Here is a 72,089-nt window from a genome sequence, read left to right as displayed (position 1 = left end):
TCAAAAGTTATTTCTCTACACATACCATCTCAACCTCGGCAATACCATCGTCTTTGTTCCTTTTATTACTTCGCACTGAGACACTTGGATACAGCACACCCTAAGCCTATATCACTTCTAGGAGAGATGGGGACGTATTCATTCAGAGACCGTGTTCTCTCAAACCACACCACCGCAGGTGTAGCTGAAGATCTAGTGTTTGAATTACTCATCTGAAACTCACAAGACCCAAGCCTTGCCTCGCAACTGAAGTTGGACGTGAAACCTGTGCCTTTTCTTGAGGAAGTTCACTAACCAGTCTGGAGACTATTACACAGATAGGGAGAGAAGGTCTTAATGTCCTCTGTTAATGACAGGAAATGTGAATTTAAATACCCTTAATATAAGCCCTGGCAGCAAGAGAAAGGAAAGGCTTTCCAACTTCCATGCCAGAATAGAAAATGCGGAACCATCTTTCCTACCAGTGTTTTAGTTCTCCCCATTGCTACTCAGCCTTCTTGAAGACAGTGTTAACGTGATCGGTTGTAACTAACTCTCCAAGTGTGAGAAAGTCACGGTCTCCAGAGCAAGGAGCCAAGCGCATTGAAAATACGCTATTTTACAAACATTATCTGAAGCAACTGAAAACCACTGTCACAAATCTGAGATTCTTTGGAAGTGAGGCTCATTCTCGTAAAACCAGTCTCGCATGAGGGAGAACGCTAAGTAGTTGCATTTCCCACCCGAGATTGTACAAGTGATACCGACCTCTTTCAAGGTAACGAGAGCAGATCCAAAGGCACAGCTCTACTTTAATGTAATATCTTTTCAGAATTGCATCTTTCTGCATGCTGTCTCTCAGCCAATGTTACTCAGCTGTGATAAGGCTGGCTTGCTTTAATACAATGTTAATGTTATTCAAATGACTCCCCTTTCTGTTCCATGTAAGCACACACTAACGAGATCTCCTACAGCATTGTGCTCTAGAATTAGAAGTTTACATGGGTCATAAGACTTGTTTTGCATCTGTGTCAGTTGGTATTTGTCACCCATTTCCATTCTGCATATTGATCATTCTGTTTTCACCACCAAGCTAAGGAAATATCAAAGCAGCAGGTTTCAAGAATAAATTGCAATGCTGCAATATTTTTCTTCTGTCTTTCAGCCTCAGCTTCTGAGCAATCAGAAAGCTTTTGACTCTGAAGGCCAATTTCAGAAGCGATATCAAATTTTATGCAACAGTGTTCTCTGAAACCAGAGAGACATGGAAGATGCCATTGCTGAACTAAGACGATTACTGCTAGTTGGCTCATCTAATCCAAAGCATTCAGCCCCAACTGCCTTTCATGACTGTGTCTGACCCCGTGGGCTGAACTTTACAGTATCGCATTCTTCCTGTGCCTTAGGTGGGAAAGCTACTTAGTAAGGAAATGTGTTTTCTAAATATAACCGTAAATAAGCTTTAGATCAAAGAAGAAACTCACTTTTTAAAATAAATTAACAGAAACTATTAATGAGCCTACATGAGGAGTGCTCACAAGCAAGATCAAGAAAGAGCTCTTTTGTCTCTTTACATCTATGAGCAGGTGACTGAAACACAAGATACTATTCTTGCTGAATTGCCCCTAAGTCAGAAAACTGGAAACTCAGACACTATGATTGTCATATTGAAAGACAAAGAATATTCAGTTTTAAATTGGTTTCCTTAGGTTTGCTGTAAAGAAATACTTTGGAATTTTTTGTCCCTTGGACTTCAGCTTCACATGTTTTCCTAACTATGTACCAATGCCATAGAAAATATGACATTTTTGTTTTCAAACATAGAGATTTTGGGCTGCAACCTTCTTGTATCAACACACTTGATAATTTTGTTGTTTTGACAGTGAATAACCGTTAGGCTAAAACTCCTTAGCAGAATATGCCTGACTCGTAACATGACTTCAGTACAGAAATACGCTACGGAAAATGGGGAGAATTAAAAACACAGTTGCTGTCCGGCTTAGATATGTCTCCTCAAACAAGAACATACCTATCTTACCAGTATTTTTCACCCCGATTTGGTGAGGTGCTTCAGCATTTACATAACTTGAAACACTTAAGCAGTGCTATCGAAGCCAATGATACTCCTGTATTTAAAACTAAGCACATGCTGAAGTACCTTGCTAAAGTAAGGCTAGAAGTGCTAATTGCTGGTTTGATCTGATTTATGAAAATCTATATATTAAAAAAGATCAAGAGAATTCTAGCATATTTACTGTCTTGGTAGAAAGGAAAGGACAGCTTTTTCCTTATCATTTCTGTATAAAAATCCCAGCTACTAGTCATCTTCCATTTTGTTCGCAAAAAAGAGGCTGTGTGGATGCATTTGCAGAACACCGAGTTATCTATCACCCATTTAACATGTAGAAATGTTTGTTCAAGCATGGACACGCAGTTACAAACACACTGAATTTCTGTACACAGCAAAACGGAAAATATTAACACTGATATGCCAAAATGGGCAGAAACTTCTGAAAAGCAACTGTTAAAATGTGCCTCCTTTAATAACATCACTTTGAGTAACATTACAAGATTTTTTGAAATCATATTTCCCCATTCTCGAACAATTTCAAGCATTTATTTCATTAGGAGAACAACAGCAGGTTTATACAAGAAGCAACTCTAAATTTGGCCAATATATGTTGACATGTTTCCACAGAAACGGAAATTTTCTGCTCAGATGCAATTTTGTGACAATTTACCCCGTAAAAGCTAGGTCTTTTCCTATCACTCTATGAGTGTATCTCCGTTTTGTATTTCTACAAGAAACCGAGGGAAGAGGCATGATGTAAAAAAACAACCCTAAGCAAAATTCTGGTATCAGTCACTAGAAAATGGGTCTAAGAGAGACTCGGAAACATCAGAAGTACCGCACCAAGAGAAAGAATTTAACATGTTTAACTTTTCCTGGCAGACCACACCCTTCCACCTTCCAAGAGATTAAATATGCCTGGAGCTGGGGTGTTTTGTAATGGTACAAAACTGAGGTTGTCCTTACTTCTCTCTATTCTTCAGTTTATTACAACTAGAATATTTATATGCATGGAAAGGTGACTCTTGCCTTGTTTCTACTTTTGAAGGATACTAAAACTACCACAGCATGATATTTTGTGGCAAGTAGTAGGATTGTGCATATGAGAAAAGAATATTTTGTGCAGACACGCTGCACGAGTTAAGATTAAATTATAAGCTCTATCAAATCTCATGGCTAAGGGCACTAACTATTATTATTATTATGCATTTATGTAGATCCATAAATGTTCCTTATGCTTCAAGGCACTTACAGATATTCTTGCCTGAAAAAGGTTACCATGCTAAAAGAACGATCACCATCAGAGACAGGACACATTTCCCACATGCTGCAAATGTGTGGGGGGGTGGTTGCATACATCATGAACTTGCTTCCTGTTCCTAAGAACCATTGGGCTTTAATTCCTGTTGGAGTAAGGATACCAGATCAGATAGCCTGTTGGTCTTTACTGGCATTTTAATAATTTAATTTATGAAATGGGAAAAACTGGTAGGAGGATGGAAAGCAGCGCATGGTTGGTTTTTTGTTTGTTTATACATTCAGGGAAAGAGAGTTAAGCCCTGCCTTACCAAACAGCAGCCGAGCTCTCTATTGCGGGAAACGGGAAATCTTTTCTCCATACTGCTTCACCTATGTTTTCCAAGTCTGCACGCAGTGCCCTTTCCTGTGACCTGGATACTTCTGCAGTACTGAAACCCTTCTACTGTGTTGACAGCTGGTTTATAATCGCTTTGAGCTATACATTTTATAAACTGTAATTCTCCTCCTGGAAGCCTGAAGGTGGTTGGCTACAAAATAGCTCAGCATTCAAGGACAGCTTGTGTCAGGCAGAGTACTCCTAGACTGGAGAGTTTTCTCTCCCAGCTACATTGGTCCAGCAATCCCTCACAGAGAACCTGGACTCCAGAACCACACCAGCAGCTCTGACTTTACGGGTTTTCTAAACCTTGCAATTCTGGGGAGTACTGGCAGTCCAGCTGTATTAAGACCCAAAATTTTGGAAGTCCCAGCCTTAACCTGGGCTTATCTCTTGCTCTTCAGCAAGGAGGCAGGACATACCAGGAGAATGTTAACTCATACATTTGGAAACTCTAGGACCTCACATTTTGACCCTGTGACTGATCTCTGAGGCATTAACAATAGCTGGTAATTAAACTGATCTCTGGTTTTGGTTCCATTGTGGTTTTTTGGATTGCAGGGCATTATGAATTGTTTTGGCAAGGTAATTGTTTATTTGTTTGGGGTTTTTTTAATACATTTAAAATATTTACAGGTTTGAGAAAACATGGGAGAACAGTATCTTGTAGCCTAGATAGGTCTCAGATGAACGTTGGTTTTGTGGGAAATGCACTTAAAGCTAGGTCCTTCAGACTCAGCAGTCCCCATACAAGTCCTGCAAAATGTACAGTTTATATGCTCGATGCCCCAAAAATTTTCCACCTGATCCTTGCAAAAAGCTTTTTAACCCTAAGAAAATGGAGTGCCTATACTTAGTTTAATCAGTAAGCTCTATCCCTAGAGAATAATGAAGAATAAAAAAAAAAATTAAAAAAAATCACTAAAACATGCATTTGCAATAATGTCACAAAGTTATAAACACACAAAATAACAAAGCTTATAAACAATTGTAAGGATCCTGCTTAGTTTCAACATCTCAGAGTTTGTAAATTTGGTTAGTTACCTTTTCCAACCAACTGGCACTGAGCAATTCTTAGAGCTGCATCTTTCTTGCTGTCTCTATCAGGAAGACGGCTAGGATTGCCAAGAGCAACTGCTTTGGGCAACCTGTCTCTTCTCTACCCAAGAAGGCAGGAGGACCCAGCACAGTCTAACACCACCACCCAGACACTTGTAATGAGGCAGCAGAATAACATGTACAGGCAATTACATTCTTTTCTCCCCTGCCCCTGTCAAAGCTGCTTAATTTCTAACAATTTATATGGAGTTTGACCTCCACAATCTTCCCTTCGTTTAGCAAATTGAAAGACACACAAGTTGACTTTTCTGTGTCATATCATGAGATGCTAACTGTAGTCTTGCTATATTCATAACTACTCTTTTTTTTTTTTTTCTTGAGCATCATAGGAAGAGGAAACATACACACAAGATGGTGTTATTCAGCACAGAGTGTCTACACTAAGAAATTCTCCTGATACGAGCTGCTAGTTTCAAGGAGATGCATTTTTGGAAACCTTTCCATCCCCTCGCAACCCTTTCTCCCTTGTTTCTCTATTCTATCACATCAGTTTATCTAAACAGAATTGGTGGCATTTACAACAGTGTGAAGCTGGCATGGTGTAACAGAGATTCAGATCCTCACTATTTTCTAATAAGGTGAAAAGGTTAAAAGCACCTTTCAAAATCTAATTAGTATAGCCATTTATTGCCAGGCAAATTTTCACTTGCATAAGTGAATGTTTTATAGCGTGCTGGCTGCAGGCCACTCAGAGGTTTTAGATCAGTGGAGGCGTTTCACATACATTATTCTTTAACAAACGTGTTATTCTTTAGAATGAGTACTTACGCAGGGTGCTCCACTTGATTTATTCTCCAGCTGCAATTTCAACAGAGAACAATCAAGTTACTCCTCTTCCTGCTGCTTCATTTCTCATCCAAAACTGTTACGAGATGCTGCTGCCTCACCTGGGAACGCGGGAACTGCCCACATCAGTGCTGTGTCACTTACCTGTGTCCTAAGCCCCCAAACTCTGAGAAGTTTAACTTTCCTAGCAACTCGATGCTCACTGCCAACTTTCAGTAACTAGAGGAATTTCTATCTTAAATCTCCTCTTTTGCAAGCATTGCTCCCAGTGTGCCATTGCAGATGTTTGAAAAGATGCATCAGAATCCTGGGTCAGAAGCCAAACTTCTCTTGAAAATTTTCCAGTTGGCCCCAACAGCAAGTTATGGGAGCCCTCCTTCAAAGATCATGAGAATCAAAACACAGCCCACAAACAAGCTTAATTAAACTGTTAAGGTTCTATTCACATGACTGGGTGCAACTACAGGATAATGCTCTTAGCTTGCTTCCCCCCCCCCCCCCCCCCCCCATTTTTCTTTTTATAAACATAGTGCCATGGGGTTGTTTCTTATTTTATTTAGAGATGCACTGATGTGAAGCAAGTCCTCAGTCTGAGCAAAAATTGTTCCTAGTTATCCAGAATTCAGTGGTATACACTTCACTGCTTATCTTCTTCCCCTGGCTGATGATTCCCTTATGATAAGCAAAGAAATAGTTGTGGCCATGTCACTGCTATTTTTCTGTTTACTTTTATCTGTCTTTTGTTATTGTTATATAATTTAAGAAAAAAAAGACATCAACAGCAACAAAAAAAGCCAACCTCAAAACCCAAACACTCACGAACACACACACAAGTGTACGATGTCCGACAAGGACGAAAAAATTGGTTTGGGGTTTTTCTTTGTTTGGTTGGTTTGAGATTTTTTAGATAATATTTAAAGGGATGAATTCCTCAAATGAATTCCTGGTGAGTCCTCAGAAAAGTTCTGGAAATCCTATCAAAACAGGAAACTACAGCACCTTCTGTTATTAGTGCTTAAGGAAGATATTTCCTTCACAGAAAGCCCTTGCTCCAGATCTTGAGAACATGAGTTGTAAATGCAGCTTATTGGCATCTTGAAGACGCAGCAGGAGATCATATTGTAAAGTTACTTGCCCTCAGGCCACCTATCACTGAAGTCAGTGATATAGAGTATTTATAAAACTACGCTTGTAAATCCCAAGACACTGTAAGAAGGAATGAAACTCAGCTATATAATAAACTCACCTGATGCCTAAAAAAACCCCTCCATTCAAGCTTCGTGGCTGTTTAAAACCTTGAGCAAGACATTTATTCTTTTAAGACAAAATAGATTATTTCTAATTCTTTCTTGATTTGTCATTCTGCTACACTAGCAGACAGCAACTGTAGCATTTTAATTTGATACAAGACAACTATCACTGTCAATGTACTATTAAAAGGCCAAGAAACAATGGAGTAATTATGGCAAAGATCATCTGCCTCCAGGAATTCATTCTTTTTCCCCTTCAATCTCTGCTGCTCTCAGAGGTCAGTGTCAAAAAGTTCTTTCCAATAGCTTCCCAAGTGCACTATAATCAGCCTAGCAAAAGTCTAGATCTGTATAATTTTGTGGCTCTTTGGAGCCAGAACTAAATATATTTTCTTCCCAAGACTCTGCAAACACCTACACAGAATTTCACAGCTTGCATATGTCTCAAAGCTAGAAGTCAATTAACAGAAAGCTCAAGCCTGAATTTCTAGCTTTGGTCTGCTTCAGAGCCTGGGACTATTTCAACACCAAAGGCAAGGTCCAAGCTCCCCATCTGATACACAGGAGCTAACCTGCAGGATTAGACAGCCTTTAAGAAATGCCGTGAGCTCCAGCAGGGAGGCTGAGCTGCCGAGACCTAATTCTAAAATACATCTTTATCCTTATGCTGCATGGGTGTCTAAATTATCAACTTTCTACTGCTAAGCTTGGGGCTGGGGTGAGAATTAAGAATGCATAATGAAACTATATAAAAAACAGGAGCATGACAGAAACCTACAGAGAAAACCAAGTAAGTTTTGATTTCAGGGTTTCCTAGAGTTCAGAGAAGCTTATTTGTTAAATCACAGCAATAACCGATAGTGTGAAAGAGCGTGTGTACATCTGGGGAAAGGGAGCCGGGCAGGCTCTCATTACACATCTTCTGCATCTCCTTCCTTCGGGAAATGTGCTCAAAGTGACATTCTGGATTCAACTCAGAGAGACCATTCAACAGTAAAAGTAGCATCTATACATGAAGAAGCCTGCATTTCCTGACAGATTAATGTACTATTTCCATCTGAATAAGGGTGTATATCCTCAAAAGCCCCAAACAACTTTTCACCAGACTGTAATCACTTACACCAGAATGTAATTTCCCCCTCCTTGCCCCTTTAAAAGCAGAGCTGTCACAGTATTTTTTTCCTGGGAAAGAAAATCACAATGTGCTGCTTCCTTACTGAGACCAAGAGTAGCCTTAGGTGTTAATGAAGCAGCACCAGACCTGTTAAGTACCAAAGAGTAAACACAGAAGAGTATTTCACTGAAGTTAAAACCTTGCCAGATACTTCACTTTCATCCTGACATAAAGAGTTTAGTGAAAGCAGTAGTGTTTTAAACCTAAAATAACTTGTTTCTACAAACCAGTAGGGATAATACACACATATGATTTCTTTCAAATACTATTTAAAAAAAAGTTTAACTCGAGTAAGTATTTAAGCCTGCGACCTTTAAACTTTCTTTCCTGTCATGAAAGTTCAGTAATACATGGCATGGGGATGTTTGGCATGAAATGAAAATGGCCACAGATTTAATTAAAATATAAGTTATTGTTAGTGAGAAAGGTCATGCTAAGAAAATGTAATTTCAGGAGTATATTAGCAACAACATTCCAGTGTTACTTGCATGTAAAATATATATTTTGTACTTGACATTTGAAAAGGAAATTAGAACTCTTTATAATGGATGCTTGAACACTTTTGTGCTCTTGTGCTGCTTTTGTTCACATTTTTGTGTAATTAGTTGGATCTTTCATACAACAGTAGTGACATTTTATTCTCTATGCTTGAATGCCTAACTGATGTAGGAATTAGTTCACAAAAGCTGATATAAGTTGGAATAGAAAGCCAACTGCAGCGTAATCCATACATGGTTACAGCTTCAAACGAGCAGAGATCTTCATAAGAATTCCTCATTTTGGGGTAGTTAATCACCCATCTTACTTCGGAATGTTTTTTTTTTTTTATCATTCTTCAGGTAGAGTAATTTTAATGGTGACCAAGGCTCTGGCTCCATTTTGTTTATAGGGCACTTAAGTGCCTATGGAAAGGAGGCATAGCTTTTCCTTTGAGAGCGCGCATGTTTTATGATCTGCTAATAAAAGTAACTGTGTATCATACAAATCAGTCTGACTTCAGGGAAAGTGGGAGGTGAAGGAAAAATGCATTGACTTAATTGAAAGCATTTGTTTAAAATAAATCAATACAGTGGGTTGCAACTTGAAAGAACATTCTAAATATAACGACACTGTGTTGTTGACTACAAAGAGGCATCTGCTAACTCAAAAGGTTTTTACTGATTTCTGTACTCCCATCAGTCCTGCAGAAGCAACACCGTTGTGAATGATCTTATAGATGCATCTTCTACTTTACCAACAGAAGTCACTATCCTTCAGTGCGCTACAGATGTGACCAGATGCTGCTGAGAACGTAGACACAGGAGAATGGCAAGCAGTTGCTGAGATGCCATTTTAGCCTCCAGAACACATACAGCTAGTAGAAGTCCTTAAAAAGTCTTTTCAAACCCAGTACTGAATACCTGGCTGGAAATAACATACATTGTTTGGGGGGCATTTACTTGTAAATTAAACAAACATGATAATAAAGATATCTCCCAGCACCCTGTAACTCCACTGCTATGCAATCTCAGCTCTTCACAGTGGAAATGATATTACAGGGAACTAAAGTATCGGGCATACTGGGATGCCAAACCAAATTACCTAAACAAGACACTAACTGCCTGTAAGAATGACTCATGAAGCTAAAAATTACATTGCGTATTAACCTTTATCCTTCCTATCACCACAGCACAGAGCAACAGCACCCTGTGTGAAGTACAGATACACACGCTTCTGTCTTCAAGACCTTGCAATGAAAAAACAGCCTTTAGCTTGAAGCAAGCCTTCCAGTATCAGATGGGAAGGGTCACCTGAACAGGAAAAAAGGATACAGGGACTCCCAGGCATCGCTGATGGCTGCATTACAGAATGATTTGCCCTCCAGGCTTGGACTTCCCTTAATACCTTGGAGGCTAGTTGAGAAAACCTCTCTAGCCTGTCTCCAGATCCCTGCGTTCGCAGGAGCCTTTTTAGCCTTAAGTAGTACAGCAAGATTGGGTGCAGTATGTCACTGAATTTGGAGCTTCTACCTCTGGACTAGGGTGAATTTTTTTGATTAAGAACCTTAACAAAACGACAGCAAATGCTCTGTATGAAAAAGTCAGAATGGGTTGTATTATCTGCTGTATAACAAGCAGCACTAAATAACTGCTAGCAGTCAGTCTGGAATGTTTTTCTTTCTGCAAGGTCCCTTACATTCTTGCCAGCAGGTCAGGTTTTATTTCAAACACTAAAAGAAACTTGTTTAATGCCAGCTAAGTAGTTTTGGAGAAAGAGGAATGCATGCGATGGAAACACAAAAGAATAGGCTGTGGGGTTGTGTTGGATTCCACAACATACAACTGTTTGTAAACTAAAGCACCAGCTATAAATCTGATGAAAATAAAATGGAAGCACAACATTCACATCATCAGTGTTTATCACCATTCACCTAACATGCTGTTCAGTAATATGCAATGCACAGGTTGTGCCCCGAGTTCGTGCTGAGCAGGGGGATGTGAAATATTTAACACTTATTATAAACATCGTTGGATAAGTTTTTTGGTGGTTTGTTCTGTTTGTGTTTTAAGTTGGGCAAAAAGATTTATGGGCATACTGGGGCTCTACAGCTAGTATTTGCCTTGGGCAGTGATATTGCTCCTGTCCCCCCCGGCCAAGCAATCACCACAAGCTGGTCCCCCAAAAAGGGAGACCCCTGATTTTAACTGGCAACATCACCACTCACAATCCAGATGGCTCAAAAAAAAATTTTTAAAAAATCAATAAGGTGAGCCTTACCATGACCCCCAAGATGAGGGGTCTCTCTCTTCTGTCAGCCCAGGAGATCCACGCATGCCCTCAACAGCTTTTTCTGCACACAGGACTAGCTCTCTTCTCTCCTCTGAGCCCCCGATTCTCATGTAGCATCCCAGACAGAGGTTTAGCATGGTCTCCGACCAGGCACAGTAAAAAAAAAAAAAAAAAAAAAAAAAAGTAGAGTAAGTGGTTCTACAGGGGAGATCGATATTGCAACTATAGTAAGTGACACCCGTCTTTAGATACAGGAAGGACCCCACATATGCCACAAGTTCAGTTTGTAAAGTCAAAAGAAAAAGAAAAGGAACAGGGTTAATAGAAGCCCAAGAAGACCCAAGATGTCAAGATAGGACGTTCTCTGATTGCGTAATTTAAGCCAAATTTTCAAAAATAGCCATCTGATTTGTGCTTGAATCCAACTATTAGCACAAAACCACAGTAATAAATCTGAACATTTTGCAACTGCAGTTTTAAAGATCAATCTTTTATGTATTAGTGCATTCTAAGTACGTATGCAAATTAAGCCTTCAAACTCAGTCTTTGAAAAGAAAGGAGTTAGCAAAAGCAATAAAGGTGTCACCCAGTCAGATGTCTTCCAAGGGAGTCAAACACAACAAACTTTGGGACATCCTGGACAGATCTCTTCAGAACTGCAGAAAATTCCCCACCACGGAAGAAATGCCAATGTAATTAGTGACATGATCTTTTTTTAAACTTGATTTTAATTTGTTTGGTATATAACTTGGTTTCATGCTATTTAAAAAGAATTTATGGTAATAATACTAAATCAAAGACTTGACAGGCATCTAAACACATTGCACTGTGGTTATCAACTACATTTGTGATGTCCAAAACATCAAGCTGCTTTGATAACCTGTAAGTTCTACAGTATCAAATTACTCATTACCAATTATGCTGCCTTTTAATTCTTCAGCAGCCGATTCATGCAATGTTTTTTCCACAATCGATTTTAAGTTCACTTGGATTATCATTAAGCCAGCTATCCTATCATTACCCATTTCATCCTAGCTATCTTTTTAAGACACTGACAGTACATTAGCCTCTAATATGCAGAGAATGCAGCTTCCATAGTCAATCCTTACTATAAGTTAAGTTATGAAAACTTTTTCTGAACATCCTAGGGTGATTTTCTTTTCTTTTAGATCAATCAGTGCAGTAACATAATGTGCAAGTAACCTAACTTTTGCTCACAATAATAAATGAAATTTCACTGATCACTATTCTCCTGGTCATCTTTCACAGGCACAGTTTTCGGAAGCATGGTGGCTTTTTTTCCTAAGTAACTTTTTCTGGGATAACAGAAATAATCTCCTTTCCTAAAGACATTTAATCTTGGGCAAGAAGGGTAAAGGAAAAAGCTGAGACATGCTAATTCCAGCTACAGCTATGCTTGACTGTCAGATCAAGCCTGCTTTCAAAGCATCTAGGAGCATTATGTAGCAAAGAAGAAAAGAAGATAAATACAGGGCAAAAGTATATATTTCTGCAGATCATGGGGGGGGGGGGGGGGGGAAGTACTTTCTAAATACACTTTTATAAATCAGCAAAGTACTCAAATATTACAATAACAATGATAAAAACTAAATTAAGTACTTAACAGGAAGAGAACTGTTAATAGAATATTCTTATGCATTGGGAAAACCCCAACATACACTGAATATTCATTTTAAGGTGAGTGCATCTTGCTTACTATAAAGCAAATGTTCTGAGGAGGAAAAATATAGGCTGTGCATAATAGGGAATTAGGGGAAAATACCACAGCAGTACTTAATTTATTAATTACTAAATTAGCAGTGAAATATAAGATTCTGCATGAAGAGAAAGTAAGACCTTTGAATTTTGTCAACAGTCCTAAAAGTATACTGATTTAGGAGTGATTGATGCTGGGTGACACTGGAGCATGTAACAGATTAATACTTAAACAAAGACAGAGTGTTGGAATCATGCCAGTCACTGAACATGGAAATTATTCCCTGCTTTAATACGCAAATATAGTATTTCAACTTCCTTTAAGAAAAAAAGGCTCAGACTTACTAGAGGCTGTCTATGCTGCTTGTTAACAGGATGCATGCTACAGGTGCATAATTGCCTAAAGCAATCACTTCCAAATGAAATAAGGCAGTTTTACTGTTTGCTTCCTTTCTTCCTTTACCTTAACAGAAACCTTGCATTTACTTTTGTCCCAATGGGAGGAAAAGCTGCTGCCAGCAACTCAGATGGGACTAAACTGATTAACTGATTAGCATCCTAGAGTAGAAGGTTAGAAAATGAATTTTCTATTATGGAGCAATTGCCACTGGAAAGTAATCTTGTTTATTAACTGCATTTTTACCTTCTCTGGAGGGTTCCTTGACAGAAGATAATGGAATTTGCTCACTCTTTATTGTTTAAAACTATAATCATATCCAGAAAAGCAAGCATTTACTGTGCCATTAAACCAAGGTAGGAAAAACTGACTTGAAGAGTTCTTGGTGTCTTACAAACCTTTTTATCATTTCAATTAAGATTGCCAAATGTTCTGTTTTATAGTGCAGACATAAATGAAGTTTTACAGGCTTTCTAGGTGTGTTTATATCCTAATTAATTTTAGCAACTGGGATTAGTAGCAAGAGTGAGACTATGCACAGAAAGCACAGGAATAGCTATTAAGGGGCAGGACCATGAAAAGCAATTCAGTTGCCGTCTACCCAGGGAAAGCTGCTCGAAGGTATTTGCCACATAGTGCCAGCACAACTTGTTCGTATGCCAAGTTTATAATTTCCAAACATCAGTTTAAAAGTTTTGTTGCTCCTTCACCTTGTCCTTTGACGTAGCAAAAGACAACCCTCACAAAACCGTGTTTGTTTCCTTTACTCTGTGAAAAGTGAACGATGCTGTATCAAAGATGCCTATTCCTAACACTGAATTCACATGGTTTTTTTTTTTTTTTTTTCCTATGTAGGAGAATGACTCTGACCAGCATTTAGGGTGCTTGCTTGTTTGTTCATCATTCTGCCTCTGCATGAGAAGACTTAGCACTGAGCAAAATGAAGTGGAGCATGTTCACAGCAACTGCAACGTCCTTATAAAAAGGATTGCCTTGCTCAGATATTTTTGATCTTTAGTCCAAGTTTTCACTCTCCTTTTGCCTTTGTGTTCTTAGGAGACCCAGGAAATGTTGTTGTCCTCTCCCCCTCCCTTGTACGCCATCTGCAAAGAGCTCAATGTTCTGCATATGGTACATTTACAGATTTGGTGATTTGGATGCAAGTTCAATCTGAGGGGGAAGATTGATTGATCTTAACATATAGGCAAGCCCTAGTCTCAGGCTACGAATAAAAACAATATTTCTCAAGTCGTGTTATTACTTTTCATTTGTTGCTTATTGATTAACTGTCAAGAGTAAGATCTTGGGGTTTAGAACGAGGCAGCTGTGGTGGTCTTTTTTAAAAAAGTTTATAAAATAGAATATATAACAGCAAAGGCCAAGGTAAAACCAGGCAGTATTCAACATGGCAGTGCTGTGTGTTAAAATCTGTGCTCACAATGACCTTGTAAAATATAGCACTAATTCATTTTTCCAAATCAACTGTTCGTTCTTGTCTCAGGAAAACTTTCCATTGCTTTTGTGGAAATTGCATGAAATGGAAAGCCTCTTCTCTTTTTTACTTTTTGTTTCATTATAAAATAGGAAATACATTAACTATAGGAAGAAAGGAATGCACTGTTTTAAAACAACAAAGCATAAGAGAGCTTGGTTTTTAAAACAAACTGATCAAGTTAACCATACATTTGAAACTCTTCTTGCATCTCAAAACAAAATCCCTGTCCCTTTAGCTCAAACCCTAAACTACAGTCCAGGTAAACCAAAAATTTCCGCAGCTAGCAATGAAAGACAAGAACATACAGTTTTGCTGAAGGGGCTGAGATGGTTCTGAGAGCCAAAAAAGAGTTAAACAAGAAAGCTCTAACCATGTGCCCATATATAAAGCAAAAGAATGACAAGCAAGTGAATAAAGCCCTATCATACCAAGGCAGCAAGGATGTAATAATTGTTCCTTGTACTTCAGCACAGTACCTTTCCCGATTGCAAGAGGTTTTGAACCTGAAGCATCCTTCTGCTTCCCTCTTCCCCTGCCATGCATCATTCCTGCACAGCCACCCACTCCCCCGTGGGCCACCGCAGATATTCCCTCACACTCGATCTGTACAAGAACAGTGGTGGGAGCCACTGCTCCGTTTCTCTCGCGCTTCTTTTCCCAGTCCTGTTGGCATCTTGCCATTCCTTTGCAAGAAACATCAAGGCTGCTCCACTTCAAGTGTGGATGTAATGGCTTATGAAGGCTCATTTTCAATATCTGGAAATAGTAAGAGCACTGCATAACCTCCCTATGCCCACCCTTAAAAGGATCAGAGATCCAGTGGACTCTAGAGTTATTTTGACAAGCTGCAATATGGGAATAGTGACTTCCCAGTCAATGTTTTCTTGAAAGTCTTTTCCTACTTAGGATTACTACCCTTTCACACAAGAGCTAGTTTTTAATTTTTTTTCCATTTAGAAAAAGTTTTCTGTAGATATTCTGCTCCCCTCCAATATATAATAATACAAAAGAAAAAAAGTAAAACTCAGCTGAAAGCTAAAATTCAAAAAATCATTTCAATTAAGACAATAAAAGCCTTTTCAGTCATTAAAACCTACATTTGTACATTACAATTAGAATTCTGATGGCATAAAATTAGGTTAAAAAAACCTTTGGACATATTCTGAACATTTTGAAAATATTACAATACCTAGTTTCAACTATATTGAATAGTTAATATAAAACTTTCTCTCACATATATATGTGCTAACAGTTTGCAGCTCTTTAACGTTTTGCAAACTTTTCCTTTTAATGATGCTTCGTTCATGCATTTATAGTTCACACAACTAGCTGACAATTAAATAACTGATCTTGACAGTTTCAGAGTAGCAAGTACCACTCCACAACTTTTACTATGGGACATCATGACAAAAACTACATAATGCAGATTATGTCAAAAGCTCTGCACTCTACATTTGCTTTGTTGTAATTAAAATAACTTGGTAAATTTGCAGCAAAAAGAAAATATTTATAAAAGGTTTGAAATTTCCTGTGTTGTATGCACAGAAAGAATGATAGTGTCCTATTTGCCCAGACTTTTCAACAATAGGCAAATACTGTTATTACAAAACTGCTGTTTTTTCTCACTCCTCCCCAAGCTGTGAAATGAGTCCTGCGGCTTGAATATGGTAGGCACTAAGTCAAGAATGATACAAAGGTTTTTTTTCTTGCTGAAAGAAATCTCCTTCCTTTAAGAGAGTGGTTTGGATATTCTGTCTCAAAAGACTAGATTTTTGATGGATCTAGCTTTTCAGAGTAGTTAATTTATTATCTACTCTAATTTGTTGATAATTAAGAGCATGTTTATCGAGTGATGCCCCTAAAAATTCATTCAGTAAGAGATATAGCTCAACCCTTATCAAGAAGTTTGCTTTGTTGTATTGAAAAAGGTCTTTTGGTTTCTCCACCTCTTTTGAACCTGTACCATAGCAATAAATATCACCAATGATTAACCATATAGAGAATATTTGAAACATGAACATGGTATGTGGCTGTACAACCATATAATGTAAGAGTGAGTGAAGGTAATAAAAGAGTGATTGTTTTATATTTCCTGTGGTAACAATGAAAGAACACAAAGATCTGTCAAGAAATAATCAGAATAAACTACTTTGGCTAAGAGAGCCAATTGTTTTTCACTTACAAGCTTCTGTAAGTTACTGGTTTTGTGGGGACTTCAGACATAAAACATCAGAATTAGATTTATCAAGCTAAGATGACAAGTCAATGCTTCTTTCCATGGAATTTAATCAAGAAATTTCAGTATAAATCAACACAGAAAATGGTCACTTAATTATTAAAGCCATCTTGCATATAAATATTCTGTTTCTGAAATGTTATTTTTCATCTCCTTCAGCTCTGGAAATCAATAAATGGATTGAGAAGCAGCTGTAGGCTGTGAAAGAGGCTCTCACACATCTACAGAAGGATTTATTTGGGGCAAACAAAACCAAGATGTCAGCACTGGGCCTAATTTATGAATGAACTATAGCAGACAAGATGCTGATATTCATTGTCTAAGCTTTTTGTGAATTTTCTTTTAAGAATACATAAATATCCTAGGTTTCTCTGACAGATCCTGTTACAACATTAAAGATGATGAAGGCAGGTTGGTTGGTTTCCCCATTGTTTAAGTCAATGACTATCACATAATATTTTTTTCTCTTAACATTTAAATAAACATTGGAAAACCAGCGAGAACTGAAACCGATTTGAAACATTATTCCTAGGACAACAAATGTCAAGCTAGGAGAGAAGAGATTTATTATAATATATTTATAAAATAAATGTGCTTTAAAAGTAGCCACAGACTGACTGTAATGACTTTGCAGAAACTATGCCGAAACCTAATTGTTTAGATTTAGTTTTGCCATACCATGAAAGGGGGGGGGGGGGGGGGGGGGGGGGGAAGTATCAGTTTACTTGCACATTCCTGGCAGATGCTGCTATTTACAGTACATTACATTTAGCAGTAAAAGAAGTCCCTGTCCTATACTTCTATAACACTTGCTCCAGCAGCTGGCAATAGCAGATACGTAGCAAAAAGTCCTTCAGCTCAGCCAGCACTGACCGCGTCCGCAAACTGACTGAGCCAGCCCAAGGAGGGATGCACCACTGTACCTTTGTAGGGGATTTCAAATGCTACCTCAGTGAAGTTTTAGGCAAGGTTTAAAGGAGCTTCAGCAGCCTATTAATACTGTAAGGCATTTGATATTCTTAGCACAATACCACTGCAGATTATGTTTGTTACAGAAAGGTGGAGACAACTTGTTCTAATTTTGTTATTGAGTAAACAAAGCTATATATTATTACTACCATGTCTGAATGGCTGTTCTCTGACCTTCCTGCAGCCTCAAAAAAACACAGCAAAAAGCACCCAGTTTCTTGAAGCCTAAAGTGGGAAGACAGATGAAGTCAGCTGGGTGGTGAATCTTGGTGCTGCCTTCAGACAGTGGTGCAAAGTCTTGCAAAATTGCTGTAGAACATTGAGAAATTTCTGCGTTAAATCTGGTCAGGAGAGTTTATAACACAACAGATTCAGAGTGGCAGCAGTAGTTTTCTCCAGTTTCTACCCTGTGTTTCTTCTTGGACTGCTCTTGTTTTGTAACTTTGCCTTCTACCTTAAGCTTCTCTCCTTTCCTATGGTAGCTGAAACATCGGCTAATTGACACAACATACTGTTTCACATTCGTCTACTGGTGACAAAAGTTCACTATTTTGATTGCAGTAAAAGGCAAACCAAGGTCATAACTTAAGACCCTTTCTAAACATTTGGATTGTACCCAGTGCAACTTACAGTCTAAGAATAGATTTCCTTCTATTAAGTTAACTTGTGATCTGGCAGATGATGGAAGACCTACCTGGGGAAGACAGATATAATCAATACTATTTTGTTTACAACTAGGTTTGGAAAAAAGTTCAGACACCTACAAAAAAAAAATTCTAACAAGAAAAAAAAAAAAAGGCAAATTAACCTGAAAAGAAATTTGAGTGATACAGAAAATGTAGAAAGGGAATAAGTAGGAAAATGAACAGTAGTTTAATTTGTGGGTAAAAGAATGTCTAAAGTTAATTTTCAGCATGTGCTTCAAAGAATTTCTCTCTGAATATCAGTCATAAATTGTGCATCAAGAATCATCTATCAGTGTCACGAATCCTGTGATTCATTCACAGCATACTCCTATCTTCTTCATGGTTTATCAAGGTTCAGCCAACACATCTTGCACTCTAACTGGTAGGAACAGATTCTGTACGGGGCAGAAAACACTGAAGTAGAAAAATGTTAGGGAGTAAAAGATAAGCAAGGTTTGCAAAGTTCAGGAGTATGAGCTCTATTTAAAAAATGGCAATATGATCAGTGAACTTGAGAGTTCAGTAGTTTCAGGTTAGGCTGCAGACTGACAACCAGTATTAATGGAATTACGTTCAAGAGGGTCATGCAAACTACATAGGAAGTGATTTGATGGAACCCTCAACTTCAGGAAAAAACATAGCTGCAAAATCAGTAGCGGAGATGAAAACTCACTGTTGCACTAGTTCTGTGGTTACATTTTGGTTGCAGTAATAGGTTATGTTTCCACTAGATCTCAAAGTCCATTAAAACCATCAAGCTTCATGCCCCAGCAAAACAAATGCAAGTGCCCAAACATCTGCCCGTCTTTGCCCATACACAGGCAAACATACGGATACATCACACAGGTACTTCTGGTCCTGCTCTTCATCCAGCGCAGGTAGCCAGAAAAGTTACAGTTCTTATAAGCGCAATCTCTGCACGCAGAATAATTAGTTAACGGGGGTCATTTACTTCAATATACAGATAAATTTTTCAGAACAAACTTTGTGTTTGTCATATGCTCAAAATCACATGAAGTTTTCAGGATATCTGGAAGAAAATTGTGTGGGCTCTGGTCCTGACAGTTAATAATTTACAAATGCGCACAGGAGATCGACCTCAACAGAAGAGCTTGAGAAAGACCCCCTGCAAGATGCTGCATCTCATAGAAAAGCCCAACAGCAATAACAGGTTTTGGAGACTGCCAGGATGCAGGTGTACAAACAAGAGTATCCCAAGCATAATCCAAAACACATCAATACGCTTTGATGTAGAAGCAGCTTTTCCCTGGACTCACAGTGTGGTCTGGGGTAAAAACTGTCCTTAAACCCCATCAGATTCCCCCATATGTGTAGCTCAGCAAGTATGAGTAACTGAGATGCATTATTATCTGCTGAAAAAGTTTAATGGTTTTAACTACTGAGCCACTACATTCTTTGGTGATGCAAACTTGTATAAAACTCAGATCCCCTGGTCTGGTTTTGTTCTGGCTTACTGTCATGGTTTAACCCCAGCCAGCAACTAAGGACCACGCAGCTGCTCGCTGACTGTCCCCACGGTGGGATGGGAGAGAGAATGAGAAGAGTAAAAGTGAGAGAACTCAAGGACTGAGATAACGACAGTTTAATTGGTAAAGCAAAAGCTGTGCACACAAGCTAAGCAGAGCAAGGAATTCGTTCACCACTTCCCATCGGCAATTCCCATGTTCTGCCATTCCCAGGAAAGCAGGGCTCCATCACACATAACCATTACTTGGGAAGACAAATACCATCACTCCAAACGTCCCCCCTTCTTCCCCCAGCTTTATATGCCGAGCATGATGTCCTATGGTCTGGAATATCCCTTGGGTAATTCATCCCAGCTGTGTCCCCTCCCAAATTCTTGTGCCCCCCCAACCTCCTTGCTGCTGGGGTGGGTTAGGAAGCAGAAAAGGCCTTGACTCTGGGTAAGTACTGCTCAGCAGTAACTAAAACATCCCTGTGTTATCAACACTGTTTTCAGCACAAATCCAAAACACAGCCCCACGGTAGCTACTGTGAAGACAATTAACTCTATCCCAGCCAAAACCAGCACACTTGTCCATCCTTTCCAGCTCTGCAACAATGAACTCAACAGCGATGCAGTTATTTCTTTCATTCTCCAAACGTCTTCGGAAAATTTTCAGTTGAGCGTCCTTTTTTTTTTTTAATCACCATTTCACTCTGAAAAGCCTACTGACCTCTCTATACTTCACTGAAGTTTTTTTGCCCAGTAAGCTACAGGTAATTCATTTTACTTTGCAATTTCAACCCTGTCTCCCCCTGAGTAAAAGACCTCCGTTCTACCTGCAATCAAAAGACAATGATTTTCATACATATAAAGCATTTGCAAGTGCTACAATATAATTTAACATTTTAGTGGACAGCAAATGATGGCTACATAATACTTATTCTACGCTTTGTTCCATATATTCTGCAGGTTGAACTATTAAATGTCATTTATCAAACACATTAAAGAGTATATTTTCTTTCTCTGCATGTACAAGAAACAACAGTTAAACTACTTTAAGGCTTTTTTCCGAGCTGGAACATTTTACTGTACTTTTCTACAATGTGTACTTAGGGCGCTTTTTAATAATGGTAATGTAATGACACTTGATTAAAAACAAACAAAACTGATCAGCCAAAAGCTCTTCCATAATCCCAAATGCAATTCTAGCCAGTTTGCTTTCCTGACACCAAGGCTGGTTCTTAGTATCTACCATCTGCTTTTAGAAAAAAAAGTGCCCTAGTAATTTCCCCATAAATGGCATTTTTATTGTTTGTGCTTTGTTCATAAAGAAAAGCCAAGATATTTGGAAGTTTCTAAATTAATTAGAAATTTGTTTTTAAGAGCTATGAGGTTTGTTCCTGCTTACCCAGGAACCATTTTGACAGTTAAGTTTTAAGTTCCACCAGGGGTTACAAGAATGGCCACTCTGCATAATACCACAAATCTACAGCTAGTGTTTAATACATTTATGTCAGTTAAAGCAAATCAAGCTTTATTTCCATGAACTCAAGAAATTTCCTAAAGGTCAATGTTACTCTTTGTGTAATGAGGTCATCTGTTATGTTATATTGACTCCAGCTGCTTTGGGAATAATTCACTTACCTCCTTTTTCTATTTCAGTAGAGCAGATAAATTAAAAAGTATGACCTGTTCATTGAAAAAAAACCCAGTGAAAAGGATAGTGCTCCTCACCTTTCTACCTGAACATGTTCTTCCCAATATTAGTACACTGGGGACTGGGTGTTACATGCCCTTTTCTATTTCAGATCCACAAAACAGTTGCCCGATTCATGGATCAGGCAGCACATAGCGACCAGATGACAGGCACATCCCTTGACAAGCATAGTAAGAGCCTTTACAAACGAACGCAAATACGTTCTGCAGATTGAGGGCAAAAGTTGAGTTCAATTTTCTGACTCTTAGCAGCTAGAGTGAAGAGAAGAACTGTGTTTTTACAAGAGGAAAGAAATCAGAACCAGCAATCATTCAAATGAAGTTGCTGCCAGGTGTTTAGTGCTTGGAGGAAGATGCCTTTCCTCCGCACCTCCTCTCTCACCAAAGCTCTGCCACTGAAACTAATACCTCGTACTTGCTTCAGCTTACAAGCAAATTTTTTATATTTTACCATTTCTCCCCCCATCTTGCAAGCAAAACAGTTAAATTCACTGCTGAGAGAAGACACAAATTAATTGATCTTTCTCAAGAGTTCATTTCTATCAATAGCAAGCCATTAGCCAAGTCATTGCCAGCGAGTGAAAGGAGGTACACATTAATACTGTGCCATTAGTGTGCTCCTTAAGTACAGCGGAAATGTCATCTGCATTTAGAAAAGCAGCAGCAAAAAAAAGATGAGTGGCACAGCTGACGAAAGGAAACAAAGGAAATGGCTCCTTTACCTGAAAGCAAAAACTTCTCAGGTAAACTCAGGCTTAGATACAGAAAAGCAAAGGGCAAGAGACAGTGGAAAATGCCGGCTGTGCAGCTCTTCTCCCAACCTCACCTTGAACGTCTTACTCAAGAAGTTACTCTAGCGTTCAACTAAAATTCCTGTCGTTGGAAATTGATTGTTACAATTGCTATTGTAAGAACTTAGCCTACCTAACTAAACATTAGATGTATACCTAGGAATAACTAAGTAAAATGCAAATCAAAATGAATTGCTGAATCAAAGCTAACAATATGGAGGACAAAAGTCCTACTAAGTTGAAACCCATTATGTGTTGACATTTGTCTTCATTAATTGCCTTCAAACACATTGAATCCTGCAGCCAGGATTCTTATTTCTTGTGGGAATGTTTAAGTACTCTATCTGTACCTGCGACCCAGAATGTAAAATCTGACCAGATTTCCTCTGATTTGCTACAGGTAGTAATGGGACAGTTGGACTTCATCATAGGTCTGCTTGGCAAAAGACAATTTTTACCTTTTTTTCCCTTTGCTTCCCCTTATTTTTGTATGACTGATGAAGCAAAATGAGGAATACAAGCCAAAATGTCAGCCAGAAATTTAATAAAGAAAACGTTCAGCTAAAATGCCTAGTTTGACAATCACAGTTACAGGCTTATCTGTTTTTCTGAATCCTTGCAAACCAAATAAGAGTTCGTAAAGCTTGCCAGTTCATAGTTACTCTTTGTCCAGTGACTGCCAGTTTTGCTTCTAAGCATAAACTGGTAAACTGTGAAAGTATATGAAGCCAGGCTTGGGAAAAGATCTCTCATAGGAAGTATTTTCCTTTAATAATTTATAACTGCATTTTTTTGTTAGCCCCTCCAAGCCTTACACTGATCTCCTTGTACTGTTGCTTCTGCCGAATTCTGCCTCGCTAATTTACCCTTAGCAAGCAGTAAGATTTGTCATGAAATTGCTTGATGGTGGCATCACAGTCTCTACACGGGGTGTGACACAGACTCTTATATATACAGCTTTGAGTCTGAGAGGGGCAGAATCTGGATTTCTGCTGAGTGAAAAATTTAGCCTGAAACACCGAAAGAGACAAAAAGGAAGAGCAGGTTCAGATTAGATCTAATCCTTACTTAACAGCCAGCATTTTCATCTACCAAGAAGGAGCCCATCCTTCCCTTTCCCCTCCCTCAAGACAAGCAAAGGTTTTGCTCCTATTGAATTCTGCAATTCAGAGAAGAGCTTAAAGTACCACAATTACGTTTTTCCAGCACTCAACTTCTCTATGCACCATAGTAGATGATGTCCTTAGTTAAATGAAGGCCAAGAGTTCCCCTATAGACCAGAAAGGCTTTTTGACTAGGTTAGCCGTTAACGCACCACGTCCTGAGAATATACAATCTGAAGACTATCAGGTAAAAACATTCAGCCAAATCATGAGATAAACTCTAATTATAAAGTGAATCATGGACCCTTCCATGCAATTAACATTTTTTTGTCTGCTGTACAAAGCAAACTTAAAGACCTGCATAAACACTGCAGAGACACCACTGCAGTCCTGCACACTGCTCACACAAAGCTTCCTACTGGAGGTGCGCATTCTGCAAAATTTTTTTTATCTTCTTTCCTGCTGAGAAATTAATTTAGTTTCTGACCATATTAATTGCTAAAAAAAATTAATAATTTTTCTATCCTGCTCAAAATGATTACAAATAAAAGATCAGCTCAAGGAAATGCGTTTCAACCGATTCGGGAGAATAAATGCATATCCTGTTGGAGATTTAGACCTTTCTCTTCAAATAAGTGAGCCAAAACACTGGCCCAGAAATGTCATCAATGGAAAATGTCTAATCAAAGCCTCCAGTCTGGTAAGAACAAATTATTGGCCACGGTTCATTCAAATACTCATGCAGTCATGCACAAAATTCTATTTTGCTCAACAGCAAAATATTCATACACTGTTGTGGTATGTACACCATGGGTACATACACTTAAAGCTTAACTTCTACGACCTCACCTCATATATGCATAACGGTCCTGTTAATGCCCATTCCTCACATAGGCAGACCTTAGAGTTTAATCCATGTAACAACAGAAACTCTGAATTGTTATTAGACTACTCAGAGGAAAAGAAAAAGAGCAACAACAAAAAAAACCACCGAAAAACAACAAAGCACACACAGGGAAACAAAAACTGCTCTGTCCCCTTCCTCTGTACTCCTCCACATGGAATATTTTTATGATTAAAAATATTTGACCTGCAATTTAACACATTCAAAGAAATTATGCTACCTCAATAAATTAAAAACCTGGAATCAGTATTTCTGGGTTTAACAACAGAGACCTTGAATTTAAACTGCTCCTGAGAATATTTTCATTGCCTCCATCTTTGTTGTGATGAGAGATCCATCACCTGATCTACCGCAGAGAAGAACAGTGCAGAAGGAAAACAAGGTGAAGCATAAACCTAAACAAGAAGAATAGGTTTAAAACTTCACAAAAATTATTCATCTGGTTTTCTCTTTTACCGCCCCTTTTCATTTTTTGCCCTGAGACTTTCACAGCTGTATTTGAGCACGCGTAACACGCAACACCTAACACTTGTAAAACGAAGCAAGTTTTTGGTTAGCGTCCCTCAGAAATTATTTGAAAAAGCACACCAAAGCTTGAAGACTACTGAAAAAAAGTGAAAGCTTTTAAATTGGTTTTAAATCATGTGTTTTTCTGTTTAGCTGCATTTCTTTCTTTGAAAGTGACTGTTTCTCTGCACTAGAGTATGGATGGTAGGTATCTATTTTCCCCAGCAAATCGCTTTTGCATCCTCATCCGAGCAGTAGCCATTCCTCCAAAGTGCAGGAGTTGAGATCGTACCACCATGGCATCAGCATCATTTCTGTTGTGCCGCAACTTTCAGCCATCAGGTTCTTCCTAATCTGTTATCGTTGTCTGGGAAGCATTACTGTATTTATTTGCATTTACAAGTCTTTTTGTAGTTTTAAGTGCTTATTAATTTGTTTAGTCTAAATCAAAGATTACCTTGTTTTTGTACCTAAGTAATAAAAATTGAAATATGCCTCCACCATCATAAAGCTGCTTCTGAACAATGAGAAGCTTCTTCCCAGCCACCACAATCTGGCAGCCAATGATCTCTGCAAGTTGCACACTTAATTAGTATGAGAAACTCATTTAGGTATCTGGAATATTAAGATGATAGCATTGTTCTAAATAGCACTGTGCACAATCTAATATGGCAGATGGCACAGACTGCTGACACCTGTGCTGGTTTGCTATCTTGCTGACAGATACAAACAGTCAGCAGTATAATTGTAAGAAACATAATCATAAAAAAGGATCTGAAAATAAAATACCCATCAAATCTTCAGTCTTCTGGATGTCTGTTTGTTTATAAAGAACCATTTTGTATTCAATCACTGAATTTGAAACAAGAGATGCACAGGTTGAGATTTTGTTTTTATTTCTTTAAATGCCACTTAGTTTTTTATGCACCATTCTACTTAGGAGCCAACTATATTTTTCCTTCTGTGGAAGTGACAACGTAGCGCTAGTGGGGTCATGAGAAACTTTATTCCTCCTCACCTGAACGCTCAGATGACATATTCACTTTTTTGTTCCTCATTAGTCCAGACTCAGAGTACTTCCAACGCTCCAGGGGATGTGATTAAAAATGGACAAGCTTTACGATGCCACAGCTTGCAACTACTTTACCGATAACACTGATGTGATGGGAACTCTTATTTCTCTCTAGCAAATAAGATATTTTTAGGTTTTAGAGAGATATGCAAAACCCAACAAACCCAAAGTTAATTAGCAAATCTCACAGTGAAATTGTATACCTGAAATCATATCAAATACAGAGAAAAATGTCATTTAAGATTTAAGGTTTCTTATTTGCTTTGGCTTGAGATGGAAAGTGGAAGATGAGAGATGACTCAGCTGTCACAATATTAAAAAATGTTCTCGTTTTTTTATGTTTTTGGAAAAACTGTACTACATTTGCACACATCAGTACTACTGGTAGACAACAGGATAGTATCCATTCACAAAAAAAGGAGAGGGATAGAAGAAAGAATATATTTGGGTTATATTCAGCTTCTAAAAAGAACCTCTACTTAAAAAGAACCTCTACCAACAAACATTTCTGCAATACCTAATCCCTTGTACAGCCAAAAAAAAAAATAATCTTCCTCATTAAGCCTCCTCAACATTTCAAAACCACACTTCCTTCTGACTGGCTTTTAGTTAAAGTAATAGAAAAATAATAGTTGGCAATATACCTGCTCACAAAGACTTCGTAAGATTCAGGACTGCTTCAGTTGTCAGGACCACATCAGATCTCACACACTGATGGGGCTGCTTACAGAGGAATCTGAAGAACTGCCATTCAAAAGAGCGAGGCAAAAACTAATCTCCGATTCCTGCGATACTTTTTCTATCATCCAGGTTATTACTGCAGAGATTAACTAGAGCAGTATGCTTGCGGAGAACTTTGTGTAGTAAAAAGTTTCTTCCCTGGACCACTAGTCTTATCTAGTAAAATTACAATTTCTGGTTGACTTTTTAAAACCTATTCACATAATTTTACATAGAATTGTTCAAGAAGCTTGGATTGCTGCAGGTAGCTTTGTCAGAAAGTAAACTGCAAGCTTTAATGCTGCAGTGACAGGGTTTCTTTTTCTTATTGAAACAACCCTGGATGCGTTCCACCAATGCTGAAAATTAATTTCTTATATTTCCTGGGATAAATACGTCTCATCAGCACTGACTTTTTGTACCGTAATCCCAAAAGGGCAAAGCATGCCAACCGAGGCATGCTGACAGATTTGCGGTTATTGGCGACCAAGGTATATACCATCTTGTTTTGTGAAAGCCTGCATTTTCAGAAAACTATTAAGATATTTATTTTATCTGAGCTGGCCATTACCTCTTATGGTGTTAATGCCACATTATCCATTCTTTCAGCTCGATCTTTCATCTTCAGGTCAGAGGTTAGGCTTACCAGACTACAACTTTTCTATTATTAAGTATTCTTTCACACCAAGACAGACACTTGCCCTGCCCTATGTGTCAGGGAAACTGTCCTTTAGTGAAGAATAGTCTTACAGAGGACACAGTGACATACTCACGAGAAAACTAATGGTGTATTTTTCTTCCGTGAGAAGAAATTAAACAGCTCGCAGCACAGCAAAACACTTCCTAAGCTTAGGAAAATAAAATGCTGTAAAAATATCAAATTACTCTTCTGATACTACTTTTAATTTTCCATTACTGCAAAACCTATTTTATTAAGAGCCCATAGAGGTTGTCCACTCAGTTAACTTAATAATATATAGGTAATGCTAATCTTGCAACTCTGTTTGCATGATATTCTGTTAGTGAAGCGTAAGTATCCATACCCTACTTGAAGGCATTTTAAATACCTAAGAATTAAGAAGATTTTTTTTTTTTAATGGAGGCATACGAAGAAAATAAGTATACAACATGAAATGCTTTATCAGTTGCAAGCAGATCTTTACAGATATAATGAAAAAATTAAATGAGGTTGAGGTTTGGTCTCTTACAATAATTCTCTTAATTAAGCAAACCAAAAACGATTGGCCGGATGCTATGAAAAATGTCATATCTCCTCTATCACACTTCTGAATCTCATCCACAATTTTTTCCCCTTCCAGGACAACTGTTATTACACTTTGGCTCAGTAAGCTTTTCTCATGAACTTTTCCCAGCATAAATCATTATTTATTTTGATCAGATGTACAGAGGGAAGGAGAGAGAGGGAAGTTGCCAAGAAACTAAGTGAAATCAGAAAAACCTAAGCTCTCCCCAGACATAGGTTCATATTAATCTTTATACCCAGGGGAAAAGGGGGGAGTCTGAAAGACTGCAGAAGAGCAAAGCTTATGAAGAAAATAAACAGTCTGTTTCTTCTTCAGAACCAAAATAAGAGAATTCACAATTATCAATGCTCTTCTGAAAATAGTTTAAATACATATGCTCCAGTCGGGTTAGGCAGTTTCTTAGCACAAATTTGTCCTGCTTTATTTGATACAACCAAACGCAGATGAGATTCTTCCTGTTAGAGCAGATTTTTCAGTTATCATGCAAAAATGCCCACCTCCTGAGAAAGCCATGTCCTTATAATATGACACAATGAAAAGCACAGATTAAGGAGGAAAAGCAGTCCCAAGAAAGGTGTCTCTAAATGTTTACGGATTTGGTTACAAATGATCTGCAGCTTGGCAGCTGGGTGTCTCATAAGCGTACTTTTCTTCCATCCTTTTATCAATGTGATACCACATACTTTGTTTAAGGACTTGGAGTCTCATGGTGCAAAACTATTTTATTCTTAGGAGTGGTAGATGAACGAGGTGTCTCCTCTGCTACAGACTACCCTACCCATCGCGGGTGCTTAATCCTGGGTAGATTGCTGCTGGTGGGCCTACCTGCATGATGTTGCATTTATCATCACTACAGAAAGTTTTTTGCAGCTGATCACCTTTAAAGAGCAGAATGAACCAGGAAAAGTTTTTTTTTCTCTACTTTGCCAAGAGTTCCATCAAACTCTTCTAAAACAACTCTGGACAACCAGCTGCCTAGTATCAGTGTTTCTCAGCTGTAGACACACATCAGAAAAATCAGGGCTGAACAAAGACTTGATGAAAGGGGTAGAAAAACCTGCCCGGCAATAGAGAAAAAAAAACTTACAGGGTTTCAGTTTCGATAAACATCAAAGGAAAATAAAACCATGAAAGACCAGATAACTCACTATAGCTTACTCCTAGCTTTACATTCCATCCATAAGATGTGCAGTTATTTTCTTTTTCAAATATAGATCCTATACTAAATGAGGACTCTTCTGTTAGCCTACCATTGAAAAACTGCATATCCTTTTAAGAAGAATTTAAAGAATAAGAATTTCGAATTTAACATGATTTTATTTTGGGATACCATTTGCTCCATAAAGGTTACTTAAAGTAATCCAATCTTCAAAAATATGAATAATAAAGCTTAAGTAGCTACCATACTAGCTTGGAATTTTTCTCTTGAGAACTGCTGTAATTATTAGCTCTCCATCCAACTGAGCTGATTGCAGAAGATGATGTTACACACATGCTTGAGGTGAGGGCAAAACCCAGCAGTATGCTATTAGCCCCCTCCTGTGTCACATTTCTATTATACATACATTTCCTTTTAAAAACACATTTTTATTCCAGGTTGGTAGACTGGACAATTAATCCCCAGGTGTTTGCAAAGGATCTCAATTTGACAGCAGGACATACATTTATATTAGTTTTCAGAATGTGAATGCTCTCTGGATAGCCAATTCCATTCTCAGTACTTCAGTATGAGATTCAGCAAAAGAAGATTATATTTGAACTTAGCCTAGCAGGAAGCTTCTAGCACTGTATTTTGGACTTTTTCTCTGGTCTTCCTAGTCTCTTGCCAACTACTCACTTCTGTGAGAAAACACTGAAGACTATTAGAATCTTTTGTTAACAGCTATGAATGTTACCAAAATTATATAGGTTTGGTTTTTGGTGTTGATTTCTTTTTTTTTTTTTTTTTAATTCACCTCTTTCCAAGAGTAGTCAGAGATACAGCATTGGTTTAGGAATGTACCATTTCCAGTCCAATTTCTAGGAATATTGATACACTTCTCTCACTTCATATCAGTAGCTGAAGGCTCTACCTTCACTAATTTCTTCATGGAAACGTTATGGAATGTCATTATTTGTACCACTACAAAGTCACTGTGGGACTTAAAACACCCTCTCCTCCGCCTTTAAAAAAGTTTTGCTGTTCAAGCTGCTGCCACTCAGATGAAGACGAGATACAAGATACAGAGAGGACACAACCTCCTGCAAATAATCAAGCTTCAGGTACCGCTTCCACGCATTTGCCAAAAGAGGTCTCCACTCTGTAAGGTATATCAGTTTACTGTCACATCAGCAAAATTCAAGCAAGGAAAAAGGCCAGAAAACTTACTTGAGCAAATGTAATTTTCATTTCCAAAGAATTATGGGTTTATGAGCACACTGTCTTTTTCAGTCCATGCTTTTAAAACTACCAGAGCCTGAAAGAGAACTTTTCAGATAATCTACATTAACCCAAAAGCAGACAGGGCTAGCCTACTCAGAAAATGAAACCCTAAAGAAAACTGCCCTCTATATTACCCACAGACCTGTAAAATTCACCCTGCTATTAAGATCAGAGTGTTTGGCTGAATTTGGTATTCTGAGGGTTTGTTTTTATTTGTGGGGTTTTTTTAAATAACTGATGAGTTTTGCAATCTACTTCAATTTACTTCTTAGCTTCCCAATACATAATTTCATGGGCCTGACATACAAGAAATCTCCCCCTGCAAGACTAAGAAACAAGCCGCATCTTCTCTTAAAAACATGTAAAAAAAGGCAAAAGTTATGTGGAACACAGAGCGCAACACTTTCTCCAAGGCATGTAAACCAGATTTTGAAGAGGTCCATAATGCTGATCAGCTTTGATTTAATTAAAAAAAAGTCTTTCGTAGTCACTTATTTGGGGAAAATTTAAGTTTCCTTCCTGTCACTGTTCCAAATATAGTACTAGCTTTGGGATTAGAAGACCTGGTTTTTTTTCCATATCAGACATTGCAGATTTTGATTGGCTACACCTCCTTAGATTTGGGTACAATATTCTAAATCATACTTTCAATACTACCGATAGCAGTGCTCAAGGTATCATCTATGGTCATCACTTAGTACTTGATTTTCTGATGAGGAAAGCACTGACGTGTCAGTACAATAGCTAAATACCAGGGAAATCATTAATCCAGAATCTGAAGTAATACCAGATCTGGCTTCTGTCTTAGGTCACTACATTCCTGTCCTATTGCTTTCCCACATCACCCAATTCTGAATACAGCACTACCTACTACTGCTGAAACCATACAACCTATGCAGCTGATGAGGGTATCTTTTTTAAGGTAATGCATTTGAACCAAAGTAAATTACATGGTTTATTTACCCTCTATTTACTTGTTAATTGACTCCATCCAAATCCTTTCACATTTTAATTTTCAGAGTGATGCAGTGGCTAGGTACTCTTTACTTTCAGGGAGTTTTTAAAATGAGTCATAGAACTAAATTGTGTGCAATGCTGATCTCCTATAAACAAGATTTCCTGTATGATTCACGTGCATATCGACACCATTCACATATTCGGATTGTCACTGGTAAATTAACATGTGTTTACAAAATGATGTGTTTACTCCTGAGAAAGCAGGGGGGAAGGTTAAAAAACAAACAAAAAAAACCCACAAAAAACCAAACCAAACCAAAAATATCCTTAAAACACTCAGAGTACAGACTTATTTCCTGGATGATTTCAAGTCATCCAATCCACCAGCCAAATTCATAGTTTATATACCTTTAAAACATACTGTGCTCTTACAGACTGAGCGCATCATTGTACTTCAGTGACTGTTACATATGTATTTATGTGTGCATTTACCTGTAATGACTAAAACAAATAAAAAGGGAGGAACCACACTTAAGTGCCTGCTCAACGCAAAAACTAGCCTGAAACTGCTGAAGCACTCTGTGGCTTGTGCAATTCACATTCTAGGTACAAAAAAAAAAATAAATTCCTTTTTCAGTTATTTCAGTTTAAGGAGTTAGTTATTATTTCACCACTTTTGTTTCTGCTTTATTCTTTGATGCAGAATATTAATAGCTCATTAACAAACTGTAAACATCCATTGTGACAAAATGTAAGTAATTCATGGAGAGAGAGCGCATAAAGCGGATTGTAACCAGATTTTGGGGAGGTGTGGGGAGGTGGGCGAGAGCAGCTTTTCCCAACCTGTAAAGAACAGATGAGCGTGTGTTGCATATGAAATGAAATTGCAAATCTTAGTGGGGTTTATTATTAGCAAAAGGACTGGGTTTATTTTTTTGACAAAACGTGGTGGGGAGAAAAAGCAAGATAAGTAAAGGAATACAGCCTGAGATTCAGACACTGATAAGTATTTTAGTGACAGAACTCTGTAAACCTGAAAGCCAAACCCTGCATCCTTCTAGGGCAAGCACTTTGATCTTCTGCTGCCAGCAAAAGACACACATGTTACAGCCAGGATGTCTTCTAATCACTTCTTCGCTCAGCTTTCCACCCAACTGCCTTAAAAATCTGGGCCTGTCCCTCATGTACCCCAGAAACACACTCAAATTCCAAAAAAGGATTCAGACCTGCACAACCTGTAAGAGAATAGACAAGAGGGTACAGCAGCATTGGCTACAGACAAAAAAAGAGCCTATCCCACAGATAAAACCTATTTGTAAGGTGCTGTCAAGGGAATGATAGATCCAAGCACTGGGGAAAAATTATACCTATTCCACTATTCCTTTCAAAAAGGAACTTAAAACTCCACTTTAATTTCTTCATTGTGCAGTGTTACCCTTTTCCTTTTAAAATAAAAAGTCAAAAACAAAGACCCCAAAACTGCTGGTTAAGGTCAAATACAGCAGAACTTATTTGTAATGAAAGATACAACTGTGGAGTTCAAAGTCCGGGAAAATTCACTGACATGTTTCACTAGGAAAATAGAGAGCAAAAGAGAGTCCAACAATGAAGTTACTTCACGACAAAAAAAAAAATTACTAATATCTTATATAAGCATTATAGTTTAAAAATCCTTGCCCTGAAGTTGTAGTATACCAACAGCATTTAGATTTTACATAAAATGGAAGTAAAAGTTGGCCTGTGTTCATTAGTCAAACGTGTTCCGCTAGCACATACAGAACTGCCTTTGCAATCACAAAACAAACACATAAGGTATCTCAGTTACTTTTAGCTATCGGTGCGCGTACTTTAGAAATGTGCCAAAATTTAAGACCAGGATTTAAGTAACAGATTTCTCTCCCTTCCCTCTAGGCTGCCCCAAGAAACATTAGCCATAGTCCTCACCTCCAGGTATCTGCTTCCCGCTTTCACCCAACAGAAGACTACAGCTGGCAATTTAAAATGATCACTAACTGGTGTCTAGACACCTTAAAAATCCCCGTGGCATGAAAGCTGCTACAGACAAAACAAATCGTTCCTGTAGGAAGGGGAGGCAGCTGAATAAGTAGCCGAAGGCTGGGAGCAGGGCAGCCCAGCCAGAAACGCCAACATTTAGAGCACTACACTTCTTTCACCTCCCCATTACTCCAGCTCCCCTTTTCCATCTTTTGACTTACCTTTGTAGTTTGCTGCTATGGAGTTGGAGTTTGGTGGTTTTTTTTGTTTTTGGGGGATTTTGGGGGGTTTTTTTTGTTTGGTTGGGGTTTTTTTGAGAGAGGCATGCTGGAAATCTGATTTTAATCAAGCCTTCAAGGCATAGTTATACCAATAATTGCATCCTCCCAGCTATCAGGAAAATCTTATTTGAAATCAAGGCATCGTACTGTGTTTGAATGTGGGTCTGGAATTCACTAATTCCCTCCTCTGAAACGTGGAGCCTCAGAACCTCACAGGTCACACTAACGTGATTGAAATCCCTCATGGGTAAGGAGGAGCAAGAACTCTTCTGACAGATTTTCCTTTCAGTCTTAGTATCATTTTACTTTGTATGTCTCCTAGGCAATTTTCCTTTAGCCAAGAGAGGTTCTGTCACTCAAATATGCCCATGGGACTTGATGCAACTTGTATTAACTAAAGGGGGAAGGAAATTATTAGTATCCTTGGAATTGCAAGGGTTTGGTAAGCCACTTAATACAAATCAGTGGCTTCAGGTTGAAATAATTTTTTTTTTATTAACAGTTAAGTGACCTGCCCCCACTTCCCAGTTCCTAAACTAGATGGGACGTCCCATGGTATGGAATACACCGTTGGCCAGTTTGGGTCAGGTGCCCTGGTTGTGTCCTGTGCCAGCTTCTTGTGCCCTGGCTGGGCATGAGAAGCTGAAAAATCCTTGACTATAGTCTAAACAATACTGAGCAACAACTGAAAACATCAGTGTTATCAACATTCTTCACATGCTGAACTCAAAACATAGCACTGTACCAGCTACTAGACAGTTAACTATCCCAGCTGAAACCAGGACAAAGAGTCTTCACCCACTCCCAGATTGTGTACTGAGAGCTGCAAGGGGAACACTCCTGGGGGACACCTCATCTTTCTGTGAGAGCTAAATTAATTCTTCTCATTAACAAACCTTCAACACAGACCTTGTATAATACTAGAAATAATAATGTGCCAGGCTCTCATCCAGTATAGTACTGCAATACGTGGTATTTTTAGGAGTATTAGTATTCCCATTAGTGTTCACATGATTATTTGCATTGGACCAGGGTCAAACCAGCTCTGCCTAGGAGCCGATAAGCATCTATCACACCTGATATCAAGAATAAACATTTTTTTAAAGAGGCGTACCAAGGCCACAGCAGCATTTCAGACTACTACAAAAAGAGCTACTAAGTTTTATTCAAACAACTTAATCACCTGTTTCACTCACAACAGTTCCAATTTCTCCGTTCTGTCCTCCATTTTAGTCTCCTCCTCCTTCTCCACACGTGGATGGGGCAACCTAGCCTCAACTCATGCTCCATTGCTCAACCTGGAAATTCCCATTTTCCTCAACTCCCAGTGAAGAAGCCATTGCCCTTCCCTTATCCTCTTCCTCACCTCAGTGTAAAGGCAGAGGAGGAGACAGGGCCAGCTTCCTCCACGGTGGAGTTTGGTCTCAAGCCCAACAGCAGCCCTCGTTGCTGGGAGGGCATCCACGGGGACAGCAGCAGAGGGTGAGGCATAGAAGAAACTAGGTTATAACATTCATCAGCACATCATGTTAAGCAGTAGCCTTCTTCACCTATTTTCTTGAGCCAACTCTGTTCTACCTCAAAACAATGCTGGGAGTGATGGTTCGTACTGGTGTTATTGAAACACAACTTATGCTGGGTATTTTGCACAGTTAGCGCTACTCCCGTATGTGAGAGCTACTATGTTACTGGTCTCTATTCCCAGCAAATCCATCCCCTTAGATGAACTAACAAATTTTTAAATGTATTAAAATGCAGTAAATGTAATGCATTAAAAATGAATAATTTAAAAAGGGAACTGATTCAGTTATTCGTGTTAAAACATGATGGGCAATCAGCAGTGGCTTACTTCTGTTTACTTGACATTGTTGACCATGTTCCCAGAAGTGAAATCAAGACCTAAGTAAATGCAGTGACAACTAAAAACTCTTCTACCACTCACATCCTTCATTAGCTCCTGGGAAAAAGAACTGCCCAAGCATCTTAAGCTTATAAACTTGACATACACAGAGGAACTCAAAGGCAACAATCCCTACTGACTGATATACAAATGCTGAAAGGTTCAGCAGTGCTCAAAGCAAGCAATCAAATTCCCTGCCCTGTCGAACTTCTCCAAGTCTCTCTGAACGTTCCAAATAAAAGGGAAGTTGTAAAATGCATAGCTTCAGTTTTGGAGAATACCCTGTTACTTGGCAATATATGCACAATTTATCTGGACTAACAACTGATGAACAAAGCCGTGCTCCACTGAAAACAGACCATCTCCACAAGAACATGCTGATCTCAATGAAATCTCAAAAAAATAGGGAAACCCTTTCTTAATATGTCCAGGGTGACATTTCTGTGGAAAGGACACAGTGAAAGCAAGAGATGGCATCAAAAAGCAAGTAGTCAGATGATTTAAGTAACCCCATTTGAGATGTAGGAGAGGTATTTCAGCTTCTTGTTCCTCCTGAATCAAAATAGGGCATCCTGGCAAAAGCCTTAACCACCAGCTACCATTCCCTCCCTCTCACACTTATTTTACAAAAATCGTTGGCAGAAGCTTAAAAAAATATATGGTTTAACCTCAACAACTTCTGCCTGCTTTTGCAAACCACTATTGCAATATCTTTCTCTGGAGCTTCGTGTTTATAAACCTTGTTAAATTCTTTCTTAATTTATTTGGTAAAATTCCCAGAAGCTTAAAAAAATATATGGTTTAACCTCAACAACTTCTGCCTGCTTTTGCAAACCACTATTGCAATATCTTTCTCTGGAGCTTCGTGTTTATAAACCTTGTTAAATTCTTTCTTAATTTATTTGGTAAAATTCCCCTCCCTGCTACAATTCACAGCTCTTGAGAAGTGAGAATAAATGCACAGACCAACCATTTTGAGTTGTCATTGCTAGTACTCTTTCACAGCTGGAACTTTCTATAGTTTTGGGTTTTTTTTTTCTTATTTCAAAAGATGCTTAGTCTTAAGTAAAAATCAATTATTTATGTATGAACCCTTAAAAGAACACCGAGTCAGTTCACATTAGCTTAACCCCAGTACATGCAATTTGAACACTTCAAAATTCATATTAGCTGTTAACAACAGACAATATTTCTGCCATTTTATATTGGCATAGTTGCACAGTAGTCAAGATGCTTTAACAAACTATTTTATCTAGTAATCTTGTGGCTTCAGAATTAGAGTGAAAATTACGTACGTGGTAAAGTGTGTAATAAGACACATTTATGTTTTAGTTTTATTACGGCATATTTCCCACTGAGCTGAATATTCTATTTTTACATGGGGATAATGCTTCACAGCTCTCAAGAAAAATGTTTGTTACAAGCACTATGGTGTATGAACTGTCATAATATATATGGTTATTTTCACGTTTAAGCCTAAGCCTTTTCCTGTACTTCTTAGTCATAACGTTAATTGCAGATTTGAGGATGCTCCACTTTATAGCACACACCAATCTGCATATCCCCAGCTCCTTACTTCTTCCAGATACGATTGCTCCCTCATGCTTTCTCAGAAAGGAGAGGAGTATATTTCTTGCAAACAGCACAAATACATTCCGATTGAGCTGCAGTAACCACGTGGCAAGTGAAGATAAGAGGATAATCCAGAGACTATCTTGAAATATTAGAGCATACTTGCCTCGTGTTTAATTATCAACTTCAAGCTTTCAAGTAGTAAAAGCATCTGCATACATCAAACCATTGTGCAAACTACTCACCAGTTTCTTTGGTATTTGTATGAAAACGTTTTGTAGGAAAACCTATGCCTGTTACTTCTGCCAAGTTCTGTTCACTCATTGAGCTCAAAAAGTCATTACAAGTTTGCAAAAACAAGACAACTCAATATTTGTACCTTTTGCGTGTGTGCATGCAGTTATCCTCTCTCCTCTCTGTATCTTAAGTTCTCCCTCACGCTGCCTGAAAAGCATACAGGAGTAAGCAGCCTTAGAAAACCTAGCTGAAGCTTCAAACAGACACCAACTCAGGAGATTCAGAGCATTTTGACCCGACCAGCCAGCTAACATGGGTAGACTAAGCTTCACCAGTTAGATGAAGTTTACGAACATCTGAAAAAGCCAAGCTGCTTCATCACACACACATCATATACACACACACGTGCTGAAGGAAAGTCCCATTACAACGAGCAGAGAAGCAACCAACAGGAAATACCAGCCGAATTATAACTACAACTCCTGCATAGATGATATTTAGTCCCAAGATGTTATTTTTCTTTTCCCCAATAAAGCTAACAGGGCCTATGTCTGCTTTTTCCTTCATTGCTCCTCAACATCTATGAACTCCCTGTTTCTTTCTACACAAATCTCAACTACGCAATAGGACACCTGCATCTTTATTTGTGATAATGAAGTGTGCTTGGGCATAGTTTGCATTATTTTCAGCTCTTTGGAGGAGAGAGAAGAGCGGAGTCCTTTCCCACCCAACAGCATTTGCCGCTTTTAAACCACATCATAACAGAAGATGGGGGGATGACCCCATAACCACCAGAGGGAAGCAAACGCTACAACTGTCCTGTTTGCAATTCAGATGCCTCTTCCCTCCTGTTCTACCCAACGTGAGCATCACATTTCTTGGCCGCAAACCATTGAGCAGTCAGCCCGTACAACGGCAGGGTAAAGCGAGGCTGGCGTCAGGTCTGGCAAGTCAACCCTGCGTTTGGCAACACGTCCCACCTGGCACCCGACAGTGGGATGCCTGCAACTCCCCTGCATCAGACCCTTCTCCCCTCCCCTCCTCTATTTTGGAGGTGGTCACCTCCTCCTGGTATAAAGAAGGCATTTTGCGCTTCTCAGCTTTGGGGGGACGTTAGTATTGCCTCTCATTCTCTTGGCTCTTTGATGTTAGCTACAGGACAGCCATTGCTCTCAGGCAGCAGAACGGCAGATAATACTTGAAGTCAGGAGTTATGAGAGGACAGTAGCTAAACCCATTTCCCTAAACAGCCAGCAAAACAGATTTCAGAGGTATAAGATTTCAGAGTTTAAGAGATTTAGCGGAATTCAAAAGCAAGTCCGTAGGACAGATAAGGAAACTGCTAGGAGACATAAATGAAATAAATTTAGATAATTCCCTTCCACCTGCCAGGAGGGAAAAACCTATAAAAAGAAAATATTGTATAGCTCTAAAAGGTATTGTTAAGTTATATAATGGTTAACCATCAGCCATTTTCACATCTATCTTATGCTCAATGAAACATGCAATCTTTTTTCACAATTGCTAGCCCTTGATAACCGCATGCTTGTATATTTATTCGAACAACTGCATCATACCCTGCCTCCCTTTTGCTGAACTGATAGCTATTTGCTAACTTAAATCCACAGAGTCTAGAAACTTTTTTCTTTCAGGCAGTCTGTTTAGCATAATGAATTTAAAATGCACTATCTACTTTTAGTTTGTATTGTTTAGTTGCTTACCATTAAACCAGATGCAAGGCCCTGAACCCCAAAGCTTATCTCCAGCCTTGTCAGCTTACCTAATAAGACATTATATGTCTATCTACAAATTTGCCCCATTACAGGTTCAGAAATGAAACCTACAGCAACACTGCTATTGTATCACCACACATGTTAACAATAATACTTCCTCAGTATCTGTAGCTTCTCAATAAACAAACTACATAAAATCAAATTCAGGTCTTCTGTATTCTTCTGTCGAAAATGCAATGTTTTCCATAGGTCAGGTTCTTAAATATATGAGGTTGGCTGCACACCAATCTTGCCAACCGTTCCCAGTTTCTGGACAGTAATAAATAGTCTCTTCCTAATCTTGTTATGAAGTGTAGGGTCATAAAACCCATGATTGCATTGCTCTGAAAATTCACCATAGGCCTGAGGCACTAATCCACTAGGTATATTAGGTTTCCATTTTGCAATTGTTCATTTATACTTTTAACACTGCTCACAGAACAGGGCCCCGAAACCCATTGTTAATTGCTTACATTTAGGGTTTCTTTCTTCGTGTGACATGAATCAATCTTGCTATCATAACGTCAGCAAAGAGAAAACATCCATTACCTTAGTTTATAGGGAAACATTATTTCTCTGAGACTAGAAACCACTGACATTTAAGCCTAATAAATAGCCTTAATTTAGAAAAGAGAAATGGCAATAGATGTACTATATCATATAGATGACATTAGCTGAAGCTTCTTTTAGTAGAAAATTGAAGGAGGAGGAGGAGGCAAGATATAATGTCTTATTTCCTCTTTCCTATATTAACTGTTTTAATTATCTGGGTGGAACAACTAGTGTATCTAGCTAGTATAAAACAGTTTATTTTAACTAAATCTCCAAAATGCTGTTAGCTATTACACAGATGACATATTGGTCTTCCCAGAGGACTGTGGTGATACGAATTACCTGACTGCTTAACTGTGGGCCACAAGGCAAAGGAGCAGTGTTGAAATCACAGGCCGACAAGAGAATAAGTGATCAGGCGCGTAGATGATGATGACGCCTACAAGACAGACCTACAGAAAAGTCCTATAGGATACCTAAACCGCAGGACAATGAAATGACTTCTAACTTTTCCTCTCAGGCCTAGTTAGAACAATACAAAGTAAATCTGTTCTCAAGAGAGATCACAGAATGGCTGAGGTTGGAAGGTACCTCTGGACATCATCTCGTCCAACCCCCCCTGCTCAAGCAGGGTCACTTAAAGCAGGTTGCTCAGGACCACATCTAGGGAATTTTTTAACATCTCCAAGGAGGGAGACTCTATCACCTCCCTGGCCAAACTGTGCCAGCACTTGGTCGCCCTCACAGTAAAAAAAGTGTTTCCTGATGTTCCGAGGGAACCTCCTGTGATGAAGAGATGAAGAAAGCTCCATGCCTGCAGAGCAGGCTGGAATTATGGGCACGCAACAGCGCTGTGGGAGAGCCTGGCAAAACTAAAGGGATCGCTTGTCCTCGACTGAAACACGACAGTTGCCTGAGGAGCATTCTCTAGAGTAAGGGTATTTTGAGAAAACATTTCTTCTAACAAATCACGCATTTTCTTCCTTTAATGTGAGTTTGCTTATTTTCTGTAAATAAGGTAATTCAGCATCAAATTCCAACCTATTATTTAAAAATGACACCCACTAATTTTAAGAATATCAATACGTCTTTGTTTTGGTACCTTTTGAAATAAAAATAGATAGTATCCAGTTACTGGAAGTAGCTTTGTACTACCCATGCCCTTTTGATCCAAAGACAAAATAAAAAAATGCAATAATGCAATCCTTACCATGTAGATATAATTTCTAACAATTCAATTTTTTTAATGTCCATTCTATTCCAGAATATAGAGATAATCTATTTGCTAGGGCATGCCTCAATAATCTCTACGTACTCATGGCTGACAAAGAAACGTGCATAACATTACTCTTTCAGTAAATAGGAGGTTCTGAAAGCTACAATTTGACTGTAGCAGAATTTGAGATATTATATAATTATTTTCTACACAATTTCTCTCCCCAAACTGAATTTAATATCTTAACATGTTAAAAATATTAACTTTGGAAGCCAATGAAGATATACTATTAAAGCTCAAGCATTTGATGGCAATATACTTTGTATTTTAAATATTCTTGAAGTTTCAGTGATATTTTGAAAATAATTAGGCAGAAATGGACTGTCGTTAAGTAGTCACCTGAAGTGCAAAACTGATACAGATGTGAATTACAGGTAATGAAGCTGTGTGTGCGCATGTACAGGGAAAGTAGCTCCTATGCTTTTCCACCTTTCATGAAAATTATTTATATCAAGAAGTTTCAATTAATACTTTCAACAGAAACAAACACATAAGAACCCCCTTATATTAACTCAGTTACAAGTTCTCAACCAGCTCTAGTTACAATACAGTGTTATTAAATATTTTATTATAAATTAGAATTACAAGAAATGGAAGATAAATGCTTGAAGGCACTTTATAAAGGTAGGTAGGTCTTTGCATGTTAACACTGAAGAAGCCCTTAAATTTTCTTAGAACACTCATAGAAAAAAGGTTAGGAAGGCAGAATGTGGAAAAGGCTACTTATTGAATACAGAACAGGAAATAAACATAAACAATCATGAGTTTTCATTGTTAAGATTTTAATATACTGTTGTTTTGGTGTCCGTCCCCGTCTCCCCCCCCCGCCAAGGCTCAATAAAAATCAGTGTTAGGTCTTGAAAGAAACAAAAAACTGAAGAATTTAATAGTGTCTTTGTCTGGAGAAAAGAAAATTACACAGGTAGCTCCAGCTTGAAAAAAAAGGTGCTCATAACTAGATTAAAAGTTGTTTTTTTACTATTTCATCTGAAGACAAATTGCAAGATGTTGCTTAGAAAGCATAAAAAAAGAGGCAAAATTAAAATATTTCAGTTTATTTGAGATTCAGGAGATGATTCAGTAACTATTAATATGGAAATGCCAATTCCTGTAAGGCATTTGAATGAGGGTAGTGTACAATGGCTTGCTTTCTCAAGGCTGTAGCTTTCTTAAGTGCCTTTGAACTTCTATTAAGTCAGATTTTTGCATCAAATTCCAGTTGGAATTACAGAAATCTGTAAGGCTGCTTGAGAATGGTGGTGTTGCCAAAGCTCTCAGTACACCAAAAAAAGCCAACTGAGACAGATTTTAAACTGTCAGACAGGTGAAAGCAGAACTATTTCGTCTTAGATGAATATTAATATTCAAGTTGTCACTCCCTGGAAGTTTTAGGAAGTGTAGGTTTTAAAACTAATGTTACAAAAATACAGCCTGCTGAGAAAATATGCCCTCTAGCCTATTTTCTTCTCTTCTCCCACCCTCCCCAAAAGATACATAGTTGTTTTGAAGCTACTGGAAGACCCAACTGGGATGAGAAATCTTGTTAATGAGATCTTCAGCACTCCCCTTTTAAAAATCCTGTGCTAAAAATACAAATAAATATTCAGAGACGGCCTTGAAATAACTATGAGAGTGATAGAGAAGGAGTTACAAACCAGAAATCAACATAAATGAGTAAAACAAAATGTCCCAATAAAATCAAAATCCAAAAGACGTATTTTACAGGGAACAAATGCCTCCTTGAAACAGCTCAGGAAAAAGAAGATCCCTGGTTGTGCAAATGATAGATCAGGTATCAATGCAGCGTTAGACAGCCTCTGAGAATTTGGTTCCTACAGACAGAAGCCAAGGAGCAGCAAGAGATTTTGTCTAGCAACTATAAAATGGATGTTATGAACACAGCTACAGTCAGCCTACACTAGATAGGGATAATTGCATTCCAGCAGCATCCTTGAGAAGCCATGTAGTCAGACATTATATAGGAACCCGAACATGCCTGTGTTGAAAGGGAGATGTTTTAAAAGCACTCTGAAGAAAAAAAAAATAATAGTCGCAATGTCATACATGTTTTCAATCTCGAGGGGTATACACAGGGTTGTTATTTCACATCAGAGACACCAATAGGTACGTTTCCTCTCCACATGCTCTTCTCAACATTCCTAGAAAGATATCAGCTGGCTTGGAGAGATTCAAATGAGAAAAAACAAATACCACATTGGAGGTAATGAAATATATACAGGATTAATAAAGGCAATAAAAAGTGAGCATAACAATGCTGTTCAGAAGGATTTGAAGCATATAAAGATAAAAAACGTGACAGAAAGCACCAAGGGAAACAAGGGCTATACACTACAGTAATGGCATGAAGACAGGTTAAAGAAAAATTTAAGCACAGTATCACGAAAAACTGCATAAAAGAGTTTCCCAAAGGAAAATGTGAAAGCTTTCTCACTTCAATCACTTAAAAATTGTATGGAGAAAGCATGCGAGCATATACTGCTGGAAGAATCAGAGTGGCACAGACTGATACACAGCAGATGACTTGCTGGACTCCTTCCCATTCAGGGTCCCCCACCAACACAAACAACAACCCAGCAGATAAATGGAAAGCGCCCAGCCCAGACTATTTTGGGGGGGGGGTGTCATTTGAGATGCTCCTTAACAGAAAAATAGGGAGGGTAAAGCTCAGCTCCCTAGTGATAGAGTTCCCGCAGCTTTAGATAAGATTAAATATAAATATAGAAATTTTCCTTATAAACTGTTAAATGAAATCTCAAATTCAGGATTAAGACGTACTAAGCTTTTACCCAATTTTCTGCTAAAGGAGATCTTTTCAAGCTCAGGCATGTCAAAATGGAGATATCTACTTCTATCACAATTAATTTGAGCCAGCATTTTCAGGTCTGTCTAGCACAGAGATTAGATAGCCCAGGCAATTTTTTATAACAGGTCCCAAGCTAGACCAGTACGATTGCTCTTGGTGAGATTTATAGAAAGTCATTACTGATTAGTATTACCGATTGACAACGATTAGTACTGCTGTAATGATAAGTCTTATTCTACAGTACATGGTTACAAAATATCAATTACAGTCAGGAAATGGGTGGGTTTACACATTTTCTTCCTCAAAGCTACATCATTCACTACTAGCATTCTGAAAAGCTGAAAGGAACATTTTGTGAAGCTTCATTGCTTCCACAAAATACCTCTATTTTACTTTCCTATGTTTTCACTCTTACACATTTGCATAGTCTTGTAAAGCTGTTTACAAGAGTTAAATGCACCAGGCTATAATTGCTACACTAATTATATTATTGCTATGTTATTTCCTGACCTTAGAAAGGCTGCACATGTATCAAACATGAAATTATGCGTCATCATATAGGAAATGATACCGGTTGTAGGCAGTGGCTAGCTAAACTGATCAGCTCCAATACTTCCTCACTCTTCAATTAATTGCCGTTACAATTATCATGTCATTTCTTCACAGTGTCTCTGCTGGTTCACTGAGGACACCGTATGCACGTTGTGCGATAACTGTACAGTAGGGATGCGCGCCAAGAACAGCTCGTGGATCTGGTAAAACACGCACGAACTAGTTTTGTATCTCAGCAGAAATTAGCTGAAGAAGCTACTTAAAATTAAAGTGGTCCTGACCATCCCCCAGAGACAAATACTTAGTCATCCAAGGACTTAATTAGTTAAAAAAAAATGTGTGTTTAGGAGCATCAAGTGGGTCTGAGATACCCCAGACAAATTTTCCGAGAAGTTCTGAATTTTTAATATGTGCATCACTTATATCCAAGCCGTGCTCTTTAAAACAAACTGAAAGAACATCTGCAAATAAATAATTTACTTTCTGTTTTGGACAAGAAAACAAGCAAACTAAATGTCGTTCAGTAACAAGTCATTTACATTCTGCTTCCAAAAGTCAAAGCACCTATGTACGTAAACAGGAAAGGGTGAACTGTGCTCTTCCTTGGAATAGAATAAAAGTTTACTGCCTAGTCCATGAACTTTTAATAATGTGGATCTAAACCCTTCTTCTAGACATTTAACTTGTCAAAAGTCTCTTCCAAGCAATAACAAAATAAATACAATCTGTTTACATGAGGTGTGGTAAAATTATGACTTTGCAAGATAAAATGAATTGCAAATTCTTTGTTTGTTCATACTCCCAGAGCAAAATTATAAGCCTGTAGCTTACACACTGTGCCTCACCTTGCACATCCACTTTAGTTTAAAAAGTGTAATGCTAGCAAAAAAAATAAATCTCTAATCAGGACTTGTTCTGCATTGATTTTCTTTTTGTAAGGTCAGATGCCACGTTTTGTGAACACAATTCTAATCACGTCATGCAGATACATAATTTTGTCAGTCTCCAAAAGAACTTCAGTGCAAGAATACCATCAGGACAGCTGCACCTAGTTGCTGTCTTCCGTAAAAGAAGTTACTATTCACAAGAGAAGATTTGTATTCAAACATATCCATATTATCCACACTCACATTTCCAACGTATTCGCACATTTCTAATAACTTGTTCTGAAGCACATAATTTGCCTTTTCAACTGAAAGTGCCTTTACAAGCTCTTCACACATGCTTACCTCTGGGACTTGTTTATTCCTTTCTATTCACTTCAGGGCAAGAATCCACCACTAAGTTACTGCACTTCTTATACACAACAGAACCAGACAGACGGTCAGATTCCACTACAAAAAATAGTAGGTAGCAGCCCCTAAAAACAACGAGACTGCGGTAAAGAACACACTTTTCTATACATAAACCCACGTGTGTTGGGATAAGCGCATAACTGAATTATCACAACTTTTAAAGAAACTTGTAACTGAAACAATATGGGTACTTCAGCAAAGTCTGCTCATGATACAGCAGGCAGAGAGAAAAAGTCCGTTTAGTTAAAGAACAGCCAAGATTAGAGAAAGTGAGACTGGCTGATTAAACATGAAATAGAGTACATAAGTGTCCAAAGGATTTTTTTATTATTATTATTTTTTAATATTTTTTTTAGGTCTGGTAAGAAAATAAACACTCAATTGGGCCCAAAGCACGCTTCCTCTAAGACAGAGGAAGCCATTGGATTTGTAAGGCAATGAAGAACAAGAATGAACATTAATATGTGTGCTAGCTCAGTGAAATTAAAAATACGCTGAAGTGCTGTGCAAGTGTTGCAGCTGCTGGCAGTGTGTATTCACAGTCTAAAGCAGAACATATTCCAAGTGGTTCTGAGCAGATCATCTTCACATTTAGTGTAGGGTTTAGGGTTATTCCACGCAAGGCCCAGATGATAGAACACCAATATGATGATTAAAGTCGCCAGTTTATTGAGCCCAGCTGATCATTCTTATACAATTCTCTAAGTTGCCCAGAAGCTCCGATTGGCTGCTGCATGCAAGCATTTGGTGTCCACACACACAAACATAAAATGTGATCGGTTATATCGATACTGTCCACGCATATAAACATAAGATACAGTTAGTTATAATCCCTCTTTACACACGCATAAACACAGGACATAATTGGCTATATTAACTAGAGCATGCGAAACTTGTCTCAGTCCAATTGGTCAAGATAAGCCCCTGAGTGGAGGTTGTTTGTGCCAAGTTCCCTTTATCGTGGAATGTACACCTGTGTTTTTCTAATTGGGATCTTTCTTCTTCTATCTTCTTGTTTATTCTGTTTCAAGGCCTTCTAAAGGTATCTGGAACGCTCTTGCGACCATCAGCTACTTTCAGGCCCAGTAACTAAGTTCCATATAATTGAACCCTACATCTCCCCCCCCCCCTTTTTTTTTTTGTTTGTTTCAATTAACACAGCCTTACTTGATCTATCAATTTTTAAACACATTGCAACATACAAGGATGGGCCATCTATACATTCTTGTGCCGTCTTGCTCCGCAAACTCAGCCCAGCAGCCGGTAGGTGTCAGCTTTACGTGGGCGTCCCCACGGAGGCAACGATGACCTTGCCGTGCACCAGCCTGATGCTCTTCGGAAAATCCTTGTATTTATACATTTGCAGAGGAACGGATTTCAGCACACGTGGCCAGCGGGTGCCAAAATCCCCCTCAGTTGCAACCTATGACACATGCGCTCGCTGGCCAGGCGTGCTGCACAAGTCATAGCCATCTCGTCTATTGGTTCATGAGCTTTGTGATGCGGTTGCGATGCACAGAGAATCTTGACCTGTTATATTGGCCAAGGTGACCTACACATTAGTTTTTTGGCTGAGGTAGTATTCATATTGCCGCACCGCACATTCTCAACTATGCTTTAAGTTGTCGAGAACTCTATCAAAGCCGAGGTTTCTTAAGCTTCAGGGAAAAGTTAATGCCAGACCAGCAACACACTTTCCTGTCCCTGTGTTGAGGAGTTCAAATATTTCTTTCTTGTGTGCTCATGATTTTGCTACCATTAATGTTTTGTTAAGTTTTTTACACTGTTAGGCATTCAATATATTCACTTTTGAAGGAACATTTGAAATACCCCATGTTAGCATGGATTCAGTCTGTGCATCACTTGGCTCACGTAAGCAAAAGAAAAACCTTGACTCCTCTGGTTTGTTTGGTTTGCAACATGATTAAAATCTTTTCTGCTTATTCTTGCAATCTTCAGCATTACGTAGACGCACATTTACCATAGTGTCTTTACTGTGATTTAACTGTCCACGTATAAGCAACCTGAAAAATACTATATTCCCAGCAAAAGAACTTTCTCATTCTGACAGCAGAGAAGAAAAAGCCCCTAATGGGTTCCCAAGATGCTCATGTAATTGAATTAATATCTATACCTAAGCTACAGCAACATATGAGCTACAGTAAGTGGGAGCCAAACGCTGCGGTGGTATTGAAACTGGACCGAGTGCCAGACCCTTCCAGGGGACCTCGCAGCAACCAAAAATCTCACTCACAGTAGTCAAAGGCTCCCTGCTTGCAGGAAGCACTGCTTTAGCAACATTTCAAATCCTATCAGTCTGACCTTGTACTGGAAAAGGCTTTCTCATCCCCAGGATCACAAATTATCTGTAAGGAAGGAAAGTTTTAGAAGAAAGTTTGCTTTATAATTTTTATTTTTTTTTTTTTTTTAAAGTCAAAGTTGTCATCAACAGGAAGATGAGATATCTTGCTGGTAATGAACAAGCTAACTAAAGAGTCAATGTGCAGTTTTCCATGTAATAATAATATGAATTTATTTTCAACATAATTCTCCCACCCCCAAGAAAATACTCAAGACTGAGCCAGGATTTCCAAATCCTCTTTTTCATAATTATCCCCATCATGTATCACCTTAGTGCATGGTACGTTCATGATGATACAATAGAAACCTACGGATTGTCTGCAGCTGACCTATTAGATCTATTCACTGCCATCCCCACAAGACGGAGTTTCTGAGAGCATTCCCTTGCAAAGTTTTACCACAGATTCTGACTTCAATTCCTTTGGAATCTCACGAGACCAAAATAATTAGGTGTGCCTGTGAAAAGACAAGAGCATTTGTGTCAAGGTCTTACCTCTGGCCTTGTGCTGGTTCTAAAAGCCCAGTAGATTTCTAACCTTTTCTTATTATTTTCTAGAGTGCAGGCAGAACCGTTTCCCTCCTTTCAACTTGTCACAGATATATCCTCTCCCATACTATGAGAGAAAGTCTGGGTTACTATCATCAGATTCTAGCAGTGACTGTTAAAATAGGAGCCCATTCCTCCTATATACCTCTTCCTAACGAAGAGAAAACATCAAGAAAAGACCATCGGGGGGAGATTCAAAAAACTCTGAATAGTGTCTGAGAAATACTTTTCAGTAAGCAAAAATGTGCCTGTATCTGCTTAATGCCTTTTCCAACAAACATTACAATTTCTGAAGTAAAATTTGACAGATAACTAATTTTCTGATTTTCCTGGCTGTGACATCCAGGTACTTAGCATGATTGCTTTCTCATCTGTTAGAAAAATGTTACTTTGATTTTATGAAATTCAGTATGCAAAAATAAAAAACCTAACTTGTAATAAACTTAGATCACTTCTTTATTATTGTTCCCATCTGATTACATATTTGGGATGAATCAGTAAAGCTTTTTGCAAACTACTTACAGACTGCAAGCATATGGGATGTCTTTGAGGAAATGGTGCCAGGTATAGCCATATGTTGTGTTGCAATAGCAAATATATCATGCATTCCGAGAATCCGTCTTTCAGGACTGTGAGATTATTGATTTGTTTTGTTTTGGTTTTTTTGGGTTTTTTTTTCTCCATTCCATTATGAGATCTGGTAGCAGATCTGGCTTTTATTTTGTGAATGGTGGTTTAGAAAACCTAGAACAGCTTCATCCCTTAAGCATTGACTGTGCAGGGCATTCAAGCACCACGTGCCCTCATTTGGAGAAATTGGTACTTTTAATGAATATCTTCCTGAAGACTAATGATATCTTAGAGCACAAAACAGCTTATTTCCCAATTTCAATTCATTCAATATTTCCTCTTCAAATAGTCTGCAGATGTATGCAATTCATGACCACCAAATGAAATCACCATTGTAACTTCTCAGGTTCTAGTATTTTGGATTCAGCAAAGCCAGAGTCCTGCCCTACACATCTTGATCTCCAGAATTTATGTAGCCCTTATCACCATACCATCCTTAACTGAGCAGATATTTCCACCTTTATAACATTCTGTGAAGTAGGGAAGTAAAACATCTGTTTCACAGCTGGATCAGTACCTCATAAATTCCATTAAGTGATGTACCCAGGGTCATGAGACATACAACTGAGACAGAAATTGATCCCTTGGCTCTCACTGCAGCATGAGCTTCTATTAGAATCATATTTTGCCTTCTCAGACGGCCTCAGCCCCATTTTCCTAGCCATGAATAGGTCATCTATTTGAAGAATAACCCACGTACTTTGGCTCTCATCAGTTCTTAAGAGTACATCCACAGATCAAAGTCACAGACTGCTGAAATTCATTGGTCCTGCCAAGTCATTGATACCCTCATTTCCACCAGGCCTTGGATGCTCTTTATCATCATCTTCCAGGCAGTTCTTTGCTCCCTCATGTCTCCTAGCACTTTCATGCTCTAAACGAGACACATTCCTTTCCAGTTGTTCCTTAATTGACTGGATTAGCCCTTCACATCAATCCCTTCCTTACCGTGCCAGACCTTACAAACGCTAAAAACAGATTTTCTTGAGTTTATGCAAACAGAACCCAAGGACTTCATCTAACAGAGCTGCCACAGGTCAGGTTTTCTTCCTAGAACTACAGCAAAATTGAGGAATTATGTTATCTACAAATTTGTCCTCGCGCATTTCAGCAAAGGCCTACAATAGGGATATTTTTACCCTACTCTCTCTCTTTTTATCATTTGTAGTTCAGGTAGGAAAGAAGGCTTCTAGAACTTTTGTTCATAGAGGACCACCTGCTGGGTGGGATGTCAGCCTGCGGGCTGCCTAACAAATTCATCTGCAATACCTTTATCTTCTACAGCATGCTGACTGTTAAAAAAATCCCTTTGAAGTCTTTATACAAACACTTTGGAGGCCAGAAATTACACTTCAGGAACCCCAGATTAAAACCAAGAGAACCAGATGCGAGACTCTACTTATAGCTACTTCTGGGTGATGGGGTTTGGTTTTTTTTCTTCTTCTTTAAAACCTGAGTGAGCAATGCTTCAAGTACAGCAATTAAGTAATTGTTTTCTCTTGACATGCATTGCAGTTCAAACAAAATATTGAACTGTAAATACATTCCTAGCAGGGACCTTAGGCATAAAATAATAATCCCTCTTGATTATTTATTAAATTCGGAGTCTAGCAACCTGTAGTTCAAAGCTAAGTTATATTTACTTCTCGAAAAACCCATGGATCTTAGACAATTGCCTTCCAGATAATGTAAGCCCTCTTTCCACTTTATTTCATTGATATTTCAGTTATACTGTGACAGGCAAACAAAATTTGGGAACATGGTAAGAAAAATACATCACATTATCTGTAAATAAACCATCCCAGTCAACAGACTGCTATTCACAGGGTTCTGTAAGCAGCGCTAATTAGTGTCAGATAATTAAAGAATTTATTGTTCCTTTAGCAACGATACTAAAATGGTCTTAGAGACTGAGTACACACACAGAGGAAGATATATTTTATGCTGGTTTGCTGCCCTGAGATAATTTAAGAAGGATAAAAGTCATGAGCCCTTGCCTTTCAAAGCAATAGACTAAAAAAGGGACAGATTATAAAATATTCAGTGCTTTAAATTAGATGATATTTCTTTTTTTTTTTCTACTATCCATTGGTGACAATTTCCCTTAAGAGTTAATCAGACAAACCTTATTCACCCCAAACAGATTCATGAAATCAGTGGGGTTCGTTTGGGAAAATGGAATTCCTTGTGTAAATACCACCTTTCCGAATATACTCACTCTGGTATTTAAGCAAACTTCTAGTTGTTTTCTTTCTTCCAAACACATTAATGCATCACGCTGACAAGGCTCTTCTTTCTTTGTATTCACTCACAACCCTTTGCAACCTTTACAGAACTTTGAGCTCTTAAGTAAAGCAGAAGTTTATTTTCCCAACTGTTTTCATTAACAGAAATGTTAATGAAAAATAGTATAATTTTTTCTGTTTAAAAATATAGAACTAATGATATGAGGGGTAAGGCTACTCATTTCTTGTTATTTTAGATGAGGACAAAAAACAGGCCTAGAGACATGAATTCATAAATTCTTCCTGTTGGATGTACAGATCTATGATGCAGCTCTGTTTGGAAGAATGTAGTAATAAAAGAAAAACAAAAATATTAAAATCCACAACGTTTTAATTTACTCCTACTATATTTTTCAGTGTGAGATTTAAGTTGGAATCTTTACTTTCTAAAAATGCCTTGAACTCTTCTACAAACCAGAAAATTTATAAGCTAATACCATTATTGCCATCATTCCAAAACCGCTTCAATTTCAATGTATGAAATGCTACCAATTGTAACAAATCACGTATTCCCTTTAATGAACAAATTCAATTTAGTGAGCAGAATATTTTCACTAGAATATGCCTACCTAGTTGAAATGTGCCATTAAGTTAAAATACATGGAATTTCACACCTGAAGCGCTTCAGAATTAGCAGCAATAATAAAAATGGAGATAAAGTAAATCAAGGGAGTTTATCTGCTACGTTTTTGTTTGTATTCCCTTGCATCGCATAATAAGGTTTTAAGGTGTATTTAAAAGAATGACCAAAACAATTTTAGGAGGGAAGGTACAGTGTTCATCACCATGAAGGGAACTGCAAAAACCTGGGTCTGACCAGTTTGGTTCCCCCCAGACTTTGAGGTTATTTCCTGAACAGCTGCAAACACAGTGATGGAGTAGTCAGGTGTCCACAAGGCTGGACAGAAGAAAACCATTGCAATTAGTTTCAGTGCTGCGCTCTGTACAGTACTATTAATCATACGTGCAGCCAGGAGCATTTACTGCCATCAGTTCAAGTCCATTGGCAAGAGACACCCAGGCAGATCGTTAACAGGAGTGTCTGGTCAAACATGGTTCAAAACCACAGAGCCAACAAAGCTTCTCTCCAACATCTATACCATACTTTAAAAAGTAGTTATAAGGTCTAGTTTTAATAATTGTACTACTGAAGAAAAGCAAGGAGTAGTACTACTTCCTCCTTGTGCATATAATGCCTTTTACAACTGGTTCCAGTTTTCACTACAGACAGCTGGATGTTATTATAATGCAAATAATATCCCTAATAATTAATAATAGTTACTAAAGCATAATAAATCTTAGTTTGTGACATCAATTATGTCTTTGGATACAACAACTAGGTTAAAATAACAGACACATATGGGTAGATATTAGTTGCAGCAACTACCAGTGACTTCATACGCACCATAATTCAATTTGGAAGATATTAATGGTCAAACGATTCATTATAATTGCAGTCTGGAAACTATTTGCACTCTTAATATTAAGTTACATCTGTTATTTCAACAATAAGCATTAATCATCAAGATAATGCATGAAAAGTTCCTATTTCCTTAGAGTCGTATAAACACAATTGAAATCTAAAGATTAATTCTGGAATCATGATGCAGAAAAAAGATAAATCTTATTTTCCATATTTGTCACACAATGGGTGACAAAGCACAACAGCAAATTAAAAGTGAGACATGATCTCAGAACGTTTACTTCTTCAGTCAGACATGGTCATCCCGAAGAAATCCAAACCACGCTGCTATCAAACAGAAAGTGCTCTACAGTTTAAAAGCATATATAGGGACCTTCTCTCTACCTGTGAGGAAAACATGTTCCTCTGCAAAACATCACAAGCTTAATTTCAGAAAGCAGGATGCAAAGAAATTTGGGATTATCTCCCACTGTCCTACTTGTCATTGCAAAATACTGAGGAAGAGCATAGAAACTATTCGCTTCCATACCAGAAACATACTTTTTAAATGAAATTAGATGTTTCATTGTTGAACATCTCGGGAGCGCCAAGCAAAACATGCCTTTGGCATGCCTCCTCTATGTCAGAAATGACAATGTTCAACCACGCAGCCCCATGCAGAGCCTGAGGAGGGCAAACATTTACACACCATAGCTACAACTCTTGCTGCACCATTAGCAGAATGCTGTGGCTTGCTCTCATTGCTGGGACAACCCAAAAGTTATGATTAAAAGGGAGGCACAGCTGTGGGGGAAAAAAAGCCACTTCTCTCTCAACATAGAGGTGGCTTAATTAGACAGCCTTAAGATATTTTATAAACTACTTAATTAAATCACATCAGTAGTAGACCAGCAGGTGCCCTGAATTAAACCAGCTGCCAGCCTGAAATACAAAGGGTTTCCCTAGTGTATTCAAATTTAAAGTTACAGAAACTTAATTTATAAGTATTTTGGTACAGCCTTTACTTCCAAGAATTAAGAAATTTCTTCAGTGATAATGACTTGCTACAGAACAATGCGCAGATGCTGCTTGATTGTGTCAGGCAGATATGTGTGACAATGTCTCTTTTTTAAAGAGATGGTTGGGTTTTTTCAGATCAGAAAAAAAAAAAAATCACAAACGCTCCAACTCCTGGAGAAAGCTGAATGTGTAAGGTACCATACTGATGATGGCCTTTTCTGCACTGTAGTGAAATTTATATAATACTAGGACAATCGCATATCCTTTACATATGGTTTTAATACATTAATCCACCCTGTCCTTCTCACAGAGCATGCTAAAAACCAAAGTGCAGAGTCTTTGTCTCTTCACAATCCTCCCCTTCCCCATCGAAGAGGTTAAGAAATAAGATGCTTAGTCATTTTATATACCCTGTAACACTGTCTGCCTTGCCTTCTGCGAGCAGATACAAGCTTGTTCTGTGCTCTGCACAGTTGCCAATTGCTCAACTCATACTCAACATTGATCAGAAACCACAGATCAGCCTGTGCCCTGCCAAGCCCAAAATGATAACCCTTCTTCTAGCCAATGTCAACTTCCACTAGAAAGCAGTAGTGCACTCTTACTGTATTTTCAGTATTAAAAAATAAAGACCAATCTCCAACCCAGCATTGAATTTACCCTTCATAATATCGTTACGTTTCATTTTCACTTTGTAATGAAAAATTCAGAATCAGTTACTAAACTACCTGACCACCAAAACATACATTTATGTTTCTAATCTTGAATCCAATAACTGACAAATTAGCAATAATTAGACTAGAAGAGAGTAAGGCAGGATGACAGATTTACATCTCAAATTTATACTAGATTTCTTTTCTCCCCCCAAAAAGTTTGCTGTATAGATGTTGGTTTAAGTTCATATTTAAAGCCCCGCTGGTAAGAACCGATGCCTCCACAGATCCCTCCACACTGATCCTCTGGCCCTACACTAGTGAGAATAAAGAAAACTTTCACCCCATTTCTTGCCTCTGAAAAAGTTAGCCCTGCTACTAGCAGGAAATCAAAGCTTGCTTCACTCTGTCCTAATACTGGGCAATATTTTCTGCTGGTGTAAATTAATGCAGGTTTCAGTGACTGTTTCTGAAGTTACAGCAGCCGCTGAGCCATCCTGCTGTCTTCCTTACCTCCAAATGTGTTGTACCTTTTGGAGGGAATACAGGATTCTCTGTACAACTAAACTAGATCCAGAAAGTGTAACGTGGTGATTCAGAAAGTGATGGAGAGGGTAAACAAAGCAAGGTGATACACCATCTGTTCTCTGGGAAGGAACTGGATATGATGCCCACCACCGTGTCTGCTTTTTCCCAGCAGAGAGCTTGGAGCACCCGCAGCCTAACCTGGGCGAGCCAATTCATTCTTTTGCTGCTTGCTATCAAGGGCATACATTATCTCATAGAATATCTGTTGCCCGTGAACTTTCCATTTTGTTGTTCCATCCAAAAAAAAAAAGAATAAAAACAAGTGGCAACTAAGTGCCTCAGCAAAAAGTGGATATCAATTAGAAGATAATTTCTGCCTCTGCAAAAGCTGCAGGCAAAGCAACAACCCCCACCCCACCCAAAATAATGGCAATTTGCCCATAACTGTGGGATCCAGATTCCATCCATAACATTTTATTTGTATCCAGAAAGCTTAAAAAAAATATATCCCCCAAAACCACTGAAGAACAAACTGGCTATTTGAATGGGTTGACGCACAGGGCAGGATTGTTGTAATGATGCTTATGAATCAAACAAGACAAACTGATGAAATAAAAAGTTCCTTTTACATTCTATGCTTACACGCAAGATACGTATGAGATAAAGGCATTGGAAAATCCCAGTCAATAATATCTAGCATAATTTTGTTACACATCCTTTTTTTTGGCCACAGCTCAAAGAGAACCCTTTCCCCTCCATGAGGTAAGAAAGAGTGTTGGCTTAATGCAAGTTTAATTTTGGCAATCATTTACTATGATTCACGACCGTTACCCCCCCCTTCAACTCTGACCTATGTTGCTGCTGAAAACATGAGATCTTGAAGACACAGACACCTAATACGGCATGTATTAATAGAAAAACCTTTAGTACAGTCTGTACCTATAAATGAATGTACACCAGCAGGTGGCAGCAAGAGATTCAACTTCAAATCCACGTTTTGATGCTTGAGATTGCTGTGTTCACCAGTCTCTTAGTGCTCAACGTTAAGTGAGTTATCTTGCATAGAAGTACTCCTGCAAAATGTATTTCAACAGAGGGCATCCAGCTAAAACCAGCTAACATGACAAATCCTTGGGGGAATGCTAATTGTTCAACAATGATAAAATACATTTTTAGTGCAAAGATAACTAAAAGTCGTATCTTCAAAAACATCCTAGTAAAATTCACCTGATGCCTAGGGTTCTCAAAATATTTTGGTGACTGTTTTTAACATTGAAGTTCTGCAAGAGTCTTGACTACTGCTTCAATGCAATTGTCCAAGCAAAGCCTGGGAAGGTAGAGAGGGAACCCAGGCACTCAACTTCTATATGCAGGCTCTGCTATTAACTGTTCTCCCAGAGTACAGAAGACCTGGATTTAATTTCTTCCTCTAACAAGATTTTGTGCATGTACCCCAAGAACACATTCCAACCAATATCCTACTATAAGAAAGGCAACAACCATTTTTGGTTTTAGTTCCTAAAATTTAAGGAAAAAATGAAATTGTGATCCCTATTCTTTTTATTAAAGCAAAAGACCTGGAGATTTTCTGGGGAATGATTCAGAATAATGTGAACAAAGACATGAGACAACAGTGCCATGTAAAGTACCTAAACCTCAAAAAAGGGTATCATTTGAGACATGCAAAACTATCATCAGCATATTTTTTTTTTCTAATTTCATAACTCCCAGTTCACTTTTTTTGTGCATTCTACTTGGAGGCATCCGGTCTTTTCACCTGCTGGAAAGGAGCACAGAACACTAACACTATGCAGTGTTACAATTTCTGTACAATTCCTGTAATTTCTCTTACAAAGAACAGGTATCCTAAACTGAGACAGTACCTAAAAGGTTGTGTGGATATGACTATGAAAAGCTCTCTATACGAACACACCAATCAAAATCTGGTCTTCTAAAATTATATTTATGGTTATCCTAAAGATGCCTCACAAAAAATGGCTTAAGTGTCTAAGAAGGTAGATGAAAACTAAAGCATTTAAGGAAAAAAAGTAATTCATTTGGATGACTAGAAATCAGGTGCTTTTGCTCAACCAGAATATAGAAGACTCTTGGAAATGTTTTATATAGTAGATTACTATGCAAATATTTGTAACTATTTAGAAAAGGAATAGGAATAAACTAAAGGTTGTTACAGAATGGGATCCCAGTCCTGAAATATGTTGATCATTTACAACTCCATCTAGTTCAGTGTCAGCAAATACAATTTAGTAATTTCAAGTTTAGACAGTGGTTTAGCAGCTAAAAGGTGGCAAATAAGAAGACACCTCTATATTTTCCCCTCAAAACCTGGTAAAAATGAGGTCTGACTAGACCACATTATTTTTTAAATGTTACTACTTAGATAACTACTGAACTTGATTACTTAGAGTATAAACCTAAAATATGAGACCTCTATTAAAGGCTCTGAGAAATTAAACCAATTTATAAAATTTTCTGAAAAAAATGGTAAACAACTAGAGAAAAGCAGGTGTCATTCTTTGGTATTGTAAACCACTAATTCTATTTCAAGCAGTAGCAGAGAATTCCTACAATATATACTACTACTGTAACATACAGTAATACATAATTATGCTGCTATTAGTTACAATCAGCTATGGGAACAACGTTACCAAAGATGATTCTCTCCCAGCTGAGGTTTTCCCTTAGCTTTTTAACCTTACCAGTGTTTCGAGTATCAATACATCTAATTCATACTGATTGATATCCGTTTTCCCCATTTTTATTGTTTTTCTCACTATACACTATATTTTCCTTTCAACTTTACCTCCCTTTCGCAGCTATTAGGTTTCCTGTTCAAGTAAGCTACATTTTTTATTTGAACCAATTTCACTTAGAATTTCCCTCAAATTTATTTCTGTATGTGCTGTAATAAGTCTTAACTAAATGGAGTTTGTTTCTTTCAGTGTTTCTAAATACCAGACTTAACAAATTCGGCATTCATTCACCTGGGTGATAATCCTGTTTTCCTTTATGTTTACTTTATAATTAATTCTGGTTTCATTTTATGTTTAGCTTTTATGCTAACTGTCCACAACTGTCACAAAAAAGACAAATAATATTTATGGATTATTTTTCTTCCTTTCTATCATTAGGAAGAATGGGTTTTGTAGTCATTCAAAAATTTTAGTGAATTACGTTTGAGTTACAATAGCAGAAAAAAAAAGGATACCACCATCAAAAACTAGTTCAGAAAACCATTAAAATCAGAAAGAAGAAAGAAGAAAATACAAGTCTTAATTCAAAGATGTTTCTGGTTTTCCAGATAATTATAACTGCCACTTTTATCTTCTTCTAGATCAAAAGCATTCAGAGAAAAAAAACTAACAAACAACAACAACAAAAACAACCCCAAAACAAGTCTAAAAAAAAATTTCCGCTTTGCTAGAATTTACATATTTCTGTTCAAATAAAAATTAATTCAATTTTAAATGTATAGTCCTTATCACCTTTTTGTATAGTGCATTTCTTCATAAGATATTTGTTTCTCTCTTGCAACAGGAACAAGAAAAACCTGACTGATTGACTTATGCCGCAAAATCCATCAGTCAAAATCCCTCTCCTGTCAGGGAATCAAGTTTTCTCTTCTATCACTGTAATATAAATAACTGTCATGCTGAGAAATAAATAACAAAAACTACGTTCACATAGGTATTTAGATACCGTAGTGATAAGATTCTCTATACCATGATGTGAAAAATTATGTAAAACTGGAGAGAGGTCACAAGTGAAAACAAAGTTATAGTCTTTCAGTTATGCATAAAGCTTGTATTCTAATGACATACTAGTAACTACAAAGATGCTACAACTGAAATTTGGACGCGAACCATGCATCCAATAGCTGTTTAAAGTTGGAGATGTGCAACTAGGGATGTTGCAACAGCATGCTGTCTAGCTTCACCCCCATATCCCCCGAAAAACTCCAGCAGCTACAGTAGAACTATATTCAGGATATAGTAACAAATTTTATCAACACTGTTATAATATATATGATGATAAAATTAGTAATTGTGAAAGGATTTGCATTTGTCCATTTTGACTTACTGTAATTACCAAGGCACAAATGGAACTAAAGTTGCATAAAAAGGATTCCCGAAGGCTTTTTCATGTTGAAATATTATGCAATACAACTTGTAGAAAATAAATGGACTCATTGTGCATTATCTATTATTATATGCTTTTTTCGTTTTCTCTGTATATTTTAACTGACAAGAAGTTGGCCCTTGTATGTTCTCATCAGAAAACTCTTATGCCATTGCAATCTGTTGTCACTTCCAGCAACAGCATTTTCTGCATCCTTTCTGATGGAGTTACGAGTTCTGCAGCATTACAGATCTGTTTACTTGTTGCAATAGATAATTGTGAAGCATGATAGAGCAGAACTATGACATCAATCAAAATGCAGTTGTCCTAAGAACTCACTCTTTCTTCGCTTCTGACCATTTCACTAAAAGTGGAAGGCATTATGGTCTAGTAATGAGGGGCTCTAGCTTGAAAACTGAAAGAACTAGGTCACAAAACCCAGCCCTGTCACTAGCATGCTATGCAATTCTGTGCAAATCAGTTAATCCTCTTCCTCTCCAACCCCTGTCTATTTAGACTAAAAGTACTTTGCATCACTGTCTCTCAATGTTGATACAGTCTTAACTCCGTTGAATTACATGGAAAATATCTTACATGGACTTCAAGAGAGTCAGATTTTTAATGCTGTGCTGATACAGTGCTTAGCACAAAAAAAATATCCCTACATGACCTGGGGTTAACGTAAAATATGGCTGGCTGCAGTGAAAAAACACTACTGTATTCAAGAGGAAGTGTCTTGCAAAGAGTCTGAAAATAATAAGAACACTCAAGCTTTTAATCGTAGCTAAAGCACTACTTTTTCAGCAAAGTTTGGTGACTGCATCAGTGAAATATAGCTGCTAATATTTTGTCAGCTTCAGCAGTATTTTAAGTTAGGAGTTAATGATGGTGCTGTGGCCAAAACTATTTTTCTGGATGGGAAAGTGCATATCTGCAGTTTTAGCAAAGGGACTTTTTACTTAGGAGGGGGATATCAGGGAGCTGCACGGTGGGAATGATGGCAAACTACATCCAATGACCAAAATCTAAATCATGTAATTTTTTGACCTGAGGCATTTGCAAGATCAGCCTCTTTAAATCAGTCCACATCCTTGGTTCTAACAGTGGAGCTCATAATTAAGGTCAGTCCCTTTCAATATATTAACAATTTAATCACCTGGGACAATTGTATCACAAGTCAACTGTCTTTCATTCTAGAATAAGTTCAAAATTTACTATAAACCAATAAATTAGTAAATGGTATGCACTAGTAGAAAAGGCTTATTTGAACCCTACTGAGTTGCAGTCTCATGTCAAGACATGTTGAACAAAGTTAACTCTGAAGCTATTCCTAAGCAAAAAATCCATCAGTCCTCCAAACTGCTGAAATAAAACAGCTGAATCAGATAAGTATGTATTTTTTCAGGGTTTTTTTCATTTTGAAGTGGATCTTTCCAATAGAAATTATTTTCACGAAATGTTCCAGTTTTGACATCATCTGTATTCCGCGACAGAAAATGTCTGTCAAAATTTTCCAATTGCCTCTCTACTTCATAGTTTTTAGGAAATTCTGTGTAAAAATCAGAGTCTTCCTCACAGTTACCTTCTTCCCCGATTAGACAGGCAGAATCAAAATACAACAACATTGTTAGAAATTAGCGCAACACGATCAGCTGAAAACCAACCGAATTCATACTGTCACCTAGAATCTCTACAGGATGTATTCTGTAATGAGATACCCATACATAAAGAATGAGGAGGTTCTGTAAAACTTTGGTTCCTGTTTTTAATATATAAAAGGGGACTTTCTGATGCTGGTCTGTATGTATGTCGGAACTTAAAACAAAGCGATCTGGAAAGGAGCAAACAATGAAAAGAAAACGGCGATAATAACAAGGCTTCTTGGAGTCAGATGTTTCTGATGCAGAGAATTTCCCTTCTTTCCCCTACCTCAGCTATTCTGGTATGACGCATTCAGGCAGAAGACAATTGGGGTTGAAAAAGAATCCTCTACTAGACCTTTAAAATGCCACCCTTGTAAAACAGCAATTGAATAGTGAAATTAGTCTGCATAACCATTGACTCCTACAGCCAGAGATACCCGGGACCATAACTTGCCTGGCTTTCCCTGACCAGAAGTGAACCCCCATGCTGGACCCTACTGAGCAATGGATAAGCCTAAAGGAGAAAATAAGAGCATAAGAGTCTCTGGTGTTGTGATTGATTTCCCAAACGTTCTTTTTCCTTTGTCTATAATGCTATTTTGACTTCTGAAGCTGTTGTCACAGGCCTTCAGAGGAAAAGGGCACAGTTTAAGGTATATATTTTGTTAAAGCTGTTAGAGAAAATGGTAGAGAGGAGAACATTTTAGAAATGTCAAAAGCAATTTATTTTGATGTTTTTCTAAGGGAGGCACTTCATCTGGAAGTGACAAAATACTGCATTTAAGAAGTTTATTATTAAAACCTTGATTTTTGTTTCAAACCAACTTTCTGTCATTGAAAAGAGTCCTAACTTTAAAAAAAATATTTAAGAGTAGGCAAAAAATTAAAAGACCATTTTTGAACACTATGAAGCATTTTGAGCCTAAGTAACATTAATGGATTTTTTTGGTTTGTTCTATTCCTTTTGTATAAAGGCATTAACATTTAGACTTTTCCTTAACCAAGTCTTATTCCTTTACTTTAACCAGAAAGCATGTTATTTGTTCAGCTCTGTTCCCATGTAAAACACTGATTTGTGTTACATAAGTAGTTCTTTGAAAAATACTTGCTGAAGACCCAGTTTAAAAATAAATTAAAAACCACCTTGTTTCTGTACACATTACAAGCAGTAGCTCCTTTAGCTCCGGACTTCGGACATTTGTCATACAAGCGAGGGGCTTACAGGCTGAGGCACCTTCATGTTAGTCTTTTGGAAGACTGAGACAAGCTTATTACCTCACCAAATCTACCAAAAGCACAGATGCATTTGCCTTAAGATGCCAAGTACCATGAACTCCTTAGCTTAAAATTATAATTTTGTTCTATGAATTACACACAAAAAAAATTTAATGCTCAACTTTCAGAGGGAGGGGGAAAGAGTGACAGACAAGTTTACTTGCTTTAAAAACACTTAAAATACATTTTTATCTCTGTTTTCAAATTTTCCCTATCACTGATACCAAAGAACTCATAACACAGGTAATACTTAAAGCATGTTGACTTTGGGTTTTTTCCCCCCAATGTAAATACCATGTCATATTAAAAAAAAAAAAAAAAAAACACACACGTCCACTGTATAATTCCTATATTTCATCTATTTCCCTATGTTTTGACTGTTCCTTGACAATCTCAACTAGCTTCTTTTCTCAGGTAATCATAGAATAAACTGAACCTTTGATCCACTCTCCTGGGCAGGACATTCAGCTGCCCTTTTACCTATACTGCTGTCATTCTGCAGTAGTGTGACCAATACGAAGAGTCTAGCAGGTATAGGAAAAAAAATCTCTGAACCTGACTGCAAAAATGAAGGATATCAGTTAGTGGTTAAAACTGTCCTAGTTCTCATTTTTCTTTCAGGATGAAGCTGTTGGGGAAGAATCAAAGCCTCAGGGATGCTGGATTTGAAGGAAAGAAGATGACATAGAAAGATTACTTGAAACACAATGGGAAAAATTTGTTTACAAAAAGGAGGAAAAGAGCTTGTTTCCAGATTAACTAAACACTGAAAGAACTTATGTAAATACTCACAATTTTTATGAAAATAATGTTTAAATATTTTCAAAATACAAATTCTGCATTGAAATGGCAATTTCAATTTCAGATCATCAGTTATCTGATATACTACCTGAAGAAAACTATTCAACATTACATGACTTATGACCAACAGCACAAATGTTAGCAAGGAGACTAAAATATGTGGTTACTTCTTGCTAGTTATTTCGGAATATAATTTGTATTTTCAAATTATAATGGCAGAGGCTTTAAACTGTAAAGTTCCTGTTATCCAATTTCAAATTCTGCATGTTTTAAAAATATTAAATGCTATTATATACATGGTGCTCAACAGTTTGGGGTTTTTTTTTTCCTAGCCTTGGAAAATGTCTCTAGTCAAGGCTCCATAGCATCATTTGATGGGGGTTTTTTTGTGCTGGTTCAAGGGGTTGGGAGGTTGCTGTTTGTTTTAAAGGACTATACAGAACTAGAGGCACTGTTAAGATAGTAATGCGGTCTAATAACTAGAATAGTTGAATCCCATTTGAGCTACAGATTCTGCATGGGCCAAATTATTTTTGCTCTTGCACTTGACTCTGCTTGCAATTTGCAGAAAATTAAAACTGTATTCTTTTGTTCAGCATGAAACAAATTAGAAAGGAAAAAAGGTCAAGTCAAGCAGAATTTACTTTGAAAGGTTAGCAGATAATTTTTTAGCAGTGGGTTTAAAATTTGGGCTTAGATTAACATCCAATTTAATACATATTTGTAGAGCTGAAATTGCTGTTTAATCATTGTCATAAGTGGGGAAGGAAAGAGCCAAATACATTCATAAACTTAGTAATTTTTTAAGTAGAACTATCACTAGCACACACTCATGTCCTGCATATTAGAAATTCTCACTTTGACAGACGATGAAGAAAAGCCTTAGTTGAGAATTTCTAACTTCATTATCAGTTGTCATTTGTAAAAATATGCACACAATATTAATGTTTCTCTGCCCTCAGTTTAGCTTGAGGAAGAGAGTTAGTTGTGCTTAAGAACTTTACACACCACCTTGAGCCCAGCCAGTTAGCACTAATTTAAAGTAGCAGCATCACATATCAGTTTAAGAGCCTCTCCTGCCCCATTTGCCAACCAACGAGCTGCAGCTCAGGAACCAACAGCTACAGACATGGGAAATGGAGCAAGGATTTCAGAGCTTCTGCTACCCTCATAGTTGTGGGTTCTAGTAGTAGCTTCTCCTTTCCTTCTGTTTGCCTCTGTTCCTTGCCTCCTAAAGGAAAACAGGTCCAGGAGAGGCAGGGGCGATTTCCTGCAGTCTGTCTCAATACTTTGTTCATATATAAGAAAAATGCAATTGAAGTGGCTCCATACGAAAAATATTTCAGCAGTATTGAGAAACACAGAAGATGGGCACAGCATATTTCAGCATTAACTACTTGGCTTTTATTCCTGTACCATATCATAAAAATTAAAAAGGTGTAGCATGTTACTAGATAAGGTGTTGATACTTCGAACTCATTCGCATGTTAAACTCGGAGATGTTTTGCCACAGACTCAGTATGAGCAGGATCATGAATTGCACATGTGGTAGCTAAGGTGGTTTAGTTATTTACAGGCAATTTCTTGGCTGCAGATGTCATTAAATTCTTAAGCCGATGCTTTTTGTATATTTGTTCATTACTAAAGTATGAATGCTTTGCTCTCATTGCAGTAACTTTCATCTTGATCTGATTTTTCTCAGTCTGCTCTAATCTGTTAGCACAGAAAAAAATTTTAATAATCCGTCCATTTGATATCAGAGTATTAAAACATCACTGGGTCATAATTTTATGGTTATGTTATATGCACAGTTTCAGGCTTGCCACTAAAAGCTCAGAATTGCAAACCATTATAATTGCAAAGCATGTACAGAATTGCAAATGAGGAGTTTCAAAATAGAATGGTTGAAATAATGATGTTGATCCGCTCACATTCAATGTCACTCAAATAAGTGTTCATTTTCCTCAGAAAATTCTACTCAGTTTTCAAAAGTAAAACTGTCCTTCCACATACATTGTTTGTCCTTTACATTGCGCTGAACAATCAGGATTTAAAAAAATTTAAAAATAAAAACAACAATGCATTTCAAAGTTCATATGATATTTGTATTATAACAAAAATTTTGGCTTGAGGTTTAGACAGAAGCCTGGAGCTATCGGAAAGTCTAAGCCTTCTGATTCTATCCTGCTGATGTCTCCTGGAAAAACAGGTCAGTTGTCTGGCCGTACATTACCCAGCACGGTGCTGAACTGAATCAAACTGCAACAGCACAAATACAATTAACCAGCCATCAGGATGTTCCATATGTTTTGCTCTGATTTAGGTAAGGTCTAAGATAAGGAAAAGGACAGCTACTCGAAGTGCCTGAATCAAGCTGAATTCCAAGAAGAGCAAATAGCTACACTGAAGCACAGCTGAACATGTCCCGATTTTCCTGATTTTCACTGAACTGCCCACTGTCTCCTTCTGCTATACAGTACTAAAGACATTTGCCCTTTCCAATCCACAAGGCAGAAGTTGGATCAGTTTGCATCAAGCGTTCTCGTTATAAAAACTTCACTAATTACCTGCTGAAAAGAAGCTTCAGGTAATCACAAGTACATAAAAATATATATAAGTTTCAAGTGTTTAAATTAGGGGATTTTCTCCTTATATTTAAGGTAGTCATTCACTGTTGGGCTCCAATTCAATTTCCACCTAAATCAATAGAAGGCTCCCCTTTCGTTTAATGTGTCTTAGAGAAGATCCTCACTAGCACATTTGTCAGGATCACTTAGGCACTCAACACACGTTGATTTCCCTGGCAGCTACATAACTGCAACTGTATAAGAATCTGGGACATAATAACTAAGAAATAAACACAAATTTGTATTTTTTGAGAAAATTCATGCCTTGATCCAAGCAAGCAGTAGATACTGCAGTCATTCTTACAGAAGTGTATTCCCTTCCAATGAAACACTTCTGCATTCTTGTGCAGTGATAGATGAAGAGAACTGAGCAAAATAAAGAATCAGCATATTCCAACACCTTAGCACAGGTTTAAAAAAAAGGGGGAAAGTATCACAACAAGGGAAGATGGACTTTGCACATACTAAAGGTACTGCTAGTATTTTCTCACTTATTCAGATAGATCAAGCAGTGTCTGTACATACACGTGAAATTAATCAGCAGGTGATTGAAAGACTGCAATAACCAAAAGAACTTTCACAGTTTCAGAGGCTTTCAGAGCTGACAGCGTCTTTGGAATATTTGTGGTCTGGTCTCCGATAGATCACAGCATCTTCAATATCGCAGGTAAATTTAATTAAATCCAATAACTTCTATTTAAATAGAATTAATGCTTCAGAAAGGAGTCGAAGCCATGTCTAGACAGCAAAGGCAGAACTCTTCTGCTTTATGAGGTAGTTTTTCTTCCCTGCCCCGCAGTGATTTCAGATGTTAACCACCAGCTATTTTACGAAGTTGAGCAGTCTTAAAAAGTTGTTTCTCCAGCTGAAACAGGTATACACGAACTTCTAAATATCGATTCTTAGGTTATAACAACTAAAGAGCTCTTTACTGCCTGCTATTACTTGTCTTTTACACTCTAAGGAAGTAATTTCTTATTTACTAATTCTGCAATTAAAGAAGATTGAGTTAAGCTGCTTAGTCTGAGGCCTTGTTCCACCATTACAGCTTCTTTCTGCATTGTCTCCAGTTTTACAAAAATCATTTTAAGAAGTAGTTACCTGAAAGCGAGGAATACAGCATTGCTGCATTGACATCAGCAGTGCTGTACTCGGAGGCAGGAATAAAATTATCACCTTTCTCCAACTGCTCCCTAGTTTTGACCTTGTGGTGCTCATTCCAAGTTGGTGTTCCAGATCACTTCCAGAGCCAGTTTGTTTTTCAAGACAGTATCTTTTGCTCTGCACATATAGCCTTCATCCCTTTTAAAGTTATCAGAAATTATACAACATACTTTGAGATGAATGATGGAAATGTTGAGCAGCGCTAGGCATAATATCTCTCCTTTCGGAACTCAGTGGTGTTTTGCCATTGACGTGGACTTTATGAAATCTGTCAAACAGCTAATTCTTAATTCATTTAACATAAGCTTTAATTATATTGTTTAGTACAATTTTATTAGCAAAATGCCATGTGATACTACTGATACCTGTACAAAATCTAATTTTATTATTTCATGTGGGTAACTTCATTAAACAAATATGAAATCATTTCAAAAATTTCCTGTTATTAATTACACTGCTATCCTTCGGTATTTTTAAACTGAATTCCTCATGAGGCTTTTTTACTCTTCTGTTTAGGATAGATGCAACATAACCAATCCAGAAGTAGCTGTTTTCATCATACCTCCTTCTTTCTAGAGTTTCTAAACTTCTACTTTGTTACAACCAACATTAAAAATGAATGTCCGCTGATGGAGATTTCCATCAGCTTGCTTCTTAGAAATCTGGGATGAACTCTATTAATTTAAGAACGTGAAACATAACTCCTTTGGGGTGGAAAACATAGCAGCACCTGGATGAAACGCAAGTACATACTCTTCCTTTTTGAATGCATTTGCCTACAACCCTTTGAATTTCTCTATCTTTCTCTTTGTATTAACCTTTTTTTCCTCTCCCAACAAGAAGCCTGGGTAAGTTAGAAAAAGCAACCCTTTCTGAAAACACTGTGCTAGCAGCCACGTGCTAGCAGCCATATTCAAAATATTGAATACACTGGTGTTGCATAAGAATTTTCCATCTGCCTCCCAAAGTCATCTGCCTACCATTCTCATTGTGGAACACAGAGGTGGGTGGGGTGGTGGTAGTAGTAAGTTTTTCTTCTGGACATGTTTGACTTCCTTGTACTTGGTTAATTTGGGGAGATCTAAAATGGTGGATGAGATTATTTTACCAATACCTGTTTTCACACTTTTAGTTTCAGCAGAGTAAAGAAATTAAAAAAAAAAAAAAGAAAAAGAAAACTTATGTGCTTATCCTTAAAATAATTTTCCTTTGTTAACAATCTCAAAAAAAAGCCAATGACATTCAAAACACTAAACGCTGAGAAACAGCAGCTATGCGCAGCAGCCATGCACGGCAGCCATACTTTATAGCATTTTTTGATAGCTAACAGTAGATTCAGTACCCCTAAAATATTATAATTCTCTAGCCAGCAAATATGATGCCATTAAAATTCTTCATTCATTTATTTGAAGTTTTTTCAGTGACTTATTCCATTGACATCGAAGCTATTACAATATCAATTGCAATGTCTTCATATTACGATGTTACGGTAATTGCAGTCTCATACATTTCAATTTTTTTATGCTAATTTTGGTTGCTTCACACAGACCCTCTTCTGATGTTAACTGCACTATCTCAGACATTTCAACTGACACAATAACCTTTCTAGGGATACATAACTACAGTTTATAGGCAAGAACTTGGACGTAGGCCTGCTATTTACATCAAAATTAATTCAAAATCATGTTAGTTGTATGGAAAGAAATATTAATTATATTGACAGTAATTCCACTCTCTATACCATTTAGCATTTGAATTACAAGTCTATTGTAAAGTGGGGGTAGGAGGGCAATCACATTCCAGATCTTCAGCTACAGCACATTTAAAAGGAAAAAAATATTTCTTTTCCATACCTCTATAAGTTTTGTAAAATATTCCATTAGAAACACGCATTTAGGATTGCAGCTACATAGGAAAAGTGTTTTCCTCAATTTTCCTGCCTTTATACTATATGAAAGACCTGAACTTTCATCTAATTTTTAAAACATTTAAAATAAAATTTCGCCACAAGGAGCCCAGAATACCTTCAAAAAATCATAGAACCTGTTAGGTTCTTCTGACCTGAACCAAGGAGCAGACAAAATCCCTGATATCGTGCCCTCAGAAGAAGATAAATGGAACAGACATGTTTCATGCTTGAGAGAGACAGAGATCCTCACACCACCCTAAGGATCTGTGCACAATGTGCACATAGCAGTGCCCCCCGTTGACTAGTTCACAGCCATACAGGGAACATAGCGTGCCCTGAAATCTTCCACTCACGCTTCTCCTTCTGCATCCCAGACACATTATGGAAGAAAGTGGCCATTTGCACACTATGAGAGAGAAAAAAACTGCTTTTATTCCCTAATGCTGTATAATCTTCACACATGAAAGGCTAAATACTACTTTCAGAAATGCTCACAAAGACATCCGTTTGTGTTGATAAATGGCCACTCATGAGTATAAAAGGGCAAAATGTAATTCAGTAGAATAAGTATAGAATAAGATCTTCATAATTCCCCTGTCTAGCCCGAGTCAAACTCTTTGAGCTATTTTTACAAACCAGCTTTCAATATTCAGAAAAGACAGATCAATAAAAATTAGGGTCAAATGTTCATTTTGACAATAATTATCAATAATCACATTATTGACCTAGAAATGCGATAAAAAAATTAAATGCAAGAAACTTAGTGCATCACTACTTTTAATCAAAGTGCTACTGCTATGCTCCTTCATTGCCATTTATTGTAATTGTGAGCTATTTTTACAGAATGACAGAAAAAAATCTGATCCATTTATAGGTTTATCTGGAGCTTAAAGGCATAGTTTCTTTTGGTAGCGGAGAAATAAGCAAGGTTAAAAAACCAATGGCAACCTGGTGAAAGAGCTCTAAAATCCCAATAGATCGTTTTATAGGCTTTCTGAAAGTTTCCAATCAATCTCTTTCTGCCTTGTCATCTGTAACTGGAAGTCAAACTCTAATATGATAATATTAGACATAAAAATAAAGGGATTAATTTGTAGTTTACTGTGATAACTATCTTTACAAAAAACAGTGTAGTTTTATATGTGCACTTAACTCAAGGAATAAGGAAGGCAGTAAGGGCTAGGCCAGATGACCAGATATAAACTTTAGGACAGATCAGAGACTCTTCTTGAGACCAAGTCTAAACTTTAATTAAGAATCCTGAAGGGGCCTAATGAGTTTCCTTGAAGTTGCTTGCACAAAAACAAAGACAACACTTCCTTGTGCTCTTACCCAGGGAACACAATTTCAGTCAAGGTATTGCAAACAGTACAAGGGAGGTTATAAACATGCAGTAGACCTAATATCTAATACAGATGGATGAATTCAAGGAAATCCTTTGGCTTACATAGATAATAGTCACATCTGACTTCACAAACCCTCTGTAGATAAAATTTTGTCTGGAGACTGCAGTACAGAGATATTCTTCGCCTTTGACAGGATTGCTTGTGCCCAGAAGCTCTACCTTGTCTTTTAAAGGAACAGTTGCTTCTGACCTGATTTTCCTTCACGCTGACTCAAAGCCCAAAAAACCCATAAAAGACGCTACTATACTCTTGGTTGGTGAGACAGGATTACAGCAATTCATAAGTGACTGGCTTTTTTCCTGGGGTATTTTAGACATATTTGCTAATATTTTCTAAATCCAGCAGTTTATCTATGCTTTATCAAACAGGTAGCCAGATACGAATCAACCAAATTAGGATTACTGTACCAATTTCACCCACACCTTAACAATTTTAGTAGGCTTGGTGTAATTTAGTATTTTAACCCAATGGAGAAGACTCTAATGCTAACACATCACAGACATCCAAGAGTCCAGAGTTATGAAAATGTGCATGAAGGGAATGAGGTGTGAAGGTGAGTGTTATGAAGTCCAGCAGCAAAACAGTTGATTTCTGCAAGATGCCTAACAAATTCAACAATCTGTTTAGGGGATAAAGATGGAAGATATTTACAATGATCTAAATGAGAAATTGTTTTCATAAGGAATTCCATCCAGAAAGAGTTCCTAAATAATAGCATGACTGGATTATTACTACATAACTTTATATTCTAAGTACAATTAACGATCTGAAAACAAAGGCACAGTACATTGGCAGTTACTCAAACTCATTACTTAATGTTTTTTATGCATTTGTCTTTGAATTTTAACACCAAAGGTCTATTTGAGAAATATGGGGAAAAAAGTCTGTTTCAATAGCGAAAACTCCTAGCTTGTCCTGCAGACAACTACACAATTTTCTTCTTCCTATTACCATGTCCTTTTCCAGCAAGGACAGGAAAATTACGTCCTCCAGGTTTTTCTGCTGCAATACTCTCTGGAGGATATCTGAAAATTGATACCCATCTCCATTACATTCTATACACAGAATTTTACCTACCTTGCTATTTTTCATGCCCTTATTATTCACTAATCCCATTACTAGGATAGGGGTCCCAGCATCACAAACTGCACCAAGCTCCTCAAAACCAACCAGTTTAGCATGAACAGAAAAGTGCTCCGGGCAAGCTAGTCTTGCCTTTGCCTTTAGACAACCCTGTTTATCTTGATCTCTGTTCAATTTGTGGGTGGATGTCTGGCATTCACCAGGTTTCTCAGTCTCCTGTGATCTCAGGTGGCCTCCACAAATTGGCTGCCTGTAATCAGGGGCAACAGTCCCCTCCCTGCATCAGCAGCTGCAACACGAAGTGAAAGATCCCAATGCCAAATTAAATGGTTCTACCTCATTTGGCCCAGCCAGGTCTGTTGAGTCATCGCAGACATCCTCCAGTGTGACATGTCCAGAGTAACCTGGTTCCCCAGAGGGCATTTGGTGGCCCTCCAAGAAAACACCTCCTCTGCTTTACTGTTAGGTGCCTCTGGCTCCCCAGATAGAAACACCTTTAATCATCTCCAAGATGGTTCACCTGACATCAAGTCACCCTCAGGCATCCCATAGCACACTCTCAAGATTGCCAGCTATAGTCAGCCTCACGTTATTTTTTCATGCACATGGAAAGAGTGGCATCCTTCACGACTGCCAGGTCTTAGTATTCTCAGGAGAAATTCTAAAATCAAGTGAGGTTGGTTTGTTGTGGGTTTTTTTCCAGAAGTCTTATCTAAACAAATGGAGATGCTCAACTGAAGAAAGGAGCCTGTTTTGGGTGACTGCTGTCTCTAAGCTGCCCTAGTGCTCATTCCATTCAAAGACAGAAATAAGACAAATTAAGTTTCTTGCAAAACAGACCGCAAAACTTCTATTTCTCCCAATTAGATTAAAATAACTCAGTACTTCTTTTAACCCACATTTTCCACCTCTCCTGTTGTAACATTAATCATTCCATTGTTCCTTGTTGGTAACTTTTCAAATACCAAAGCCTAATGTATAGCAACTACATCAAGGAAAAAAACGAAACACACACCCTAACACTGGGAGTAATACCTTATAAGTCACTAGTATCAAGTTTACAATCAAGAACTGTAAACAAAAAGATAGATGAATTCCCTAGATGTCATGAGCATTATTAATTCTGAAATTCTGCGGCATTGCATTAAACT

The sequence above is a fragment of the Accipiter gentilis genome, chromosome 12 (genome assembly GCF_929443795.1).
Source record: "Accipiter gentilis chromosome 12, bAccGen1.1, whole genome shotgun sequence".
Taxonomy (NCBI): domain Eukaryota; kingdom Metazoa; phylum Chordata; class Aves; order Accipitriformes; family Accipitridae; genus Astur; species Astur gentilis.
This window is presented reverse-complemented; position numbering follows the sequence as displayed.